This window comes from Cuculus canorus, chromosome 4 (assembly GCF_017976375.1).
Source record: "Cuculus canorus isolate bCucCan1 chromosome 4, bCucCan1.pri, whole genome shotgun sequence".
Taxonomy (NCBI): Eukaryota; Metazoa; Chordata; class Aves; order Cuculiformes; family Cuculidae; genus Cuculus; species Cuculus canorus.
The window spans coordinates 46944643-47007794 of NC_071404.1; the positions used below are offsets into that span (position 1 = coordinate 46944643).

General features: G+C 38.7%; 2 protein-coding genes across 6 annotated transcripts; one reads left to right on the forward strand and one right to left on the reverse strand.

Moving 5' to 3' along the window:
- Positions 1-2287: 2287 nt before the first annotated feature.
- On the reverse strand, positions 2288-43296 carry ARFIP1 (ADP ribosylation factor interacting protein 1). 5 transcript variants are annotated; one of them, XM_054064967.1, is made up of 10 exons: positions 43060-43294; positions 39141-39220; positions 34388-34489; positions 25722-25830; positions 22378-22473; positions 20836-20945; positions 16704-16925; positions 13121-13278; positions 10183-10357; positions 2288-2456 (listed from the first exon to the last, which is right to left on the reverse strand). In XM_054064967.1, exons 2-10 carry the CDS (start codon positions 39216-39218, stop codon positions 2301-2303), a joined length of 1206 nt encoding a protein of 401 aa, XP_053920942.1. In that variant the 5' UTR covers positions 39219-39220; positions 43060-43294; the 3' UTR covers positions 2288-2300. The 5 variants fall into 5 exon arrangements, with proteins under 5 accessions (XP_053920942.1, XP_053920941.1, XP_053920946.1 ...); XM_054064966.1 differs by having other exon boundaries at positions 25716-25830; positions 43060-43292; XM_054064971.1 differs by lacking the exon at positions 22378-22473 and having other exon boundaries at positions 43060-43296.
- Positions 43297-44056: 760 nt separating this feature from the next.
- On the forward strand, positions 44057-51733 carry TIGD4 (tigger transposable element derived 4). The gene has a single exon (XM_054066374.1). It carries the CDS (start codon positions 44100-44102, stop codon positions 45633-45635), a length of 1536 nt encoding a protein of 511 aa, XP_053922349.1. The 5' UTR covers positions 44057-44099; the 3' UTR covers positions 45636-51733.
- The last annotated feature ends 11419 nt before the right edge of the window (positions 51734-63152 follow it).

Below are 63152 nucleotides of genomic sequence, written 5' to 3' on the forward strand. Positions count from 1 at the left end.
AGCAGACATCTGTCAAGTTGAAGTCTCCCACAAGAATAAGGGCTAGTGACTGTGAGACTTCTCCCAGTTGCTTTGTAGAATTTCTCATCAGCTTCTTCCTCCTGGCTGGGCGGTCTATAGTAGACTCCCACCACGGTATCTTCCTTATTGGGCATTCCACTGACTTTTATCCATAGACACTCAACCCTATCATCACTACCATTAAACTCAAGGTTATCAAAACACTCTCCAACATAGAGGGTTACCCCATTACCTCTCTTTGTTTTCCTATCCCACCTGAGGAGCTTATAGCCAACCACGGCAGAGCTCCAGTTACGCACCCACCAGATGGCTGAGATAGCAGTTAGATCATAGCTTTCCCACCGTACAATGACTTCAAGTTCCTCCTGTTTGTTGCCCACGCTGCATGCATTGGTGCAGATGCACTTCAGTGGGGCAGTTGATCCCACCACACTCCTCAGGGGAATAGTCTTGATTCCAAAGTGACTGCTTGCTGTAGTTTTCTAACCCATCAATAACCTCTGCATCTTCGCTGCCGCTTGGGGTGCTGTCCTCCACCTCCTCTGAGGTGGCAGACCAATGGCCTCACCAATACACCATCCCTCAGACACTGGAGTGCCATTCCCAGACTTTTTTCTATGAAGCCGGGGTTTGTCCATCCCCCCCTTCATGTCTAGCTTAAAGCTCTATTGATGAGCCCTGCTTAACTTCTTGGTAAGCATCCTTTCACCCCTTGGGGACAGGAGTACCCCATCTTTTTGTCAGCAACCCTGGTGGTGTGTAGGCAAACCTGTGGTCAGAAAACCCCAAAGTTTTGCTGGGTTCTGCTCTAAAACACCACAAGTGAAGGAAGTTTGACTGCAAACATCTTTAATATGAATACAAAATTCACATAGGATATACATTCTGGGGAACATAAATGAACTATTACAAGAGATCCTGACAGAACAAAACCATAAAGAAGGCTCTGTCAGGCTAAGAATTTAATGAGGAATGATTAAAAAGTTTGATTTACAGTTACATTACAGTTGTGTTAAGCACTGAAAACTTTTAAGAATGTCAGCTGAAAGGCATTTGAACATACAGTACATAAATCATACAATCCACACAGTTGTAAATAACGTATCTGAAGCATTTCATTTTACTTAATAGAACACAAAGCAACATAACATGTGCAAATGAGGACTCCAATATATTGAATTTAAAATATCTATGATAAAATTGACACAGAAGTTTACATTTAAGGACTACCCGACTGACTGAGAAATTAAAAAAGTAACCTCCATGTTACTCCCATTACCAAAGTATGCTTTTCAATTAAATAGAAAAACCATACTGTCCCAATTTCCTCTCTCAACATCATACCATGAAGGTTAACTAAAGCTTTAACTTGCTCTAAGTGTAGAAAGAAACATTTACACAGTTTCCTTTCCCTTGTTGGGAACTGACAAACTGTTACGTAAAAGGATTCTTGGATTATGTACAATGGTGGAAAATATCTTATAAAAAGGCACATACTTGTGATTTAAGGCTAGTACGGTATTTGTTTCATAAAGTAAAATTTTAAATGAAATTAGTACATTGCATGGTTGGAAACCACTTGGTGCAAAGCAAAAAACACGTGCTTAGAAGCCTCAGTCTGACAGCAATTCTTGCTTTAGTGTTTTTCTTTTTTTTTTTTTTGAACTTGTGATGGACAGGTACATCTTTTAGAAAGGCATTTGCTGCAATTCCACAAGTCAATGAGCCATCTCCTACTGTTGCCTTATATGCAGATATCACACGTAGGCCTTATATAATTAATCTGCAAAATATTCTTTTAACTTCTCCTTTTAAAAAAGTCATACGAAAATTACTGAAGATGTTTGCTATATTAATCTATAAAATACCAGAAGTTGGTACAAATCACGTAAACCTCCATTTGGAAATATTTTGACTAGCCACCAAAATGACCAGAAACCACAAACATCTTTTGTCAGTGCAAATGTATAACAGTTTTCTTTTCTTTCCCTTCCCTCCCGCCCGCCCTCTCTTCCTCCCCCATCCCAGTTACAGAAATAACCACCAACCTTCACTTACAAAAGGAGTGCTCTATATTTGAAGTGACAGAAATGATGTTTGGTTATCCCAAAGTCACCCACTTTCCCACCAAATTCAGTTTTACAGTATTATAAAAGGGGGGAAAAAAAAATTAAAGCTGTCGGTGCAAGAATCACTACAACTGTCCTTCAACCCCAACCCTTAATAATGAACAGATTTAAAGATTTTAGGTTAAAATTGGGTCCTCTTCTCTGATGTGATTACTGTTCTTCAAGCCAGGATGGGGCATCTGCTCCAGGATTTTTCAATTTGATGTGGAACTGTTTAAGTGTCTGTTCAAGCTGCTTCTGATTCCCAGCAAAATATGCTGCAATAGCATTGTGGAACAGAACGAGCTGATTGTGCAATACCTTGACCTGCAGGCAACGACAGAGATAGGGTAAGAGGAGGAGGCAGGCGTTAACAACATCACAGGGCAGTTATTAAAAAAATGGAGATGCTCAGAGTTCATACAGGCTTGTTTAATAAAGGCTTAAAAATACAAACAGAAGATGCAAATACAAAATTCTTTAACATTTAGAGTTTTCAAAAAATATGCTTAACAGTCAATACCAACTCATGGACCAAAAGCAATTCACTAAACAGCATAATGTTATCAAATATTAAACACTTGTTGCAAGTACTTAATTCATTTAAATTAGATGTCAAACCTCCACTTAAGATGCCTACCTGCAGGCAAAACTGAGTTCTCTGAGACAATACATGACAAACCTAACTATACAGTTAATTTATTTGCCCTCCTCGCAGAGAGTTTCTGTTTTCCAGCTCACATATACCCAAGTGAAATGAAACTGATGTTCTTTTCCCGTCAATATTTCTCACCCATCCCCTGTAACACAGGATCATTTACAGCTCTCGGACAATATCTTGACTGCAACATTCGTGCAAAGTAGTCATGAAACACACAGGTCATAGCTGTAATCAAAACTTGGGGAGAACAGCACAAGAGCAGCTGAAGGGCATCACTGCTTCTCTTCCGGTCTGATCTATAGTGACAAGCTATAGCACTGATGAAGCCAAATTTAAAGAAATGTTACATTTTCATCCTGGCACACCAATAAATCTGAAATTGCGAATGATTAACAGTAGTAGGCTGGAAAGGGCATCGCCCACTTTCTCCTGCAGCCAAAATCTGTCTCTTTTGAGTATACTCTTAGCCCAGCACATAACCATACTCTGTGCCAGGGCATGTCCCTAAGGTAGTGGCCCTGTACCTGTTTTCAGCCGACAAGACTTCAATCCAATATTTAGCCAACACAGAGGAGAATGGAGGAACAGGAAGGCTGATAGAGCACAAGGGGAGCTTCTAGCCCAAGTTCATCAATTTGAGACAAAATTTGGTATTTTATTAGGGTAGTGTTGTCTTTTAAAGCAGAATCAGTTTTCTACCTTCAGCTCAGTCTCATCTAAATAACGCCATTTTCTAAAAGTTAACTGCATGTTTTTCAGACAGTCTTTCTCTCTAAAAGTGATAACATGGGGCCTTGGTATGCGGAAAGGCCAATGCTTATACCTATTCTTATAGTAACCGAGGCCACGCTTGAGCTAATGGAGTGCCACAAGTCAAAGACGAAGAAGGGTCACACCTGCAGGGAGATGCAGACAGGACAGGTAACCAAACTGACCAGAATATTCCATGCCATACACATCATGCTTCGCATAAATTCGAGAGATCGAGGGTCCTGCTCTCTTCCTCAACGGGCATCCAGTGAGGACCTTGCCTGTCCTTTTTCCCCTGATCCCAGATCTGCGTTTTCCTGAATCCATTTCCTGTGGCCAGCCCCCCTCCTGCCACACACGCGCCCTATGTCTGCTGTACAGCATTTGTGGTGACATATAGTCATGAAGAGGAAGAGTGCAATTTCATATATTTGTGTGCATTTTATTTATTATTAGTAGTACTACTATTGCTATTTAATCAAAGCTGTAGTTTTAGTTTCCAACCCGCAAGTCTTTTCTTCTCATTTCCCTTTCCCTTGGAGTGTGAGGGGAAAGGGAACTGGGAGTCCAACTACTCAGTTTTAGCTGCTGAAATTGGCTGGGCGAGGGCTAAACCATGACAGGCAGCTTTTAACACAAAGGTTTTGTGAACTGCCATGAAGTCCTCTGATAACTTTATAAATTCAGTCAGGCCTAGGCTCACGTATGTATGTATGCAGACATACACAGAGGCAAGAATTAACAATGTAGAGGCAGATGATTGACTTTTTTTTTTTTTTACAGTTGGACTCAATCTCTAAGTTCTTTTGCAACCAAATGATTCTATGATTCTGTGACTGAAAAGATGTTTTGTTTTGGTGGGGTTTTTTGATCTACTAGAGATACCTCATTGTATGAAGTTCTCTCTCCAAGCCAGAGCTACCTCACTGTGGTGTAAATTTCATGATCCTTATCAAACTGGCTGCAGAAGTTCAAGATGTTATAACTTCTGCAGCCGATTGCTACGTGAATCCAAAAGTAAAAGTGGGATCTTCCTACCCATAGTTTCATTCATGTAACGTCAAAATTAAGTTTCTAGAAAAAGACCACTTGAACTGTCTGACACTGAACAAAGAAGACCTAAGCAGCAGCCAGCTAAGAGAAATGAGAGAAAGTTGTATAATCTCAAATCACCTGATGTCCACTGCAAACACCTGCAAACACAGCTAAGAACTGGACAACAAGTATTCACTTAGAACCTAACCAGTTATCCCACAAAAGAATTTCAGCCTTGCCAACTGTCCAGCCATCGATTCCTACTTCCATTCTGTTTCACCTTAGCTCTCTGTTGGCAAAATATTCATGCAGTTATGTTGTTGTCTGGGTAGTTTTAATCTAGATCTGTTCCCTGATCCAACTAACTACATACTTGCATTGGCCTAGATGAGTTCCCCAATCTGATTTTGTAAACACAACAGAACATGATATGGGGGATGGGGATCGAGGATGAAGGGACCATTCTTTTTCCAGCAAAGCCTTGAAGTGATTGTCAGACTACAGCCCTAACGGCCAACTCTTCAGCACTGAGGCCGTAGCACCTGTTTCCACTGAAAGAGCATTTGAAGATTTGCCTTTTAATAAAAGAATGTTACTGGTATGCTGCTAAAATACAGGTTCCAGTGTATGACTAGCATGCCTGTCAAAAAGCCATCATGTTTTACAGTTGAGTATCAATTAAAATCATTGTACATTGTTAATTAACTACAGACACCTGTTTGTTTCCAATTATGAGCAGAGTAAGCACTCCCTAATAAGACTTGGCAAACTTGAGTCTCAAAGCAAAACTGAACTTTGTGGATAAGCATAAAAAAATGGACATGGCCTAAATGGAAGGCTTAAGCTTCACATACAGACGATACTAGGTTGGATTTGAATTTTAACATTTTGTCTGGATGCTCTTAGCATTTCAATTCTTTTTAAATATTGTCCTATTTCCCACTACCTCCAAACACCAATTTTTCCATGACACAGTACATACAGATGTCTTTGCATCCTCCTCAGACTGTTTCAATCATCTCAACGATCAAAAAGACTACCCCCATTCTAATCTTTCTGTTAGCTCGTACTTCCTCACAACTATCATAATTCTTTCCCCTAGCTAATTTTATTTGAAGTTATTTGGTCTAAACAGTTACTTTGTCTGGCTTTCCATTAGACTGCATATTGCTTTCATTTGTAGAAGCAAGCGTCTAAACTCATGAAGTACAACTCTCCAACACATGTAATTCTTTCTTGACACTACAAGATTTGACATTTCTCAAGCGCACACATGAATAACAATTCATCCTTTCTCAAAAAGGCAATGCCTCTTAAAAATTTTTTCAGCAGCAGAAATCTTTAAACTAAGAACAGGCCACCATTCTTATTAAAAAAAAAAAAAAAAGGGATTTTGATGGCAGCTATTCTTATACTCATTACCCAACACCACAAACTTCTCAGAATTCTGCCAGCTGGGAATGGCACCAATCTAACTTTGCAGCAACTCATTAAACAACAAAAAGCCCAAAATAGTTTTCACTTCAAGATGAAATGCTACAACAGAACTGAATAAAAATCTGGTATATCTTGATTTTACAGACAGAAACTTACAATTCCAGCTTTACTACAATTCAATTTTCTGAACCTTTTGGGGCTTCTAACTGAAGTTTTAACATGAACCCAGAGGAAAAAGCACAAAGAGACTGCAACCACAACATAATGCCAGCGAGATTATGGCTGTTCAGTGGCATTTGCAGCAATGCAGACCAGGCGGAGCCCACCAGCCAGTTAAACTGGCTTGATAGTTCCTTTACAGTGGCAGATTGAATCACCTTCCAGTTTTCCCTACTTTCCTCGTATGTCCTGCGTAACCAAACATGGGACAACACTTTTGAGTAGGAACATAGCTGAGTGCATCTAGTGAAGATGCATTTACAAAAGAATATCTAGGATTTCGTGTTGACATTCATCAGGCAAAAAAATAGGCAATTTATTTTCTTAAAATGTTTAATATCAGCTAGACTGTAAAAACATTTACTGGGACATAATAATGAACCGATTTATCTGATCTAAAATTAAACCCTATGTTGCTTAATTGCTTTGCTACAGCAAGGTTTTATTACACAATTCTGTTTTCAACACAGAAGCAATAATAACCACTAAGCTTGAGACTACATTGTACTATATCCTGTATCAATACATACAAGACTTGAGACCCAAAGGTTTACAGCCTGCAATAGAAATATTATATGGCTACCATACTATTTTCTTACCTGAAAAGGCTTCTCTAATTAGACTCAGAACAAATATTAATTCACACCTGGATGCAGCACCATGACAATACATATTAATAATTTTGATGATTAGAGATTTGCATGTTCTAGTACATTAAACATGAGCGTGGTAAGGCCATGCCTTGCCATTGCTGTTCGGATAGTAAATCCCATTTGCCTTGTATGCAACAAGCCTGCAACAAAGGCTTTCTAAAACAGGCTACAAAAAGGTCCTTTGTGAGAGACTGAGTAAAACCAGTATTTTGTCCATCTGATCTTCTTTTATTTTGACCTCCCATTCTATTACAGGGGCACCTATGCGGTCCTAGGGACACACACTAAATGACAAGTTCCTGATACTAAGGATATACTGTAAGTATAACCAGTATAATTTCCCCCTTGGGACTACTGTAACAGCTTAACAGTATAAAAAAATCACCCTTCCACTTGAAAATTTAACATCATATACTTTAGGCCATCTCTTAAACACTGTGCTACTCCCACAGCTGAAGCAGCTGTATTACAGACACGCTCATACAGCTGTACCCGTTGTGCTCTTCCTTCCTTTCTTCTCCTTCACATTACGCACACGCTGTATTTATAGATGTTTAAATGATGATGGATCATAGTGATTGGTATCATGTACCTTGGGAAAAAGTAGACCAGAGGTTTATTAAATCTAACTGAAATTCAAGTTTAGTTCCTACACTTACTGATCTTGTATTTATTTATACTTTAAGGATTACTAACTCAAAAGTAATTTACTTAAGAGTAGGTACATGCACTTTCTAAGTGGCTAAAAATTATAAGTAATGTTTATAATGGTTACATAATTGTCTGGTGTCTTGTGCGTTCCGATTTCTAAATACTAGCTGCAAGACAAGTATGAACTCTTACAGGAGCTCCCTCCATTTACATTAATTAAAAAAAATAAAAAATTGGCTGACATCTGAAAAAGGAATAAAGATGTCAGATTAGTAAGAACATATCTCAAATAACTGCTACCTCCCACTACACCCTATGAAACATTCTGGGCAACAGAAGAACAAACATTCTGGGCAACTATCAGAAACAGATCCAAACTGAAAAAAAAAAAAAAAAAAAAAAAAAAAAGGTGCTCCTGAAGTAAAAACTTAAGATAGGAATTAAAATTACATATTGTTTACTATGGAGAATCCTACACAATAAATACAAAACACCAAAGTAAAGCTTACGAGAGTAAAACTCCCAGTAGATAATTATATTTAAGTCAATATTTGACTGTAAAGGATGTCCTTTCTGTGGCATATTTGGGAACAAAATTACACATGCCCTTTAGTGAATATTTTGACATCTCTAGTGTCAAAACTGAGACATGTCAACCACCGACAAAAAAGCTTAATCATGTGAAAGTCCTCTCTGTATTAGTCTAAAAGAAAAGGAAGGAAAAAACAATCCCTTTCAGAAACAAAATGTACAGGCTGTGGCTGCTAACAGGATGCTTGATCTAATTCGAGGCTGCCACTAGGAAGACAACTCCATTAGTGTTCCCTAAATTATCTAATCTAATATCTTAAGAACTATGGAAACCTTTTTTATACAAGTTGGAAATAAAATGCTTCCATTCTGAAGCTTTCCTCTCTGTACAAACATGAATTGGCCAGTCTACAGTATAATTAATGCAAACCAAGAGGAAGCAGGGTAAGTGCTACTTTCAATTAATTTGAATTTCAGCATCACAACTGCTTTACAGATATGAGCTAAAAGAATCATACAACTTCAGCAGAAGTACATTATATTAGTAGCAAGCAACTTAATAGAAGACGAAAAGAAAGGGGGAACAAGACGACACCTTCAGTATAACCGTTTTCAACTTAGCATAGTTTTAAAACTCAGTTCTTATGAGCATTTTCCAATTTAAGCACAAGTATCTGCATTTAGATTAGATTTCAGTTTATTCAAGAAAATTAATTCCAATACGGATTTTTTCCATTTTAAAGTTAATGGGTTACGAGTTCAGCAAGAACAACAAATGAAAGTCAGGGCAATACTGGTTTTTAATCATTTGATGATCTGGTTCATCAACTCCTAATGATTATGTGATACCAGACCCTTGGTTGTAAGGAAAATGCCTGTATGAAGTAACAGGGCTTTGAGGCCGCATTTTTAGCATATATTGTTTTGAAAATCACAATGTTTGTTCATTTTCTCCACTTTCTTTTTTCTTCTTCTCATCTGTTGACAGTTCATGTTTCTTCCCTGTCTTCCATCTTCATCGTAAGTAGCTGATGCAACCGCATATGTGATAATATATTCAAGAATTCAGAATAATAAGTTTAAATTGGTTTTGCATGTCCCCATGATTTTCCCTAAAGTCTCCTCCTCGCATGCAAGGTGCATGGTTTGCTACATTTGGGATCACTCCTGTATTCTCTGACAGGCAGCTGCTACCTACATTCAGATCTTGCAAATACATGAATTAACCCATAATGAATATGTTAATCCACTGCTAAACAGGGATAGACTCACAAACTATTAACTTTTACGTAGGTTTTGATTGTATTTTTCTCCCTCTGAAGACACAGGAAATATCATCATAGATTATTATAACCATTTCATTTATTATGGGTATGAAAACAAAATCAGGTCTTGAAAGACTACAATTTTTACATCTAATTAGAAACAATTCATAAGGACTTGTTTATCAAAGAAAACACCATTTAAAAGTATGTTCTGCATGGTAATTCTATTTTTGCCTGGTAGACAGAATAAGAGGGCCAAGAATTCCATCACTAATAGGGAATAGATGAAATGGAATGGTTGGAATAAACATATAGGGGGGAAAAAGCCTTCAAACCAACAGCCCAAGAGCTCTGTTTAGAATTAAGAAACTATAAGGGCATTAATTACAGAAAGTTTCATTTCTCAGTGCAAGCTATTAGTTTAAAAGAAGCTTAATTTCGAAGAAGCCTCTTCACAGTTCTCTCTTTTCCTTTGTGCATAAGCTCTATGACAGCGTTGTTAAATTTAAGTATTTCTTCAAATCTTAAATCAGTATTTATATGACTCATTTAACCATTAAATAAGATGAACTGGTAAAGTTAGGTTTTTGAAACTTGAAACCTTCCATATCAACAAAAAACTTACTACCATAGCATTTGCCACTTGGAGATGGAGCAGTTTGATTAAACTTATAAGGCTGCCTGCTCTAAAAAGGCTGTCATCCAGTGATACAGCAAGAATTCAGAACACTCATCTTACTTTTTTTGCTCACTCTACTTCTAAGTTAAGATGTATTTTAAGATCTAACAACTGAAGTACTTCTAGAAATGCAGAAACTTACAGGACAAAACTCCCAAGCATAATATCTTACCTTGTTTTCTTCCAAAAATTTCAATTTGATAGATACATCATTACGCATTTTGTCGTATTTCTCTTTATGCACTTGAAACAGTTGTTGTGATTGCTCAATCTTTGGCAGAGTGTTTGCATCACGAGGGCCAAGATTCAGCTCTTCTAGGTCTGTTCTATAGGCATCATATTCAATCCTGAGAAGAAAGAGGAGGAGGAAAGAAATATCTAAAGGTAAAAATGTCTTAAAATAGACCTGGCACACAGGGCCAAGTACAATAGAAGATGAACAAACCAGTCAAGTATGGAACAAATAAAACTGGGCAAATTCTTTCCCCACCTTCTATTTATTTATGAAGTAAACCTACCCTTAAGTACACTATATACAGCTGCCTCAAAAGTACCCTCTCTCTTCTGTTTCCATCTCAGTGACATGCTCCCAATGCTCTGTTTTGTGCTGGCTTCAGTGGTCAGAGCCTTCCTTGGGACATCTTGGCTTATTAACCCAGACAAAGCTGTTAATTTTTTTTAGGTTACTCTCTGTTGAATCAGTTCAGTGAAGAGTTAGTGCTGAGAGCAAGAGAAGCACCAAGAGCAGGACATCTTCTTTAAGCAGATATTTGAGCAATGGCTCACTTAGACTAAACTCTGTCCCAAGGCTTTTTCCACCATGCTCTAGGCTTCTCTGTATGCATTAACTGGAACTGTTTTACAGTTCTTCCACAAATAGTTTTGCAAGAACTTGTCTGTCCTATGAATAAACAGGCTGCAAAATGCAAAAAAGATGATGCATTATTTATAATCTAGTAAGGACTTATGTTTCCTAGGGAAGTCAGACTCTAGATCAATACCACCACTGAAGGAGACATGGGAAAAAGAAAGACAGATGGTTAAGATTTGTAGCCAGGTAAGTATTTAAGCTAACTCTGCAAACATATATATCCCACTTCTAGATAAGACAGATGAAAAGTATTTTCCCATTTATTCTTGTTTTCTCCAAATTATCTATCCTGGATACCGCTAGCAAAACAGATTTGATGTTATAAGATAGGCTCCTGCCTGCAGATATCTGACAAGGTTTTAATTGAACTAGCTGGTCTTCATATTAAATAAGTTATAAACCTTGATATCCTTCCATATTAGACTGCACCATTTTATTATATGAATAGAGATGAACCAGTCATGCCTTCTTTCTCATTTTACTGGAAAAAAACAAAGCTTTTTTTGGTTTTTTTTTACTCCAGAAGGAAGCTTGAATATTCAGTTTTCTCTTAAAAAAAATGTTGTGTTCCCCCCCCGCAAGAAAGTTCATTCAAGAGAAAGCTTAAATTAAATAAAGTATAGCATTTATAAGTGGGGAAAAGTACCTATGGAATGCTTGTAGTTTAAAGATTGTATCACTAAATTAATCTTATGCTTTCCAGCATTACAGACAAATCTGTTGAAAGCAGGATCTTTGCCAGATAAACTATTCTTATATTGTAAAATACTGTTGCAGGTGGATGAAACAAACGTAATAACAATCTCTGACTTGTCATTTTTTTCTTCCACCTCCTATGCAACTTGAGCTCCTTCGTTCACAGCCATCTCCACTTCATCATACAATATCCAGAAATAACTCCAGAATCATGGGCAGCCCTGCCCAAAGCCTCACTCTTCCTTCCATACTTCTTTGTAGCTTTCAAATACTAACAAACTAACCTGCTTCTGGCTTTCCAAATATGCTTTCGCACAAAAAGGCACTTCTAAAACTAGACACCAGTCAGGATTAAAAATTGGTAATAAACTACAACTTTTTAGTTGGTACAACTGCTCCAAAAGAAATTTCCAAAGGTGAAAGGAGTGATAATATTCACAGGGCTTTCTGATTCTCATTGTCACTATGATTCTGGCTTAAAGAGCTTATGACTTAATTAGAAAAAGGAAAGAGACTAATAAAAGAGTTGATAGAAGAGGGGGACAGATGAATGCTGAAGTGCAACTTGGCACAGAGAAGAAGAGGCACAGAAATAAATGTGACGTATTTTAATGCCGCAAAATTATAGACTGGCTATGTAAGCAAAGAAACTTTGTAATTTATTTGCCTCATTGAAATGGCAAAATACTCCATGTCTTTAATGAACAGAAAAGGAAAGTAATGAATCTTTCAGGAGGGAAGTGCAATATATTGAAACTGACTGGCAAGAACAACCTTAGATGCATTTTGTGTAAGTTTTCAAAAGGATACCTGGAAAATGTGTAAAACTATTTTTCTAAAAACTTTATTGTAAAAAATAAAGCTATAATTTACATTCAGATTAATTCTGCCTTTCATGCCTTTTGAAAGTTTACCTAAATATCACAACGATAATGTACTATTTTGTTTATAAATAAAGTCAGTGAGGACCAGAGATCCAGACCCTGGCAGGAGAAGGGAACTTGGCTTTAGAGTGCCCTGCCGTATCTGAAAGTAACCTTCTCCAGGGCATGAAACCCATTATCATGGCTACATATTACTCATTCAATAAGAAATTTCTTTTTTTTTATTTTCCCCTTTCCAATCAAGCCTACAAATTGCGCATGAAAGTTAAAGTATGAATTGCACATATTGTGGATCAACAGAAGCACACATGATTTTCAGGCAAAGAAATTGTTTCACCTATTACAATGCATTATAGCAAAATAAGAGGGTTAATCTTGCACTGTTATGCTGCTTCGAAAGCCACCTTAATCTAGCAGGGAAGAAAAAAAGAGCTATAATTACTCTTAGATACAGAGCTAACAAGTGAAACAGAACATTTACAAAACATTTGAAGATACAGGCAATAAAGCAACTAATTGTAAATCCTAATTATATGAGAGTTGCATTATAAGGTTTCTATCTGACAAGTTAGTCACTCAAATAAAAGGACTAAACTGATATAAAGTCTGTTTCCTGAAGAAATTAGTTTGTAATGAATTTAACTAGACAGAATAGCTACCTGGCACTTTCATACTGTTTCACAGTCAATAATGTATCCTCAATTGTTTTATTCACCAATGTATTCACACTGGCAATAAAAAAGTTAATTGCCCCGAGAAGAGTTTCTCCATTTCTAGCAAGAAATTTCTGTGTATCTGCATTGTAGCCAAACTCCTCCTACAAACAAAAAGCAGAGAAAACAAAACTGTAGATCATTTAAAAATCATAACATTCATCAGCAAGCACATTAAAAGAATACAAACATGTAGACATGGAAGTTCTATCACTTCTGTTTGGGTATGGTTTTGATTAAACAGATATGATTTCAATACAATATCCAGTTCACAGTTTTTATGAAATCTCTCTAACATCAGTAAAACAGTTTACAATTTTGTTACCATGCATGATGTTAAATCCTATTTTATAAAGTGATCTTTCTGCACTCTGAAGTCCCGAATGTTGCTCAGAAGTAGGTGCTAATGTAATCTTTACATTGTCGTTCAGCAGGATTTAAATCCAGCATCTCATGTGGTTGTCTAAGTAATGCTTTAATACCAACAGAGACACAACCACATTAAGTACAGTAATATAACTAAATTCACAAGGGCACACAGCATTAATTAGCTATTAAGTTTTACTCTTACATTCTGGAAAACAGCACTGCAAAAATCCCCAATATCTATCACAGTTTAACAAGCTGTAAATAATTGAAGAGCAGAACATTCTAAGGGATAGCAAATAAAAATTATCATGTAGCTCAGCCATAAATTTTAAAGTGACGGGGGTGAAAGTTCCCAATGCATTTCAGTCACATTTGGACATATGTTCGTTCATGTCTTTAAGCGTACTGTAAGCCCTGACCAAGGCTGCAAAGATTTTCCTAATGCATGGATGACGAAAAAGTCCAATTATTCTATTTATGTCATCCATATGGCATCTTCATATTCTGCAGATGGGAGTTCTCACAAAAAAATACAATCTGTAGTTGTAATGGCTGTAAACCACACTAAGTTCATATTTGGAACTTGGTTTTTTAGACTTGCACACTGCCAACAACTGACTCAGAGCTGCATTATCCCAGCTTCCTTTCATCTGTCTTGAACACAAACACCAAAGCCAAATGATATTTCATGCTAACGTTAATGACTTCATGAAGCTGGGGTAATGAGCAATGGTAAGGGAAGAAGCCTCTAGAAAAGGAGGTGCAGTGAAGTGCGCAATTTAAGGGAGAAGAAAAAAAAGGACGAGGGCTTAGGGCAAATTTTCATGAGCTAAGCCCTCTAAACACCACTAAAGATCTGTCACCTTTGCTTTGCACAGCTGCTTGCATGGTGAAAGCAGCAAGCTGAATGACGACAGATCTTGCTGAAATAAAAAAAATTAAGTCTCTTTCAGCTGGTTTTGCTCTAACATTGTCAGCTACAGAGCAACACAAGCACTAGCACAGGGAAGAAGCAGGAGCACACAGGCAGAGACAGCAGCACTGCCCCTTCCAGCAGTGTCTAATCCCATCTCTTCCCTCCTGCAGGCAAGATTGCAATTAGTTTCCCAGCTGGTCCTCTGACCCAGATCATCACAGACCCAAATAAGCAACACCTACAGTTCAAAGGAGGGGGCTAAGAAAAACGAGACTGCAGTGGCCCGCAGTACTAAAATATGCCAGCCACCAAAACTGCCCTCTTCCTGTTTCGTATGGTTTCATATAAAAACTTTTGGGTTTTGCCCATAACCTCTTCAGATACCTCTTATGAAACAGACAGGAAATCCTTTCTGTATCAAGGGTTTACACTTGGTTCTTACTCTGTGCACTGGTCAATTAAAATTGGAATTCATCTGTCTATATAATTAGAGGCACATGAGCCTGGAACCAGGAGTTATCTTTGTATCCCAAAGAGAAAGAGCAAAACATTCATATTAAGTAACACCTCTGCAGATACCACATTAAGATCTGATTTTGTCAATGCATATAAAATAAGAAATACTCCCTTAAGAAGTAGTGTTGGTTTTCATTTTTTCCCCCAATTTATATACTGTTATTATGTTAAAGATTAAAACCTAACTGTTCAAAAATTTTACTTTTAGCCTTGCACAAGTTCTAGAGGCAACAATGCTATCAGAGAAGAATAAGTCAGGCTACAGATGGTAATACAGTACAGAGTAAACAAAAGGGAAACACAAAGAGGAAAGAGACAAACATCAGGCAAGTCTCCAAGAGGCAAAGGTTAGATAACTTTTATTACAGCAGTAGAAACCTTTATTTGATTTGCATCAACAGCCCCATTCAATAATCCACACAAGAGATGAATGACTGAAACAAATTCCAAGACCAGTACAAGATGCTGAAAGAACCTGGAAGAACAGTATTCCCATTCGAAGTTACAAGCTATTCATGGAAAAAACCCACATTCATTAAAAAAAAAAGAGTATAAGGCCAGTTTTAATCCAAGTTCTAGAAGAAACATCCAGCTTCAGCACATACTTCATAGCAATCACTAAATTGACACAAACCATGTGCCCATATTTATGTCAAGAGTAAACCAATTATCAAAAACTTCTTTTAGCAGATTAAATAATTTCTTTGCTGCTAGAAGTGCTCAACTTGCACAGATTTTCATCTGTCATCCCGTAATACTAAAAATTCCTGTACTCCAGCGAGTACAACAAGCTGTCGGTTAAGGTTCCTCTGTGCAAGCATGAAATCCACCTCCACCCTTAAAACTCTATAGGAATAGACAATAATGAAAAGGGAAAAATAAACAGAGGTTTTCAGTTTAATAACCACAAGAGTATTTGGGCTGCTTCAGCAGCTATGTTTCAGGTAATCATTAAGCCCCTTAATACTGGTTTTGAAAGGATCAGTAGCAAAGGATCAAATTGCTTTAATTTTGGAAGTACAGAACAATTAATGTAGAAGCAAGCCAGCCACTATGTTTTGTATGCAACATCCACCTTCTCTCTCTTTACAGTAGACAGTTCCATTGTCCACAACAAAAAGTGCAAGTGTTACATAAACTTCTAAACCAAAGAGCCACAACAACCCAAATGCAGGCATCTAAAGATTGTCTGTCTTGCTCAGGAACTCCACACAACATACGGACACAGATTAATCCTAGTAGTAACAAAATTCTGATTAAAAAAGGACTTTGAGATGAAATTTCATTGCTTGAATATGCTACAGAAAAACAATTTACTCACATTCAATGTGCATACGTGAAGCAACGCGCCCTACTCTACTTACTCCCAGGCATATTCCCAAAAGACATCCTGTAACTGAAATGACGTAACGCTGGAACACTTTGACATTTCATTAAAAGTAAAAATAAATAGTAAAACACGTTTTCTATACATAGGAAAGCAGTCAATTCTTGAATGCAACCGTTCACTAAACACAAACATTTAAGAAATGATAAAGAACTACAGTAATTTAAATAATTTCCTATATTTTTAAGTGAATTACACAAGCTTTTAACATGGAGCATGTAATATATTGTGACTACAATGTTTAGAAAAATAGCTGCTAACTACTATATACACTCTGCATGAGTCAATTAGGCTTATCTTCATCTTTGCCATTTTATTTTTTAACACTATAAAAGTCTTACATGAAGTTCCAATGATTTCAAACTCAGGTCAGCAAATGCATCTCCCAGCTGCCTTTGGGTATGTACCATTTGGAAGAGCTGCGTGGACAGCGTCTGTGCCAGTTTCAAGATATTTTCATATTTTTTTTTGTTATCTCTCAATATATCTATCTGAGCTTCTAGTTCCAGATCTACTGTTCTTGAGCCACGACCCAATTTTTCAGAGATGATCTGACGTGTACACTGGGGAAAAAAAATTAAAATTATAAAGAATCAAGTACATCCAAGACAACACAGCATACACCCATTTTCAGCTTCAAGGGACATATAATTACACACAATTCTTTCACAATCACCCCTCCCAATATAAGTTTGCACAACAAACTGAAAAAACAACACACTTTAGAAGTTTATCAGGACTCGTCAAGAACAGTTGGACAAGTCTCGACTCCTACTAAGATGAATATTCAAGTTAGCAAATCAAGAGCATAACTAATTGTTTCTCAAGTAAAAGAATTCTTATCTTTTTTTTAAGGTTTGGTGGATATCATTAAGTTAAAAGAAGGAATTTACTCCACTTCATTAAAGTCATTTAATGAGAGTATTACTAGTTCTGCATAAAAATATCTAGTTAGTGATCTTTCAGGCTTTGTCTGTCAACCATCCAATTCCAAGCCATCCACATTATGTTCCCCCAAAATGTTATTTTTGACATTTACTTGGGGTGGTTTTCAGCATTTTTTTAAAGCTAACTGGGAAACCAGAAACTTGTACTGAGAGATATGTAAAACTATTAGAGTGTGTTTCTCATTACTTATACATAAATAAAATGAACTGATCACATCAGAAAAGCTATTTCTTTTCTGTCGCAAGTCAACAGGCTTGCAGTTCATTAACTCAGTGAGCAGAAAACGTGCTCTTACAAGACTGCAGACACCTTCACCCAGCCAATGGCTGTGACAGCTGAGGCTGCTACCACATTCCACTTATCTGTGACATCTCTGCCAGAGATTCGAGCCCAACTTGGCAGCGAGCCTCTCAAGATGCATATTTGAGTTTCCCTTGACTGAGACATAGGAGAAGCCATTTGACAAGCAGATGTCTAGCAAAGTCATACAATTTCTCTACAGAAAGCAGGAATTATTTACTGTTATAGTAAATTTAGTTGAAGTTAATCTGTGGTCCCAAGAGGTGAAGGGATAACCAAGTTACGTGTGAAGAAGAACTACTGCTAGAAACAGAACTGTAAGGAAACAAAGTTAGCAGTCAAAGCCACAGCTACTCTGAAGGGACTTAAACCTATTTTGTTAGGTAAAATAATGCTCAAGCCTATCTTATATCACATTCTCCAAATACATTACAGCACAGTCTCCCAGGGTTTCCAAATTCAAGGACTTTAGTTTAATCCAGTCTTTACTTAAGTCTAAAGGAAATACACACATTTAAACTGCTAGAACTTACGCCCTCTCTAAATTTAATAGGAAAAAAAACCCCAACCATCTCAAAGTAAAAAAATCCACCAAAATACATTTAAGAAAAACACATTTTAAACTGTATATGTTAAAAGATGAACAGAGACATTACTGGAAATGTCTCAAATAAATATCTCAAAGTTTAAGAAGCTGAATGAAAACCAAAAAGACAAGCTTTTTATAATTGCTGAAAGTCGAGAGTCACAACGTTCTTACGCCTGTGTCTTTTTGCTAAACTGCAACCACCTTTCTCATCGAAAGGGGGAGGCAGGGGAGGAGAAAGAACTGAAAAAGCACTTGCCACTAGATTTCAGAAAGGACAGTTTCTTTTGGTGCTAACTCATAATTACTAGGGAGCACAGGTTTGGAGAGAGTGAAGAGGGACGATAGCTGCAAAGGCAACAGAATAATCTTACCAAGTTATAAATTAGAGGAAAAAGTTAAATACTAAGTCTAAGAAAACTCATGGGTAGGCTAGACAGAGCAGCTTTAACTTGTGATTTTTCAATTGGGAACAGTTTCTTAACACAGAAATAAAAGTGGGAGATGAGAAAAGCAATTGTCCCTTATTCACAGCAGTGCATACATGACAAAAACTAAGGTACTCAAAATACATGAAGGCATACTTAATCACCCGTTCACAGATGAGTATGACCTGAATGTATCGAATAATTGAGATTTCACAACTCCTGATATAGGCACTGTGACAGAGGAATAACTCATACCAGATTCCTAAAGAACCTCCTAGCAGTGCATTTCACCACTAACTAGACATGCAGATTAATGTCTGGTATATTGAATAGCATGACTTTCAGCTTAGAGGGGTTCTCCTACTGACTTCCCTCCACTAACCATTTACTCCAGCCCTTTATTTCTTCTAACCTATAATCAGTCAGCTATTATGAGACAAGGAGAAGCCATCTTCCCACAACCCTCCTAATGGGAGACAAAGCAAGCCAGTATGTCCACAAACTGAAATACTGTCCTTAATCAAATTAAACTTTTCTTTTTAATGTAGTCTACGAATAGTGTTTCCAAGTGTATGGCATATCCAGGGACATTTGTATAGTGCTCCCTCAACTACAAATGAATTCATGAATTCATAAGCACTCTCTGAACAATCCTATTCCTCAAAAAAAGCTGTACAAGGAATCAGTATGGGACTGTAGATCATAACTGACTTAACTCCTTAGGCATATTTGAGAAACAACTTCAAGCTTACAGATCAAGAAAGCAGATCAGTTTCCTGAAAGTGCTAGTCTTTGTTTGCTATTCCGTAACTGGTGGGATTCTGGATTTCAGGGAAGGGGACGCTCAAACCAGTAACGGAATCTAGAAAACACAGACTCTGCAAAGACTACTGCCAAAGAAATAACGTTCTAAACAAGGATTTGAGACCATTTTAACAAGTCCTCTGGCTACCGCCTCACATAAGTGGGTTTGCAATCTTTCTGCAATTGAGACGCAGAAATTGTTTTGGTTTTGTTGTCTAAATGAAGGCACCAAAAAGAGAAAATAAGGTCAAGTTCTCTCCTATTTAGTTATGGTATAGCAGATTCAATCTCAAGAGGTAATGTTTCTTAAACAGGCAGAGTATTAAAGAATGGCTTAGGCACATATCTGATTGGACCACAGCACAGTCCAGGAGCAGCGAACAGACATCCGCAGTTGCTACAAAATTTAGATTACAAGAGAATTAGAATTCCTAAAAGCCACTTAATTAGACAGAACAAAGATGCAAACTTCTGATTCTAACACAAAGAGCAGCATAAGCACTTACTAGCGAGTAGAATGCCTCCACCCCTGCTTCCCATCTTCCCTGAAGAGGAAGTCCTTATCTAGACTTATGAACACCGGAGGAATTCAGATCTTCGCTTTACAAGGGAAGTTTTTTCCACAGATTCTTCATTTCTTCATGGTTTGAGGTAGATCCCACTGATGTACAACCTACCTGTTCACACCCCTGTCATAAGTCGCAAGCATAATAAAGAGCTATTTTTCAAAACTGGTCTTTGTTTAAAATGCCTGACAGTAATGTATTCCCTGACAATTTTTCCTTACCTTATGGCTTTTCAATGGGAGTCACTTCAGGCAAACTGGTGTGCTTTAAGTACCCTTTCTTTATTGTTTAGTTATTATTTTAATTTCATCAAACTCCAATTGATCACAAAGAAGCACCGTACAAGAGTAAAACACACATGAATCAAAGCAAAAATTCCAACACTAAGAAAAAACAACCAGCCAAGAACAGAGCAAAACCATCAAAACAGTGATTAAGTGACAAGTATGAAACTTGTAGAATGAGCTGACTTGGTCCCCATCATCTATCATTTATTGTATCAGCAACCAAGGATAGCAAAAAGATTTAATTACAAGCATTAGTGCTGAAATCTGTATATTCTGTATGTTGAAGGGGATACTAGAAACAGAACATTCTTTACCTTGTTAAATCAATAGTAACTATGAAGGATTTTCCACTTAAAACCAGGCATTTAAAAAGGCTTACAAAGAATGCTACACTCTGAAAAGCACTAAGCTTTCCCTATGCATTCTTGCTTATGCTCACTGCTACAGCACTACTTTAATAGAGCAGTACAATACTTGAAAAGTTTTAGTCCCATCTAGTAGCAAACTCACTCCTAGAATGCATAACATAGAAACACACAAACACGTCTGCATACCTTGTAAGTGTTTAAGCTCCACTTTCTCACCAATTCCAATTTCTCCATTGCTGGATTCTTTACTTCCTCTGCTAACACAACAGGTCCACTCTTCTGCTGAGCTTTGCCCCCTATGTCAGACAAAGTAAATCTTCAAGGCCTTTGGTTTTTTAGGTTTAAGAGATTAACAGCAGGTACAGAAAATTTGTGCAACTGCGCGCGCAAAAGCAGAGAGACAGTAAGAGCTTAAGATGAATATGCAGATTTTCAATTCCAGAAAGAAAGATTTGTTTTAAAACCAATATAAAGTGTGTATCTATCTCAGTATTTCATGTAGTAATAGATTGAATAAAGCTTACCTGAATGCATAGAGTTTTAATAACCAAACTTAAAACTGCTTTTAAGACATGCTTATTACTTAATCTACATTTTAAAATTCCAGAAGTTGCACACCTTCTTGGATTTAGCCAACCTACAAATCTGTTTAGAATCTGCAAACTATTAAATGAAAGTTATCGGCATATAAAAACTGTGGTCACAGAGTACAGCTAATAAATTTCAAAACAGATTTTTCTTCTTTTCCAGCAAACATCATCCTTCCCAGAAGATGCATTCCACCAATACTTGCTTATTTTATGTTTATTACCTCATTCTATTTGGAATGACTAATTCTATAACCCACCAGTATAAAAGCAGCAAGAAAGAAAAGACTTAAAGCAACACATTAAAATACCTAGGGCCAATCAGCACACATTAATTGCCAACACTTAGCATTTTCATGCTAGTATGGAATATCATGTGGATTCTAAGTTTTAATTTTGCAAAAATATTTCCTACTGTCCTAAACAGTAAGGACTGCTAAGCACTACTATTTCTACATTTTTATTTATTCACACAAAATTTTGACAACTCCTGCCTAAATCCCTACTGCTACTTACAGTCACCTTAGCCTTGCCAGGTTATTTATTTAAGCAGGAGTTTGGAAGACGTCTACATAGATGCCTCAAGATACCCCTTCAGCATCAAGCTCTACTATGTTCTTGACGTCTTCAAAATGCTGCGCAAACATTAAGTAATTAATCCTCTCAGCATCCTTATGAGGCAACTGAATAGGTTTTCTCCTTTTATATAGGAGGAAACAGACAAAGACGTTAAGTAATTTGCCCATAGGCACAAAATGAGTCAAGTGGCAAAGCCTAGTTTGGGCGTTGTGAATTCCAAATGGCCACCTCACACACTATTCTACTGGAATACGTGATCATTTTGGCAAAAAAAGGTAAAAGTTTCAGCTTTAACCTAAATAAAAGACTTTGGTTACTCCCATTTTAGCTAATGTTTGTTATTAATATTTGGTAATTATTTGTAACATTTTATAGAACAAAAAGCAGCACGCAGAAAGGAAAGCAGAGATTAACTTTGTGAACTGTTACAAGCCAGAAATGAGAGCCACCAAAAAAATCCATGAGTTATATTTCCAAGTAACAGTAAATCAAATTAGAGACACGGAAGAGTTAGTACAGCATCAGCAGACACAAGGGCGTTATCCATTCAGTGCTATGATACCTGCGGGAATAATTAAATCGCAACCTTGTCCAGCCAGTCTGCTAGCTGCTGCACTGCTAGGAGATATAACAGATGATTTGGGTGATGCTGAGGAACCTGAAAAGTGGACACATTTACCCATGAAAATCCATCATCTTCCCTTAGAAGGCAATGCGCACTTTTACACAGATAAAGGGTGTTTTTCAAAACAAAGAAACATTTGCTTCGTCAACAAACTAAATGGAAACATTCACAGAAAAGTTGCTGTAATTAAGGATGGAAATGCTTTAAGTGGTGCAGCTGCTCATGTGAACCACTCCAAGTTTTCATGATTTAATCTTACTTGCTACGTCATGGTGCCAAACTTTTTTTTTTTTTTTAAGAGTAATCAAAATAAAACCAACAACTTCATCAGTAAAGTATATACTATCAACAGAAAATTCCACGAAAGATTGTTAAATACAGCTTCTACACCTGAAATCTTCTTTTTCAGGTCTAAGTAGATTTTACTCTGCATTGTCACTGAATAGTACTGACAGCATTAAGGGGTGAAGCAAGCTCTGGAATCTGTGCCAATTTCAGATATACTTGATTAACATCTGCTCCTAAGTCTGTGTAAACACATAGCAATAAACTACCCCAAAGATCATACAAGCCATTATCTGCTAAGGTGTGTTATCTCCCTCCCAAAGGAAAGATTTTACAGCACTTGCCTGTTCTGTTTAAAAAAAAAAAAAAGAAAACCAACTTTAAATGACCTGCACCATGCACGTTGTCTAAGCTGTTTTAGGATTATGCTTTTCGGAGCTTTACAACTCTTTCATTTCACATAAAAGTGAAGCGGCATTCTTATGAAATCTTCAGGATTCAAAAACCAAACAAGCAAATCCCCTTTTTTTCCACCACAGGAATGACTAATTATCATATCAAGGGGGGAGCTTTTATTGCTTTTGCTGAGAAATTCTGAGATGCCTCAGTGCTGGCGGCAAAGAAAATCAAACCTCAACTTCAGCAGGTTCAACAAAAGTTCTAGTCAGTAACACCAAAAACATCACTCAAAGTAACTTAATCAACAATCAGTTTTGTCTTTTAAACATACTTAGGGCATTACTAACATATGGTACTATTAATCCAATGATTTGAATCCAATTACACATAAAAGACAAGATTGAAAGACAATGCACTTGCTGTGTCTTTCTGTAGCGATACATTGCATAAGAGCTGCAACTGGATTCATGCAGGCATAAAAGTTTGACTGCAAGAAACTGCTAAAGGCCTAAAGACTGAATCACTTCAACAAGCGAGCTAAGACAAGCAGTTTTAAAAATCCTTATCATCTGACCAAGCACTAATGCAGCCTTAAGGATGCTTCATCATTCAACATCCCCCAAATCCTAAAAGCCCTTTCCTTTTAGTATTGTCTACTTTGAGTGTCCTTCCTTATTTGGGCTTCATTTTTTAATGCAAACAGAAAATAGAGTTTTTAGAAATAGGGCAATTTGTCCATTGTTTCATAAGAAGCCTTAGTTTCTATCACTTCTCTCTCTCCTCCGCCATGATCTGGTTGCAGCATTTGGAAAAATCTGAAGAAAATCCTTGGAAGAACACTGTGATATCTAAGTGTTAAAAAACACGAGTCCAAAGCTTATCATTTGCATATGTACTTACTTCAGACCATTTAGATTCAAAACATATTAGCATAGCTTGAATTACGTTAGACACTTTTCCCCCCTTACAGGCTAATGCGCTTAACTGCAACGGTTATGCTGCTAATATAGGATATTGCAAGAAGCAGTTAATAGAGCAATATTCTGGTTTCACCTATAGTAGAATCATTTTCTGACTTCAGCAAAGTCTCATTTAAGTAACTATTTTTCAGACGCCTCTCAGACAACTTGTTTTCAAACTGTGTTTTTTCAGACACTGTTCTCTTGAGAAACAGTAACTCCGTGTGTTAAATATACTATATTTAACTAAATATGCTAACAGATGCATCATCTGTAATCATTTCCCCTTGTTTATAGTCTATGTAAAGAATGTAAAGTTAGAGAGGTAACTGGTACTGCACCAATTAGTAGAGATTTGGCTGTTGTAAAGGTTATAATAACATTAAAATGAGTCCTTTGAAAGTAATAAAACATGCATGAGATTTCTGGGAAATGTTATACATACACATGTAGATGGGAAATATGTTCTGTAACCAGCTCTTGTCTCGTTACGCATGATTGGTGGAATCATGAATCATCCCCCCATGTGTCTGGCACTGTAATAAAGGATGCTTGCTTTCTAAAACTCCAAAATGAGTATTATAGAGTTTACTTGCCCGTATTTTTGGTATCAGTACAAAAAGGAATGGTGAGTAGTTTGCCATCTGCCCAGGTTTTTAGCTGGATACTTTGCTAATTTCAAGGACTTAAAGAAACCACAGCATTCACTTTGCAATATATGTAAAGTACAGCATGTAAATAACTGTTTTCATAAGCACAACATTTTACCAAACAGGAAATGAAACAAAACGTAAAGTAAATGTCTGACTACAAAGAGAATTATATTCACAGCTGCTAGTTTGAGATAATCTCAAGACTTTCAAATTCAGAAACTGTTGAAGCTACATAGTTCATTAAAATACCACTTTCACACACTGTGTTGCGGCACTATTGTTTTTAGCCAGATAAGAAACACTTACATTACTGGCTTGTTTATCACTTTATATTTGTCATTGTTTAATGCTAGCTTAGATTCTGTAAAGCATAAATATGCAATAATACTTGCATAATTAACTAAATATTAACTAAAATCCTTCCGCTATAAACAACTGCAACTCTGCACTGAGAAAATATGAAACCAGATGCTTTTCATTAGGTACTACACAGAAAGAGAGACCCAAAGCCTTATGACACCTAGTAACAATAGATAAAAGGAGTATATGCACTATGACAAAAAAAGGGAGATTTAAAGAGGAATTTTACTCATTGATCTACTCCAGGTAAGCTGTGTATAAAGAAATAAATGACTCTTCAGTTTTGTTTCCAATCAGAACAATACACACAACTTTTAAAGAAACTAATTCTACAGTCTGACACCACCTCAATGTGCTCAAGGACTTCCCTTCCTGTAATCATGGTCCAATTTAACACTAAGTAGCTTCCACTAGAGCCTTCACAGATACTGCAAGCGTAGCATTGTCTATTTTAACAACCTAACTACCAGAGAAGATAAACTGGTTGTCACTAATGCACTTCTCTGTGTGTACATTTACACCAAAATTCTGAAAGCAGCTACAGAACACTGTATTCCTGACCATATGAAAACATGCCTAAAGATTTAAATTGAGAAATCAAGACAAAAAAAGAATTTACCTTTACCTGGAAATGGTCCTGCCTCAACAACTCCTTCTTTGGTGCTGTCAAAGTCATGAGAAGTTATTTTGGTTTCAGAAAGTCCAAGTCCAACTGGTAATGAACGTTTCAAGTCCTTGGAAATATTTGAATAAAAATGAAAAGTTAGTGTTTTTAAAAAAAGAAAAGTGGTTTAAAACTATTATTTATTTTAGTAGTATTAATTTCAGCAGCCCTCAGGCAGGCAATTCTGCCTTTCATTTGGAATGTCTTCACTGGTGTTGCAGCTTTCTACCATGATGCACAAGAAAAAAATTAATAAGAAATACTAAGCACAGCCTATGTATTTATTCTAGACTTTATTTGACATGGAACAAACATTCACAAAGGCATCACTACAACAGCTTCCTTCTGAGCACCTACTCCACATCACAAGTGCTCACAGCACAAAGTTGCCATTTACTTCTGTTTGCTTTTAAAATCTGTTAATTTAAAAGTGCCTGAGATGACCTTGTTTAAGTTTCAAGAGCTAGATTAACTACTACAATCAACTTTCAAGCAACTGAAGTCTTCACAGAAACCTAGTGCAAGCCCGTTACTGAACTGCAAATTCATACACGACAATTCACATATCACCCTACTATCCACTTTCGCTCTCTCACCTACCTCTACAAACAGGTCCCAAAGGTTTCCTAGACTATTTTTCCAGGACACTTAACTGAAGTTTAAGCTTCTGGTGTTACAGAACATACACAGTGCTTTAAAAGACATTCTGGTATTCAAAGCAAATTAGAACCACTAATTTGTAGAAGCAAAGAGTGAGTGAAAAGCTAATCTGGAAAGGAAAGCAGAAAGGTAAAATTCACTTACAAAAAAATTAAGCATTAAGAAATTGGAAAACTGGTAGTTTCTGAAGTCAGGTACTTATTTGCAACCTCTCTGCTTCCATACAGAGGCAAAAAAGATGAAAAAGTATAGAGGAGCAATAGTGAATTTGCCGAAAAAAACTACACTTAACTTCAAGATGTCAGTGCCTGGACATGTGCAGTAACTATTTATGATACATGCAAAGCTTATAACTACATAGAAAACACAACCTTTAAAATCCAATCCATGTTGGACCTGTTACTGTAGTTGCTTGATCCAGAAACCAGAAGCAAGCTAGTGCATAAGAATGCTACTGCCTAGAGGCCCAGACTGTTAGGAAGTGGCTTTGGATCATGTCCCCATAGATTGCGTTAGTTGTCTTTAGTTTAAGACAAATTCCTGGAAGGATGGAAAAAAACACAATAGCTACAAACAGCTGGAATTGCAGCAGAGTAGAAATCTTGTCATTGAAAACCCCGGTCATGACTGCAGTCAGAGTAACCAATTCCTGTAGCCATACTCTCACTCATGTGAACTGGCTATTTGACTGTGCTACATTTGTGTATCTGAAGCACAATACCAAAAAAAAAAATCCAACAAACAAAAACCACCAAACCCACCAACTAAAAGACCCCAAAGCCAGCACGAACAACAAAAAACCCAGCAGTCACATGGAGAACCTGATTTCATAAATTAAGCATATCATAGAATCAGAATAGTTTGGGTTGGAAGGGACCTTAAAGATCATCCAGTTCCAACCCCGCTGCCATGGGCAGGGACACCTCCCACTAGACCAGGCTGCCCAAGGCCCCATCGAACCGAGCCTTGAACACCTCCAGAGATGGGGCAGCCACAGCTTCCCTGGGCAACCTGTGCCAGTGCCTCACCACCCTGGTACTGAAGAAATTCTTGTATCACAAGATTGGATACATACTGTTTCAGCCTTGACAAATGACTTAACCACTGGCAGTCCGTAGTATTCTGGACAGCCTTTGCTTCAACTGAGGCTAATAGACAGAGTACATTTAATTCAAACCGTAGCAATTCACTAGGCTCTGAAAAAGCAGAGACTTGAAACAGGATAACCAGAGTGCAGAGAAGATACACTGATTTAACAAAAAGGACATGGCATCAATTTTTATTCCTGAAGGCACCTTGGCACGTTTTATAGTTTCCTGAAATATCTAAATCTGTAGCCAAAGATATGTAGACAGCTAACCTGCTTAAGCATGTCTGCAATAGGAATCTAAGCAATCATCGGTATTTAAGGATAAATTGCAGAATCCTCTGCTTTATAAAGACAGAAGTTTATATCTAAGCAATCATAATACTTCTGTACATTCAACTTCATTCCAGTTTGAAGCTAAATATAGGCTGAACAAACTACAGAGTTAAATAAATCAGCATATGACAACACATCCATCTCTTTACTAAAAAACTGATAATTGGATCATGAAAATTATTAAGATCTGCAATTACGTATATAGTGTTTTTCCAATAAGCATATATACATATGTATGTATACGTACTAACTCTTATTTGTTCAAAGAGAGCTACACTTTCACTGGCAAAAAGGCAAAGTTCAGTGTAAAGAATTGCATTCAAGCCTGTTTTTAAAGAACAACATTAACCAGCTGAAATATACCCTGCTGAAGATATCTTTGGATACGAATCTAAAAAAAAAGATTTACAATTTGTTGAGCTATACTGACTAGAATTGTCATTAGAAAGCCAGTGATCAATACACCTTGTTTACAGATATGCAAGTTACTGTTCAGTTAAGACACTTCTGCGCATAAGTTTTAGCATGTCATTCTTGCAAGTGATTGTGCTTGCTTCCCCCCGCCCCCCAAGTATAGAAAACTAAAAAAAGCTACCAATAATCTGTAATCACTCTGGCAAAGCAATTTATCCCTTCAATAATTTACAATTAAGGATAATGTAGACACAGCTTCAGAGTAATAAAAGATGTGCACAAAACTTCACATTTAAGAGAAGGTATGACATGACTTAAGGAGATGTTAGAGTAGCAAAAAGGGAATAAAAATAGCTTTCTTTTTTATTCCTACCAAATGCAGATTTGCTGTTACAATATGGGGAGTGAAGACAGCTTCCCCTACTACAACAAAGTGATCATGTTTTAATTATGTATTGCTCTTCTACCCAAGAGGGTGATTTTGATGATCCAAAGATCGGCTTTCAAACTCACAAGAGATTTGCCCCGATCTTTGTAAAAGGGAAAGTCTTTAAATCTGTCAAAATTTGTTGATACATTTCCATCTGCTAAAGGATTCCTACCACAAAAAAAGATTCTTCATAATTTTCAATTGTAGGAGACTGAAAACCATTGCATACTCACCCAATTACCTAAGCAGAAGTACTTTAACATTGTAACTTCACTGAGACACAGGGTCAGAGATACAAAAGCCCTACAACTCCAGAGATTCCCAAGAAGTCTAAAGGCTGGGTTGCCTATCCCACTCTCAGCCATTTAGCACGGTAAAGGCTCAAAGAAGCAAATTTTATCAAATATAAGTAAACATAACAGCTGCACTAGCTTAATTTGGTCTAGTAAAGACAGTGCAAACTTATATTGTTTATAACATTTAAAACACCTTAACTCTTTGTTAAAATCCCATTTTAACTAGTTCAAACCACCATATTAAACAAAATGTGTTTTAGCAGGGTTAGCCTTGTTTATGTGACTAACATGGATATTCATCAGTTTATTATAGAGATCATCTAGAAAAACCAGTATGAGTTTCTGACATATCAATCCTGTTGAGACAGCAGACACTGTAAAGACGTTGCTCAAAATGCATGCTGGCTGAATTTAAACACTATTTCCAGAAAGATATTTCCCATCCATTCTCTCTATAATAATCTAAAATGAAGAGGAGAATAATATCAGAAGTGTGCTGTTTACCAGCAGAAGCGTGCCTAGTGGAAACTTGCTTAGGAGAAGCATAGCAAAAGCCTAGCTGAAGCGGGCTTAGTACAATTTCATTAAGAAGAAACCAGCTGAGGAGAAAATTCAAAGTCTGCTTGGGCCAAGCCCAGTCAAAACTTAATTGCCTAGTCAAAACTTAGAAGATACTAAGAAGCAAGTAAGCAAACAACACTGTATTAATTTCTTAGTCTACTATTAATGCATGATGAAGCATAATCTTCTGCTTACTACCAACATTAAGTTTAAAAAATACAGTTTCACTTGCCTTTTACTACCTCAAATAAAGGTATTATAAAACCCCTACATCACTAGCTAGTTCAAGGAGTCCGTTAAAAGTGGAGCAACTAAACTGGGAACAATCATATACATTTTTAATGACGGATATTTTAAATAAAACTACTCAAGTTACCTTCAGGAAAAAATTGCAACACATCTTACTGTAAAGCTCACAGTTTAAAGTTTTAAAGATCCCACAAAATAACCTATTTCACAAGTCCCATGAAACAGAGCATTATGTAGATGGACACAACATCTCTCCGGTAAGATAATTGGCTCTGAGCTTTTAACTTCTTACCCTAATTCATGTGCAAGTGGAGCTCCTTAGCTGTTTGGCATTTTCTTCTTCTCTTTGCCCTATTATGTCACTCAGCTCCTATTGTCTGTCAATTAAGCCACTAGATCCTCACATCAATATAAACTCAAGCGTAAAATAAATGGGAGGAGAGATGAAGGCTTTAACCTATGCTGAAGTGGCAAACAACATGGACTGACAACATTTATTCTATCATCCAATACATCACCCTTCACTGAGAAGACCCTTTCTTCCACTACATCTCTTCTAACTTATTACCTAATGTCATACCATGATCCTGTTTTAAGTTAGCTTCCCTTCTGCTCATATTTTTGCTTTTTAAGACTCCACAAAGCAGACTGCTTGGCTACAAAAATAAAAAGACTGGTGGTCATGGTTTCATTGCCTAAAACCAGTTTTCTAGAACTGACATGCAAAAATGTATTATAAATCGGCTGACGCTAATGAAAATATAATTGTCCAAAATAAAATCTAAGCTGTGCCAGTCAATATATCAAAACCTAAGCGATTAACTCAGATGTTTCAGGTAGAACATGAGTGACAAGGCTGGCTTTTTTTCCAGAATGCAAAAGACAAAAAGAACTGACCTTATTTATCTGTACAGTCTGGTAATAGAATTAGAGAACAAGATACTGAACCCATGCACTCGGATTCATCACATCTGAGAGCTTATTTCATATTTCTAGTAAGATAAATTGAAGACTCACAAAGTTAATTTATCTTTTGCCACCCAAAGTTTATTACTGGTAACATCTTCAGTCACAGTTTTGTCCCCATAAAAGCACAAAAAGAGCCAGGAGAAGAGAGTCGATACTAAAAATGAAAGGAAACAACTGGTACAACAATTTCAGAGACTCAGACCCATAAAAACTTCACATAGATTTTGTACAGTAGTTTAAGCATAACAAACAGCCTACAGCTGCCTAAATACCTTCACAGGTAGACCAAACAGTTTTGTGATTTCACACTCCATGTCATTATTAAATTAGGAATAATATACTTCCTCACTCTGTCCCACAGTCCTTGACTCCCAATACCTTCAGTAACATTAAAACACCACTACTCAAGTCACATAATTATAATAGCATTGGAAGAAAACTGTTCTAGAAGTCAGCGAAAAGTGAAATAAACCAGTGAAGAACAGAAACCAGCAAGACATTTTTTGGTTGAGTTTTCTTGCACAAAGCAGTAAGGAAAAAACATTTGAGTATGAAATGCTCAAATTCACTGTTATTAAGATAAACTAACAAACACCCTAACATTGCAAACAGTTCAATATACCATGGCTTTAAAGCTTAAGTGAGTTCCAACAGCTGAAAAGCACTGGGTAAAGCCTATTCATAATTAAAGACATTAGACATTTCATTCAATTGATACAAGAATATTACAGCATCTAGCCCTGTAAAAAAGGATGCTTGCTTTCTAAAACTCCAAAACCAGTATTAGAGTTTATTTGCCAGCATTTTGGTATCATAATGACAACAGAAGCTACAGGCTTTTTTAGTTAAAAAGAGTTTCCATCTATCATACAGGCAAGACAAATCTTGTCAGAATTCCACAGGCATTTCTTATTCTTACAAACAAGAGAATTAGAATGCAGCAGCACATTTCTGAACGAGACTTCACAGTTAGGCAAACATTCACAAACGCTCACTGAAGTTACCTTATAAATATGCTTTTGATTCTTTTTCTTAAACATAAGGCACTGAGAAGATGCATTAAGTATCTATCACATTCCCACAAGACTGGAACAAGTATGCTTCCTTCTGAAACGACATTATGGTAATCTATGCTGTCTGATGTTCTGCTCAACTAATGGCACTTTTCTTCAAAGAAGGAGGAACCTGACCTGCCATTCCCAGCCAAATACATTTGCACTGCATTGCCTTGCAAAATTAAATACTTCTCGTGCTTGAATACATACAAATACTGCACTTGGTGGAAAATAAATGTGTATTTTCATGCCTGAGCAACTTATGGATGAGGTTTAATCGAAGTGCTAAATAGAACATGAGTCTAGAGGAAAGTTTGGTTTTGTACTTGAAGAACCCTGAAGAAAAGGTAATACAACTACTCTCTTTATTCGGTCTATCAAAAACATACAATCAATGCCACTCAAGTGTTTGTCACAAAATAGCTGCAGAAAACCAAATAAAATACAAGATAAAGGATGTTTTACTGTTTACATCTGAACTGTACAACATCTAGACGAATGGCTCCCTAGTGACAACAATAAGAAAACAAGAAACTAAAATAACCCTGTTTCCCAGCTTCCCAAGAAGGTGTAACTGAAACCAGTACAGTTGGGTTTTAGTGCTCTGAACTCTATGGTGGTCACATACTGAGCACTGGGGTAACAGCACAACTTAAAGTGGTAATGGTTTCTTGCCCCTTTCTTAAAGCAATCTTATATAGATCAGTACTTCGTTTGCCATTTCCATAAAGCAATAGGAAAAAATAGCCCTGAAAACCTGACAGAAATTTTGTGGTGCAGTGCATATTGCTTTAGGTTAAAATAAAAAATTACCTGGCAAGGAAAAAAAGAGAAAGCATAGCATTAAGCATTAGAAATAACAACAACAAAACAGACAGCAAGATGAATAGAAGCTAAATATTAGAATTTGAGACTAACAGAGTAGTAAACAAACCTAGATGTTAATTCCAAGAAGTTTGTTTTCCTTGTTTTGCTTAAGAAGCCCTGATTATCACATATTGTGAGTTTAGGTCACACATGCAGGTGTTAACTTGTACAAGACAGTTCAAAAAAGTATTTGAATCGCACTTCATCTTTATTGATCTCAGAATTGCATTGTGAAAGTAATTACAGCGGCGAATGCAACTATGCTTGCATAGTATAAGTTTTCTGCAAGTCAACCAAATCTATGACCCATTTTTGTGGTAGTTTCAAAATACAGTTAACTCCAAGGCAGCAAAGTAAGTAATATGCCAACCAAAACCTACTTCAACTTCTAGGTGGCCAAAGACAAAATCTACCTTAAAGTTTCAACTTCCCATAGAAATCATGATTATATTTTGACTGAATGAGGGCTCTGACCCACTAAACAAGACTGCAAGTTCCATTTACTGTAACTAATGAATATGAGTAATGGATGCACTACACTGAAGAAGTAATTAAAACACAAGGAAAAGGTAACTACAACAGCTGTCAAGTCACAGCAGCATCAAGGTTATCAGGCTTAAAAATAGTAAATCTGTTTCTCTACTTCCAGGTGAGTCCAAATTCATGACCACTTCAAGGTGTCTTTTTGTTTCTCTCCCTAAATACAGGTACAGCTTTATCAAAATTGTTCATTAAACATCACCCTCATTTCTACATTCATTATGTTACTGGTAGATTTTGTTTGAATGACAAATCTTAAGAAACATAAGCCTTCCCTCACTGCAGTGCTATTCATAAAAAAAAAAAAAAAAATCACAGCCCATTCAACAAAAGGAAAAAAAAAGCCCAGTAATAAGTGCAGTATTTTTTAATAAGAGCTCTAACTTCTATCACCTCAACCCCAATTTCCATAAACTATACCATGGCACCCTCTGCTGGACAGCCAAACAAGAACTGAGTGTAAAATGCATCAAGGTTGAGAGGAAGAACTCAGACTTGCATACAGATTGGTTATGGAAGTACAACATTTTTTTTCCAGTGTAGAACAAATGAGGTGGATTCTGATACATCTCATCCATAAAGCACACAGCAATGCAGTAGTAATTTTGCAATTTCAACACAAGAAAAGTTACTTCTCCCCTCCTTACAACTTCAAATAAGAATGTGACTATCTTTATTTTTAGGCATGTTGCCTCCAAACTTAATATCCCTTAGAAGTTTGTCTCAAACAATTTTATACTCCTACACAAAAAAAATAGTATTTAGTAGCCTGAATACACAGGACTTGCCAAGTCTCATATTTTAAAAGTATTTGTTGTCCCATTTTATAGATAAAATCGTTGGATTAAAAATCAGTATCCTTAAGGATCAGAGACACAAATGTAGAAGCATATAAACTTGACTGCATTACAGCACCGAATTAATTACACTATTTCGTGTTTAGAAATAGTTTCCATCACTACCATGCCTTTTATACAAAAAAGGTTATTGAAATGTGCAATCAAATTATGTTATGTCAACTTCGACAATAATTTATGAGCTTCAAAAAGAGTTTTTCCATTAAAGCTCTACAAAACTATGCCAAATAAGTCCGCTGTGCATTGTACTGTAACTTTAGCATTTCTGATAATGGTACCTTGTTAGATAGCAAAGAAAATTCTTACCCTGTTAAAGCTGTGCTCATGAGAATCTTCCAGCTGTCCATTGCTAGTCACAGGAATTTCTGCTGCTGAATTTTTGGGTGACTCTTGAGCCATTGCACCTCCCTATAGTATAAGAAGAAGCAGGTTAGCATTTGTCTTAAACTTCCAATGAGTAATCTACATGAAAATGTTTGATTTCATAACGGTTGGTTTTATTCCGAACTCCTACTGGTGATATTCTAGGTTTGTATAAATCCATTTAATCACACACACAAATCCACATGCTAGCACAGCTCAGACAGAATGATTTAAAATTTCAAGATCTAAGAGAAAACAAAACACTGAAATTTAACCCATTGATATGAGGGGTTGGCAGATGTCAGACAAAAATGAGACATGGGGCCAGTTAAATATTTTCTACTACACTTGACCCTTAGAGTAGTTTATCTATGTTAACCCATAAAAAGTGAGCTTGACTAGAGAAAAAAACTGTACTAGCCAATAAGCAAGAAATTATAGAAGTGCAGCGAGTTTAATTATGTGTTACAAAAAGAAAAGTAATTATTCCGAACTCTCAATAGTTTAACTTCCTTCTTATTTTATCATATTACTGCCACCTTCTGACTAAACTGTTGGTATACAATTCTCATTCAGCCAACAGCAGTAAATCTAAAGTGAAATGCAGAAACAATATCTTAAAAGCACCAACACAATTCAAGGATCAAAGTTAGTTCAAAAATGCAGCTGCATCATGAACAGTAGCAGAAGCTGTAAAACTACTGCTTTCAAGAATGACCAATGGTATGACCTAGAAGGGGCACTTCCAGAAGAAATGCACACTGTCTACAAGCACCCGAGGAGTGAACGGCACTTTTTTAACACTCTTCAAAAATACAAGAAACTGAAAATCTTGGCCCTCTCAAAAAGCTACCCCTAACTTTGCAAGACAGCTTCATTAGGCAACTAAAGCGTTAACAGTAGCAAGATCAACACACAACTGAAGCAGTGTTTGTTCAACTACTTCCATAAAACTTATCTGAAGTCTTCAAATCAGCCATTGCACCTGTGCAAGATTGGCAAGACATGGTGCACCTTTAACAAGTACTTGAGAATAGGTGCGTTCTTCCCGTAAATCTAAATCAAACCAAACCAGCTCTTTTCAGTCAATGGGTCAGGAAGAGGCCCAGTCTGATATCAGGCTTAAGTACCAGCAGCTTCTCCACATGATGATTTTACAGGACATCCATATAACACAAAGATTTTACTGGTACTTACTCAGGATCACCTACACCATTTTTAACTGGCAATACCTTCTGTCATACCCCATTGCTAATACTTAGTCCACTTTCACCTATAATCACTTCTTTTACATTAGTAAGCTTGATTTCCTCAGTAAGCTTTGAGACCTCAAACCTTTTATCTCGAGAGAGCTCCAACAAACATGGTCCTCTAACTCCAGATCACTTGCAAAGCTATGTTACCATAACTTATTCCAAAGACTGTAAATTAAAAGACCAACAGAGGTGAAGTCTCAGTGAAGCGGAGCTCGCTACTCAAATTTTACTTGGTATCTACAAAATCTGATTTATGTTTCTGAAAGCACAATAAGCTTCTTCAATCAGTAGCCTAAAACATTGCCATCACACACGTACAAAAAAAGCAACGAAACAGAAGTCCATCCAGTTCTTAGTAAAGGTTGCCTTTTAGCCATAAGTAAAAGAGAAATGAAAAGGCTAAGGTCAACCTACCCTAAGAATCATACACATGAACTACAGCCCATGGATACACACTCAAAATACCATCCAAGGAAATATATTTGACTCTTTTAAGGATCAAGACTTTCTCTACAACTAACTTAGTTAAACTGAATCGAAAGCCACTCTTCCAAAAAAAAAAACAAACAGTGCTTTATGGAACACTTCCCCAAAACCAGAAGCTAAACATTTAGGTACAGCTTTGGAAAAAATTCTAAATACACAGAAAACGTATTTCAGATCATGTAAGAAAAAAAATCAGTGTGGTACAAATTCAAGAAAAAGTGACTTTATAACATACTAACTTACTCCATCGGTCCTTCTCATTTAGGATCCACTGCATGATTTCTTTCAGCACTGGGAAGGAATAGCTTGCATGTTATATACTCACATTGGCCTAGCAAACCAGATTCCCCACGTAGTCCAGCCTTCACCCACAACTCAAACACAGAACAGGCTTTTTGGGTCATTCTTCATACCACAGACCAAACTCAAAACTCAGCCTTTAAGTAAAAGAAAATACTGAGGCACACCAACAGGTCTACGTGAGTACTTTTAAAACACTTCATAAGATATAGAATAGCTTAAGTTGGAAGGGACTCATAAGGATCATCAAGCCTGACTCCCCGTTTCTTGCAGGGAGTTGCCATACAACATCATTAGATCAAATGTTCCAGTTACCTGCTGTACTAGATTTTAATTTACGAAATCTGTCCAATAGCTCGAGCTTCTATAGCCTGCTCTAGATGTCACATCTGCTTGAACTCCAAGACTGCTCAGAGCTTTACTTCTACTAGACACATTAAATTCAGGTAACTTTCAAAACACTTAGCCTGTCATTTACCTGCACAATAGTGAAATGTTAGCATAGGCTAACAGATATTTTTGTTCTTCTTTTCTGCAAACCATCAGAGAACACAGTGTCAAGGGGAAGTCCTGTACCATCAGGGGACACAATTCATTTGGCAGGGATCACAAACAATACTCCAAGTTTAATTAAATGCAAACCAAATACTTGGCTTGTGTGCTTGTCATTAGGAGTCTCAAATAATTTTGCTAACACTGCACATTGATACATGTTTATACATTTATTCAGAGATATACGCCCTCATGCACAGATGTCTCTAGTAAATACATGTACTAGAAAACAAAAATTCAACAGCCTCACTGGAGAACTTCTGAAATCTAGGATGGCCTAAAAGGAATTAATGTATTCTTTATGCATTTCTACTTGAGATTAACCTATGTATGAAGTTCACAAAACACAAAAAATTACTTACTAACTTCAGTTTCATGTCATGTCTGACCTAAACCACCATTTTCCACTGCTGAAAGGAAAAGGTTTCACCACTCTGCTTTCTCAGTCCCTACTGTGAGCCACACAGTGTCCCATCTCCCAGCCACTCACTGGACTGCACAGTAAACCGACTCAACTCACTAGCCTGGCAAGACCTTTTCACCAGGTTAATTCTCCAGAGCTTCAGTGAGTTGAATCAGTTTGCAATGAGGTCAGACAAGCAAACACACGAAACTAGAGCCGAAAAAGGGAAGTGGGATAAATTGCTAATCTGACTCAGCCATAGCAAAAAAAAGAAATATCACCACCTGCATTTTAGTCTACAGTCTAAGCTAGCACTGTTACAAAAAACAAGTGCTCGCTCATCTTCCTGCCCTTCACCCCTAACTCTTCCCCCCTATCATCTTTCCCCACTTCCCCAGCCTCTTCCCTCGGGCAGAACAATGTATTCATACAGCAAACAACACTGTGGAAACACTACAGGTTAAAAGAAGGCAACCTATGCCCAAAAAGGGGCTGGATGATTTTTCCACTGAAATGGGTTCTCTAAAACAGTTCCTCACACTGGGCCAACAGTTGAACCTATGAAACAGAGGGCGTAACGATGCAGGAAGAAACTACCGAGAATGAAGGACTGCTCTCAGCCACAGTGAGGCTGCTGCCAAAAGCAGCAGTAATTTCTCTTTACCTATAACTGCATGATCCTGCAGCCTCACAATCTTGGTGAGCTTACTGATCTGAAAGAAAACCGACCATCAAATCACAACAGTACTTCTCTTAAAAGAGTGAGTACGTTTGCTGAATGAAACATCCCTTTGACATTGCAGCCCACAGCCGATTTAAACTAGGTATATAAAGAAACTGCATCCTCAGAAGAAAATTTAGACTCTTCCTATGATACAATAAAGTAAACGTGAAGATGTCCCAAAATTTGCATTGATGTGTTAGGCATGAATGAAATAAGAACTATGGAAAATCATGACACTTGAGCTGGGTATTCTATTTAGAGAAATATATAAAACTTCTAGTAACTTTTTTTCCTAATGCATCTCTGTTTGCAAGTATTGGGTTTGGAGATATACTAAATATCTAAGGAATCACTATTAAGTTTTTATAAAACGTTTAAAACAACTCACTGGAACTGAAACTCTAATGCTGATAAGGTCAGCATCATCTTTTTTGTTCTCACTCTAGAGCAGCCAGGGAAACGCTTATTCTTCGCTTTTCTTACACAGCCTCCCAAGCCATCTGACTGGCTAAGTATTATTGAGAACCTTGGGAATTCGTTCATTATTTTTAGAAGTCACACAATTCTCCATAACGAAGGTGCAAGCTGTATTTGCTCCCAAGAAAAAATATTTACCACTGCAGCAGCAGTTAAAAAGCCTCATTACAGTGAGGTTACACAAATATTGCTGCCTTTTAAGTACCAATCCTTTCTTCCTGCAGCACTAACACATTTCAGGTTCCGCCCCGCCTAAATTTATTCCACTTACAAAACAAATACTGCACACAGCAAAAGACTACTGGTTGAAGTAATCCTTTGTTATGAATTAATTGGAATGTTCTCATTAGTTGCTCAAAATTTAACCCACCCATTCAAGGTAATATGCATGAACTCCCATACTAACTTCACTGTGCTATGTGTATCAGAATTTTTGGCACTTTGAAACTGTTGCTGGGATTGGTTGATTTTACACTAATATAACTATCACCCAGTCACCTCAGAGTCAGACTGGACCTCTTCTGCAGCTGGATGAGACTCATCAAGTGTTGTGGATTCACTGCTGTGTTCTGACATACCTGAAAATAAAATAGTTTGGCATGCATTAATTGATGTGAAAGGGGCTGGATGTTGCACCTTACAGAAACGGAAGTAGGCGTTCAGAAAACATTTGTTTTACAAGTTCAGCTAAAGCAAAAGGAAACCTTCCTCTTTTGATGATGACCAGGACTTTAGCCCTCCAAAATCTAACTGAACTAGAAATATAGTCTGTCCTAAGCTCCCACTGCCAAAGCAAGCTTGCCTGCACAGATGGCTAAGCTTGCAACATACAATCCAGGAAGTCTAACAATGTTTTTCAGCTGATATTTACTGTCACCTAGAGTAATAAATAAACTGACAATATCTTACCACTGCAAAGATCACTGTTTTGTAAAAACATGAGAATTATCCAAATGTTGCAAGTTTGTATTGATGCTAAACCATTGGAACCAGCTGTTCAGTTTGCTATGCCTAACTAGAAACAGAATCACTTGCATGTTATTCCCAAAAAAATCTCGCCTACAGAGGCAAAGAAAATTGGTACCACTGAGCACAGGCACATGAAATCAACTCCACAAGCGGAGAGATCATGAAAGAAAAGTCACATATCTAATACAGCTTAAATAGGAAAACTATGTAAAACTGATTTCAAACAGCTGGTAACTACTGGTGACACTGCAATTCACTCAGCTGTTTGAGAGGAAGAGACAACCAATCATTAAAAATTAAACAAAGTCTGACAGTATTGAGTATAATCACATATGACTTTGGTTCATTAAGACTTGCACCATTTTATACATGTTCAACCACATACCAGATTAAGCAAAATTATAAAGAGATCACTATTTATATCGTATTGCAGTTTCCCAAGCTATGTAAGATATTTCAATTAAAGCAAATAATTAATAAGGTATGCAGCTCGCTTGACAAGGGAAATAAAATAAAGACACAAAGGCTAAGAAACCAAACCATCTAGATCACGTTACACCGTGTAACCTACTACGTTACTTTGGAAAACGCAACACGTAAAATAAGAGATTTTCTCCAGAAAAACAATTCATTCAGAGTTATCACTGAATGAAGCTGGATTTTTCTCTGAACAATACAAAATTCCTTTCCAAGTAATGAAGTAATTAAGTATAACTCCTTCATGTATCGTCCTCAACGTTCTACAATTCTTTTGAATATGAAAGACTGTGCAGCAGAGGTGCTGCTTTCCCACATAGTCCTGCCCAAATTCTGCTTCTGGCTGAAAACAACCTCCATGATTAACAGCTTATTTCCAAGTGGATAAAAATTTTCCCTGATGGACCAGAAGAGTACAAGTGATTTCTTTGCTCTGCTGGTTAAACAAGAAGCTAACTTCACCTTGTAGTGCGGTCTTGGTTAAGACAATCTGTACCTCAGTTTTGCCACATTAGTGATCCTGGAGTTAGGTTTATACCTCACATAACTTACACACCATGGTAGTGCTGTGTAAAATCACTGAATGCTATAAGTAGAAAAAAAAATATTTTCTTCATACACTTAGAAACTCTTAAGCTATCTAGAGGCACAAGCCATCTCACAGACCCATGTAGAGGATACTGCATGAAGATAAACAATTTTTTTTTTAAATCCAAATTAATTTACTGTTTCTGATAAAACCTTCACACACATCTTTTTCTATAGTATTCTTTTCCTGTAAGCAGTAGGAACATTTTCAACAGCTCTACAGGATCACACTGACCAACTTTAAAACATGAGAAGAGGAAAACTGTAGGGTAAAGGTATCTTTTATAAGACATATAACTGAACAACAAATCAGAGATGTTCCACTTGGAAAAAGCATGCCTGATCCATATGCTGACCTAAATGAAAGCCCAAAACCCCAACCTCATCATGCATGCTCTTTTGCATTTTCTTTTTTCCCCCTCCCTCTTAGAGCAATACTGCAAATCCGCACGAATACCATACCAGAGAAGAACAAAGGAGACAGAATATACCTGAGAATCTTTCCACCATGTCAAAGTCACTTTAAATACCCATCAGGTTACAAACTCAGTCATTTTAAGTTCTGCTCACCATAAATAAAACCGCGTGATTTTTAAGCTCTAGCAATTCATATATCATTTCAACAACTACCAAAGTAAAAAACAAAGTAAAGCAAAAACTTATGATCAGTACGCTAAGCTCCCTCTAGAATAAAGACTTCTGGGACATTTAACCATTTAAAATTAGGTATTACATGCCTTTTCACAGAAAGGGCAAATTCATATTTACTCATTCATGCAAATATGAATCAAACGTCATCAACAATGAATTAATTTTGAATAAGGGGTTTATTCTTAACGTAGTTATATTACTTAAATAAATGATACAGTCTCAAAAATGAGAACCATGGGATTCTCAACAATTATCTCCACTTCTTTTAAAAGTATGCACTAGCTTCTTCACTTTGGTTTTTCACTTAAAGTGCCAGTAAGGTAAAACCAAGATATCTTCTATCCAAATAAAGTTTATTACACTGTTTTATTGTTGTCTTATTACTCTACCATATTGATAAGCAATAAAAGTTTTTGTAACTGCAGAAAAAGCAACTGCTGGTGGAAAATAATGATTTAAAGCATATTTTCTTAATTTCAATTTTTAACTAAGAACACTATCGCTAATTTCTGTCAAGATCAAGACCAAATGCTTTTAAAAAATAATTTAAAGAACTGTATTAAACATTTCAGCTACAATCACATCAGTTTCCTCATTATGCTCTTGAATTCCCTGGCCGCTCCACCTGCAATATATAAAGTATGCTTGAAAGATACAAGACACAATGAAGATAAGGACTCGAGAACAGGGCTGCCACTAACTTCCACACTCCCTGCTCTAGGTCAACCTGCCCTTAAGCGCATTAACGCTCTGCTTGTCTCCAGATTAGCTAAGGCATGGGCTCCCATTATGGTTTCAACTTCTATCAAAACAGAAAGAAACACCTAATCAAGATATTGATTCCAATTTCTCCAATCTAACGTTCAACTGTATTACATTTTCCTTACATTTTAACTGTGTGCATGCATACATAAACATATGGTTCAGACAGCCATTTGGTTTTGATCAAATTACATCCTTCTCCAGCCCTAAAAAAAGAGAACCCTTCTGTTATCTTTTCTGGGGAATCAACACTTAGATAACAAAGTCACTGAGTGCAAGTCTTAATTTCTTGTTACCGGTTCCACAAAGTATAAAATGCACACATTAAGACACTGAAACTACATCCCGTTCAGATGACACAAGGTGAAAGGCTGTTAAGAGAGATCAATTAAGAGTGCCAGACCAGTGCAGTAAGCAACGTTAGAAGAATTGCTTATGATTTGTAAGCTGTGACTGCCCCATCCCTGGAGATGTTCAGGGCCAGGTTGGATGAGGCCTTGGGCAGCCTGGTCTGGTGGGAAGTGTCCCTGCGCATGGCAGGGGGTTGGAACTGGATGATCTTTGGAGTCCCTTCCAACCCAACCTATTCTATGATTCTAAACAACACCAGATGCAACACCTGCTTGTCACACAGCAGCACAGCGTTTCCGTGTTTGAAGATTAGCAAGCCAGCTGCAAAAGACAAATTGGAACACTTAAACCAGTAATTGTCAGGGCACGGAGCAAGCCCCGGGGGCACCAAATCTACGCAGCAGGCACTCGTCTTCCTCCACCGACAACCGGGTTCCCGTTCTCCCTCTTGAACCCCACCTTCGACCCTCTCCAAGCCCCCCGGGCGCCCCGCACACCGGCGAAGAGGCAGGCAGAGCTCAGCGCCCGGGGTCCGCGCCTCCCTTCAGCCCCGCGAAGGACAGGACGGAGCCGGGAAGCGCCGCCATCACTTCCCACTCTCCGCTGGGCCCAGCCTCACCTGCGGCGGCGACGCTGCAGCCTCGGGGCGGCAGGCGCAGGAGGAGGAGGGGAGAACGGGCCGGAGCGGCAGCGCCGCTGCCCCCTCTCCAGCTTTATTTTTCCTTCCTTCTCAGGTGCCAGCGCGAGGCGGAAGCGCCGCGCCGGAAAGGCCTCGCCGGGGGAGGAGGGGGAAGGGCGGGGCGGCGCCTCTCTAGGCTGTGGCGCGAGACTCTGTGGTCGCCGAGCCGCAACCATGGCAACCGGGGCCGCCTGGGGACACCCTCTCCCGATCCATCCTCTCAGCCTTCCCCCGCCCCTTTCTGCACAGCCCCTTCATCTTAGCCCCGCCCCCTCCGCTTCGCCCCGCCCATCCATCTAAACCCCCCCGCCCCTCTCGTCTTAGCCCGCCCCCCCTTAGCCCCGGCCCTCTCATCTTAACCTGCCCCCTCTGCGCCATTTTAGCCCCGCCCCCGACCTTAGCCCCGCCCCACAAGCTCCCCCACCTCCGCCCCTCCTATCTCCGCTCGCCCCTTCCCTCTCAGCCCCGCCCCGCTCTGCTCCTCTCGCCCCACCACGCCCCGCCCCTCCACGCTTCGACCCTCTCGGTTTCGCTGCCCACAAGCTCCGCCAGGGCCCTCTCGCCCTGCCCCCTTAGGGCCGCTCCGCCACTTTCTGCCACGCCCCTTCAGACACATCCCTCTCAACCCTGAGAACTTAGCCCCGCCCCCTCTATTTGCCCCGCCCCTCGCGCCTCGCCCCACCCCCTCATCCTCGCCTCTTGGTGCCACACCCCCTCGCACCACCCCCTCACTCTTTGCCCCGCCCCTCACCCCGCTCCTCTCTCTGCTTCTTTCTCCCCCGCCCCTCTAGCCACACCCGCCCCTCTCGCCCCGTCCCCTCGCCCCGCCCCTCTCGCTCCTCGCCCCGCCCCCTCGCAATTCGCCACGCCCCTCACCACGCCCCGCGGTGCCCCGACTGCCCCCCCCCCCCCCCCCCCCCCCCCCCGCATCCCCGACGGAAGGCGCAGCGGCCGCGTCCCAGATCGCGGCTCCGAGCGAGATGTCGGAGGGTGCGGGGAGCGCTCCGCCGCAGCCCGCGGCGAGGAGGAAAAAAAGCATCTCCATCGAGGACAAAATCGACATCATCAGCGCCGTGGAGGGCGGCGAGAGGAAGGCAGACGTCGCGGCTAAGTACGGCATAAAGAAGAACTCCTTGTCCTCCATCCTGAAGAACAAAGACAAACTGCTGGAAGCCTTTGAGTCGCTGCGGTTTGATCCCAAGAGGAAGAGGCTGAGGACCGCGTCGCACAGCGACCTGGAGGAGGCGCTGGTGAGGTGGTACCGGGTGGCGCAGCGCCTGGCGGTGCCGGTGAGCGGCGCCATGCTGCGCCTCAAGGCCAATGACTTCGCCCAGAAGCTCGGGCACAGCGAGTTCAGGTGCAGCAATGGGTGGTTGGACCGCTTCAAGTCGAGGAACGGGCTGGTGTTCAGAGCCCAGCCCGCAGAAACAGCCGCCGCCGCGCTGGGAGCACCCGCGCTTTGCTACCGCGACGTTCTTCCTCACTGTTTGAATGATTATCAGCCCAAAAATGTGTTTTATCTACAGGAGACGGGCTTGTTGTATCAGATGTTACCGCGAAACACGTTTGCGTTCAAAGGGGAAACTTGTTCTGTAGGTCAGCTAAGCACAGAGAGGATAACAGTGGTGCTGGGCGCCAACGTGGATGGCTCCGAGAAGCTTCCTTTGCTCGTTATAGGGAAAAACAAAAGTCCACGTGCTTTCGAAGCTATGAAGTTGCTACCCGTGGATTACGAAGCAAATGATATGGCATGGATGACTTTGGAAGTGTTTGAACACTGGCTGCGTAAACTCGATGACAGATTCCAAGCGCAGCATCGACGCGTAGTTATCCTTGTTGATTCTCTCCCAGCTCACGCAGAAGTGGAGAACCTAAAGTCTGTCAAATTGGTGTTCTCTCCTTCAGACTCTTCTTCATGTGCAGCTACGAAACGAGGGGCTATCAGAAGTCTAAAGGTTAGATACAGGTGCTGTCTTATCAAGAGATTTATTGACTGTGTGCAAGGTAATAAAGAGTTTATGCTGACTCTCCTTGATGCAGTTGAGATGTTGCACCTCTGCTGGAAGAAAGTAACACCAGAGGCTGTTGTAAAAAGCTATGATGAGACAGGATTTGAATTAGAAACTAAGGCAAATGGTAATGATGCACAGGTTGAAAATGAATTTGATTGGATTGCACATGCGCAGGCAGCTGGAGTGGAGTTTCCAGAAGGTTTATCTTTGGAGGAATATGCAACTCTAGATGATGACTTGGTAACATGTGAAATGACCGTAAATAGTGAAAGGATGTGTGCTGAAGAAAGCACATCAGATGAAGCTGGAATGTTTGTTAGTGATGAAGATGAGGATAAAGGTGATCGATTTCAGGGAGCTGAACAGCCTTTGCCATCCAAAAATGAGGCCTTGCATGCTTTAGACACCCTTCGGAAGTTTCTCAGAAGTCAGGACACGAATGATTCTCTTCATGACTCCCTCACAGACCTGGAGAATTTTATTCAACGTGTAGCATCTAAATAAATATTTTAGCTAAGTGTGAAAGCATGTAATTGAAATAAAAGGAATTCTGTAAGGGAAAAAAACCCACCAGGCAGTTTAATAGCAAGTGTTGCTGCAATGTTCCCTAGTGTGCCTAAATGTGCTCTAGTGTGCCTAAATGTACATAACAAAAGAAATTTGAAATTATGAAATAGGGCTGTGAAGTGATGTCTTCCAAAAAATCAAGAGGAAAGAATACAAAATTTGGAGTGGGGAGAGGAAATAAGTTGAACATTCAAAGTCATGACTGTAGTAAGCACAGTGAAGGCAAAAGCCATTATTTGAGCAGGTTCCATGCATTCAGGATGAATTGGTGCCCACTTGGCATTATTTCTTCAGGAAGCGTTTAGTATTTCACATCCATAACTTCACCGATGTCTTTAATATTGTTGACAGTGGAACAGTAAATATTTATCAGCTTGGTGATTTTGATACTTAAAAGAAAAATAATAACACAGAAAACACATGCATGAGTTCTGAGAACTAAGGAGGGGTTTAAAATATTTCTTTTCTTTTGTCTGTCTTCAAGAATTCTGGCCACAGTTTACTCTTATAGCAGATGATGAACAGCAGAAGGTTAGCAGCTTTGGGTGTGTTTTGTTTTCTTCAAGGTGCTTGTGTGTGGACTCACATGAATAGCATAATCATTTATCCAAGACTAAAAAGACAAACCTTTACTTCATCTTTGAAGAGGACAAAAAGGAAGATTGCTCACTTCCTTTAAGCTTCTTTGCTATTTGGATTTGATGTAGTCCTTCTATGCAACTCCATGTATTTCTACAGTAAATACAGATCCAACATCATCATGTGCAATATCAGTATTCAAAACCTTACTGAACTCAGGATTTATTTACTATACTTGAAGGCTTTGCTGTAGGAGTCAATGTAACAATGCAGTTCACTGTTATAGGTACCATTACCCATGGTGCTCTTTGCATGAAATGCAGTGTGAACTGAGGAAATCACTGTACGCTTAACGCAACATCAAGTACAGGCTTCAAGCAATGTAATCACACTGGAGCCAAAAATCTCAGTTTGTTTGAGACACACGGTTTGTAGCTTTTTTTCAAAACCTGTTTTAAAAATTTTCCGTATCTACTGATGTTAAATTTTTTCAAAAGTTAGAGATTTCTCTTTTAGAGGAAGAATAAAATATTTATGAAACCTGTGTAATGAAGAATCTATCATGGCATCTACAAGTCAACCATGAGAAACAATCTCTTGCTTACTTGAATCTTCAGTTTTCAATAAGAAATTTAGCCAAAGCGTTGTTCTTTCAGGAGGCAGATAGTTTATTAATTTCTAAAATAATTTCAAAAACTGTATCAAATTGTTGGAAAAGAGTGAAAATATGGGGGGAGGGGGAAGAGGGGTAAGGAAGTGCCTATGGCTAAAACATACAAATGTTTTACTAGAACCCCTACAAAAATAAACCCCACAAACCTCTAGTTTCTTATTATGCAGTATCTGATGTGAATTCCAACTAAAGGATATTTCGATGAAATAAGAAATATCTGTTGAAATTCCAATAAAGTCCCACAGAGAGATTTATAGATTCTGTGAAAGGGGTACACCTCTGTATTATTTCTATTAACTATTTTGTTAAAATACAGATGCAAAGTCTTTTAAATTCTGAAGCTGTGTCAAATAAATCAATGCATTTTACTTGCTTAAATACTTTAGAACAAGCTTGTGAAAAGTACTTTTTTTTTTTTTTGGCTAAGCTTGTTTGCAATTCAGAAAAGCAGCCCTGCAGAGAGGGACCTATGTGTCCTGGTGGGTGAGAAACTGGATGTGAGACAGAAATGTGTGCTTGCAGCCCAGAAGGCAAATCATATCCTGCACTACATCAAAAGAAGCATGTCCAGCCGGTCGAGGGAGGGGATTCTGCCCCTCTGCTGTGGTGAGACCCCATCTGGAATATTGCATCCAGCTCTGCAGCCCTCAGCACAGGACAGACATGGACCTGCTGGAGCGGGTCCAGAGGAGGACCAGAAAAATGACCAGAGGGATGGAACACCTCTCCTATGAAGAAAGGCTGAGAGACTTGAGATTGTTCAGCTTGGAGAAAAAAGACTCCAAGGAGACCTTATTGCAGCCTTTTAGTACTTAAAGGGGGCTTATAAGAAAGATGGCGGAAAATGTTTGAGCAGGGCCTGTGGCAATAGGACAAGGGGTAATGATTCTAAACTAAAAAAGAAGTTTAGAGTAGATTAGGAAAATTTTTTCCACTAGTTGCCCAGTGAGGTGGTAGATGCCTCATCCAAAGTGGGGACACCTAGTGGAAGGTGTTCATGCCCATGGCAGGGAAGTTGAATCTAGATGATCTTTAAGATCCCTTCCAACCCAAACCATTCTATGATTCTATGGTCCTATGATTCTGTTCTATGAAACATTCAAGGTCAGGGTGGATGGGGCTTTGTGCAACCCGATGGAGTTGAAAATGCCCCTGTTCACTGCATGGGGGTTGAACTGGATGACCTTCACGGTCTCTTCCAACCCCAAACCATTCTATGATTTTACAGAAATTTCACAGGGATGGATAATTTTCTTATAGCAATCTTTAAAAACTAATTTTTGTTTTTTTCTTTATAACAGCTCGTCCTACTAAAAGCAAGTTTAGGAAAAATTTTATAATATCCATATAGTAAATCTGTGTGCTCTTTAAGATGCAGCTCCATGTGGACCTTGTTAGCCTGGGAGCCAGTAAGGAAACTCCGTTTCCTTCAAAGAGAATTCTCAATGTGAAGTGTTGGATCTGAGTGAGAAAGAGTTGCATAAGTAATCAGCATATCTTGGTTAAACCAGGGCTCCATCTACAAATGTAGTGTTTGCAAGATGAGGCTTAGAAAATCAAGTGATAGGAAATATCATCATTAACTCATAGCAAAGGAACTAAATTACTGAGTGCTGTACTCCCTCATGAAAACAACAGGATGAATTTACTTCTTTGGCCTGGACTTTGAAGGTGGAACTTGCTTTGAAAAACATACAACCCATTGAAATCCTGTATCTTTAGAGAATATGTGAATTATTCCTAGCCTCCTAGTCCATTCTGAGAAACCGAGCTAAAATGCACTCACTGAACTGGTTTTTTTTTTTTAGGTCAGATGCTTCGTATTCTAATGCTATAGCTTTCAAAATTATTTAGGAGCCCAAATATTTCTTTTCACTTGGATTTTGGTCATATTTATTGTCAAACAGAGGACATAAAATCCATTATAACTCTTGTTGCTATTTCAGATGTTTTTTCATAGGGAAATGCAGACTCCTTGGATCTGAAATGGTAGCGGTGTTTTGGCATGAAGTAAGTGAGGTCACTTTCAGTTACCCAAAGTGATTTGATACTGTGAACTGAAAATATAAAGTTTAAGAAATATAATCAACATGTGACATTTTGATAGCTAAGTAATCGAGGGAGTAAGTTGACCATTTCTCATTATTTAGAATCATAGAATTGGTTGGGTTGGAAGGGACCTTAAAGATCATCTAGGTCCAACCCCCTTGCGACGGGCAGGGACACCTCCCACCAGACCAGGCTGCCCAAGGCCCCATCCAACCTGGCCTTGAACACCTCCAGGGATGGGGCAGCTTCCCTGGGAAACCTGTGCCAGTGCCTCTCTACCCTTATAGTGAAGAAATTCTTCCTTATGTGTGGTCTAGTCTTCCTTATGTCTAGTCTAAAGTGCAGATCTTGAGAATGATAGTCTCAAACACGCAGAACTTTTAGTGGCTTTAAATTGTAACTGCAATATTTTCTTAAATTTAAATTAAATAATAACATGAAAATACTAGTAAAACAACTTCAAGATTTTTTTTGGTGGTTGCATTCATTGAAATGGTAGACTGAATATTGGCCTGCTCAACAGTTAGCTAAAAGATGTGGTGGCTGGGCAACCATGGCATGCAATGATAGGGTTTCACAGTATTTTCTCCCTTTAACATAAATAGAAGCTGGTGGTTCTTATTTTGGGAAAGCAGTTGTTAAAGGAAGGCTTTGCAAAGTTCTTTTTGGGAACTGAATGGTGCTAGCACCAGAGAAAAGTTTTTGTATTTAAGCAAGGAAGTCAGGATTTTTATCTAGATGTTTTAATATGCCTCTTTTGAGAGTTTCTTCCTTGAAAACCCAGTCAGTCCATCAGCAAACAAATCTACTTGACATTTTTGCATTGTGATAAGTGGCACTTCTATCAATACATTCATTAACAACAGAAAAATATTTGCATCAGATGAAAAGATAACAATTTTATGTCTGACAGCCTGTTTTTACACATAGCTTTTGTATTGGTAAAGCAGCGTTGTATAGACATGTGATTCCCTTTTACTGATGTAGCTGCACTGTGGTATAACCACTCCATTGTTTTACAGGATTAGTAATTCAAGTGTAGCTCATTGCCCTTCTTGCTAGTATAGTTACTCCATTTGAGATGTATTTTCTCTCTTACAACTGTAGCTGTTTAACTGCATTGATCTCATTAAAACCATACAGCTTCTGAGTTAAGGCAGAGTGGAAGAACCAGTAACGTCTTGCTAACTTTTCCATAGCTTTGTCACCTCAGCTGTTTGAGTAGAATGCGAAAGTGTAAATTATACATTACTATGATCGGTAAAGTGAATGAATACCACAGTGAATTACCAGATCTGCTGAATGAGAAGATGTCACATTTACAGTTGTTTTTAAAATGCCTTATTGTACTTTCAATATTTGAGCTGAACACCCTTTTCTTCCTAGGCTTTCATGCTACCCTACCTCTGGCACACCTTCCCAGCCTTGTGTGTGAATGGGAACAAGTGGAACAGGTCAATCCCTCCCCTGCACACGTAGCTACAATCCGTGCAAATTGTCATCCAATACACCGGTTGTCAGCCACATCATCGGGAAGTTGATCTCCAGATCTGGTTTTCACCCTCCACTTATGCTTCATGTTGCTTTGTGTGCCTGTGTGAGCGCTTGGTTGTAATCACCAGGGTTGTGACTCATCTGTCTAAGAAGTTTATGGTTCAATAGGGTGGTGCAACCTCACCCCAAATGCTAAATGCAACACCATTCATAGTATATTGAAAGGCTACTTAAAAACTGTGCAGGACCCAGGATTGCCAATAAAGACATCCCTGGAGGGTGGTAAGAGGCTTCATCTCTCCTGGCCCCGACTCAGCAGCAAAGCTGAAGACCTCTGCCTTCTGGAGAAGTCTTTGCCAAACTCTCACTATTCAAGAAGGATAACTAGTTGCTGGATTTCTCATCTGGAGTCATCCACTTCTCTTGAGAGATGTGCTGTAGGACTGCCGCCATATCACGCGTACAAGGAAACAATTTACTGCTTTTCTTTTAGCAGTGTTGGTGCCTCATACTTCTAAGCTGTATAAATAATGAAATATGTTATTTTACTATTCAAATTTTTATTTCTTTCCTCTTCCTTCTTTTTTTTTCATCCATTGCCTTCTATCACTTTGTATTTATTGTTATGCTGTTAATTCTAGTGTTAACATTAGGATCGTTGGCACAACCTTCTGGCAAGCTATTTTCCACCTTACTCTCCCTATTTCTAATATTATCTTTTACAGGTGGTATTTTTTTAATCATGTCACATATCAGCTGGTATCACCCTCTTGGAATATGTGCTCGTGATCTCAAGCCCTAATTTCTCCATTGCTTTATTTAGTGGCTTCCCAAATTCTTGCTTCATTTAGCCAAGAACATTTAGTACATCAATACTTGTTTTTGTCTTTTCTTTTTTGTAGAGGAGGGTGAGCAGTGTTTCCTCTATTAGTCACCCGGGATGTCTGAGAGAACTGGTAATAAAACAGGTATTCTTTCTCTCCTTTCAGGTGTCTTCATTTCTTCCTTCTGTCAGTGGTCCCTTCTGATCTGTACTTTTGAGATTCTCAGTTTGACATTTAGTATCTTCATCTAAACCATTCTCTTTTCTCTTTCATCTCTCACCCTTATCTGCCTGTATAGCATCCTTGCCACAGTTCCGTTTTACATTTCCAGTTCTAAATGTCATACCCCTAACCTCAGCTCTTTGGATCTCTTTTTACTGGCCCCATTTAATCTTCAAACTACATTTCAAACTCACTTTTCCTCCTTACCATTTATCAATGTCTATATCTCTTCGCCAAAACCAAATTTTTAACTCTTTCTGGAGTCAACAAATTTTATAGTATCTCTTTTACTTAGTGTGTCTTCCTGATTCCTTTAGAACAAAGATTATGCTTTGAACAAGTGTATATTGTTTTCCCTAAGTTTACCTTTTTGCATTTTGTTTTCACCCATTTGTTTTTTCATTTCTAGCACTTTCAAGTCTTTCCTTTGCTTAAATCTTTCTTTTGCACTCCTGATCACCAGCATGATTTCGATTTATTTTTTTAAGCTTGTAAAAAAAACCAAAAAAAACCCCAAACAAAACCTGCACCAAAAAAGAGTTTGGGCCTATTTTTTTACATATCTAATCTTGTTACAATATTGGATAAAATTAATCAGACAGAAAGCTGGCTTTAGACATTAACTAGTTTCTGTCAAGGTTTTTTATTTGAATTTACAGTTTTTGTTGTTTATTTTAGCTCTGATTTTCTTGTTTCAATAGTTTGTGAGTTTTCAGATATTTCTGTGCTATTTGGCTTTGTAGCCAGACTACGTAGCCTGAAATCATGGAAAAAAGCAGATAGATCATAAAAAAAGAGTGTTTAAAAGGTGAGGTTTGGGTCCATTGAGATTCCCCTACAGGAACTTGGGGAGAACTTGTAATGTAGGTTAAGCAGAACTTTTTATTCAAAATCAATAGTCAGAGTCCTCTGGAAGTCCACTTCCATATGCAAATTAGCCAGAAAAAAACAGTACAAGAGAGAACACCACAGGTTGTTTGAATTTAGGATGACAAGAAATGGCCCCTCGTAATTTAGCTCCACTTTGAAATCAGTTGATACAAGGGTTGTTCCCCAGAGCTAAGGAGGCATTGTCTATGTAAACTACATGTCATGACGCTGCCTAGGGTTTGTCTATGTTCAATAAGCAAATAGAAGTTTGCTTAGAGACAAAGCAAGACTGAATCAGGATTTCTGTGTAAAAGCTGTATTTCTGTATAATCTAGAAGTTCCTGGAAGAGTCAGATGAGCATGAAAATTGGCATTGCATTTCACAAGTTACTGAGAGACGTCTTGTAGTACAGACTTGGGATCTATGAGTTAAAGAGGTATTTATTACATGCAGTTCCCAACAACGACTGAACTGTTTTTGAAAAACTGGCTTGATGGATATCAGTTCTACAGCTCTAAGAAAATATGGCAAAGAGGGTTACGTGTACATTCAACACATGGCACAGACGAACATTACAATTCAAACTCCAGCAGAGACATATCCTCAATTCTCTATGGAAGCTGAGGGTGACCAGACGCAGTGCATATATGGTGAGTGCCTGCAGAGATGCAGACGTGGCATATGCTGTAGACATGCAATAGCAAGACAGAAAAGACAAGTACAGGCAGACAGAGCTACAGGCTCTCAGCTTCGCTTGATGAATGACTATGAAGGACTGTCCTATGCCCCGTCAGAGGTGCTTTCCCTACATGACGCATTACCAACCCATTTTTTCGAAAGAGCAAAGGAAATCATATAATAGTTTGGGTTGGAAGGGACCTTAAAGATCATCTAGTTCCAACCCCCCTGCCATGGGCAGGGACACTTCCCATTAGATCAGGCTTCCCCATCCTCTTATGAACTTAAAAAGATTCAAGATTTATTAATATCTTGCCAACCTGGCAATGTCGTGCTTCTTACCCTTGTAGCACATAGAAGCTGGCAGCAGAAACCAGAACTACAAAAGGTAAATCTTAAATAATGAAGCTTGCAGGTTTTTCTGCCACATTTTTTCCTGGCCTTGACCCAGACCATGTGGAGTTAACAGCATTGATATAAGGGAGACCTATGCAGTCCCCCGAATCACACAGCACCTTCAAAGATTTATTAAAATCTAATTTAGTGCCAGCAGCTTGCCCACTACTACTAAGAGGAGAGCGTTTGGCAAACTTACTCCTTGAATGGTTAGAAACCAGCTTGCGATTGCATCTTAAATACTCATGGTTAAATAGCAACTGAGCTCTTTAGGAAAATAATAGAACTTGATCCTTCCCTAACAATACCAACAGCCTTAAAGAACTTGTGCAACGGCAAACCTGTATTCCTATTTAAATGCCTGCATTCACTGTGCTGATCTGTTGAGGAGTAACACTGGGATGGCAGATATCATCCTGGACAATGAGATTATATGAAATTTACATTAATGTAAGCTTCCTAAGGGATTATTTAGAATGAGGATTAGGGAGCTTTATGAATTTAAAACTTCCTTCAGATTTCTTCATCCTCCCACCTCATCTCACAGAGGGGAGAACCCAGTGATCATTTCGAACGACCTTCTTTGTGAGAAGTTCTACTAGCGTTTGCCAGCTCATTAGTCTGCAAGAATTATGAGGAAATGCTGCAACGTATGGAAAACAGCCCTTACCCTTCAGCCAGTGGGAGGTGTAAATGCTGTTCTGCCCCGTAAGTGGATTGAGCCAGCCTCTTACTATGATGCTGACTCCTCAGGCAAGAAACGTATTTGTGAGATTACATCTTCAGAAAGCAGAAATGCAGGTACTGGTTTGCTTTTCATCATTTATCCTGCATTCTCTTTTGTGTTTGCCATTCCAGTTCCTGGGAGATTAAAAATTCCCTGTCAGCTGCCTGCCTGATTGGATAAGTCCCCCAGTTCAGAAACCTGAAATAGTTCTGTGCCATCCACTTGCCTGATTTACAGGCTTTAAATATAGTTCCTATATTTGGCAGGCGCCTTTTGCTTTTTGGGGGTTTTTTTTGAGTACCTGATATTTGCATGCCAGCTCTAATGGCAAAAGAATGAGTTGTGGACCTCAAATGAACTACCTGTTCCTCTCTCCATGTGGAGATACAACTATAAGAATTTATACCAGGCAGAGATCTGCTCTTACTGACTTTCAAGAGAGTTGTAGACTCAGACTATGTGTGGGTTGACCTTTGCAAACATGGTAGGAGATGTGAAATTTCCCAATTAGGTTATCAAAATGAAAATGGATTAACAGAGGAATTATACATTTGCTTCTAGGAAGACTGTTGCCTATAGAATCATATCCATGATTCTTTCCATCATGAGTTTCATTACGAGCCACTAGAATTGACCTCTTTTACTCTTGATGCAGACACCTAGAATTGTATGAATGCAAATTCTGGCAGAATTTTAATACTGCTTACCTCATATACAAGGTACACAAGTATAAAAATGGTACTTTCTGACTGTAGATCAGTCTTCAGAGAGAAGCATATGGGCAGTGTAGCAGCCTGTCAGACCCAGGAACTTCTCACTTCGCACCACACTTGTTGCATCTACACTTTGACGCAGACTATGGCATGGACAGGTACATAGAAAAGGAGCCATAGGAGTCAACGGGTATTGGTTTGTATAGTATATGTAATTGGGCCGCTAGCCCAATAGAACTCTCTACAGCAACGAAAAAATCCCTAGCGAAGGTATGCCTGCTCGCACCACTGTCACAGATACAGGTCAACATATGGATCTGCCTGAGAATGAGCTACAGCATATCTGACCCAGCTGTTTGGAAGGGATTTCTCTGCATACCAGACTCAAACAGGAGAAAGGCGACATAGGCATCTGCTTGTATTTTGGCAAACTTAATGTTTCTACAATTTGTACAAATTTATGAGGTTTCACTAAGTGACTGCTACATTGCAATTTAAATATTGAGCCATTGTGTATATTCAGACAAAATAAAGTGAACAAACACATAAACTTAATTTAACTGTGTAATAAACCAGCACGGTTTCTAATGAAGAATGAAGAAAGGCGTATCTCAGAGAGAAAGAAACAAAGCTAAGGTTGCAGAAAAGACACAAAGCAAAATCTCTGATTTTTTTTTTTTCAGGTTGTCTTGCAGCACTGTAGTCCTCTGTACTGAACTGAAAGTTAGATTTAAAGACAGGGTACTGAGAAGTGGTGTTCTCCGCCCTGACTCCATTGAACATATCCCTCCCTGGGTTGTGACTGATGGCATTTTGGATGAGTAAAATATCACAACCCACTCCCACCTCCATCCCCCCGCCATTATCACCTGCATGAAGAGCTGGTCAGTGATTAAATACACCACATGTTGGGACAGGGCACTGTTTCCAGAGAAATAAGAATTGTAGAGAGACACTACTCACATTCCCTACAGAAAATGAGGGCGCAGTGAGTATGTGACTTTCCAGTTTTCAGCATGGTGACTGAATGATTTCAGACACCATGCAGAAGTTTACAAATTCCTGAAATTGCATCCCTAACATTGCAAAGACTGTAGAAAAATTGTAGAATTAGCAATCTGTATCCTTAATAGGATCACAGTTACAAAGGAACATATATATTAGCATCTGTGATGGTCAAAATAGCATTAACAATGTCATGCCATAGAAAATACTTTAATTGCATATTATTTTTAAACTAGTTTATCAAAAATATACTTAGGTCTGCTTTAAAATAACTGCAAACACCCTGGTTTCCACTGGCATAGAAGAGCAGGCAAAATACCTTCAGAAGCATTGACACTTTTCTGTACTGGGGCCTGAAGTTGGAAAGGCACGTGCTCGAAAAGCAGGCTGAAAGCTGTCCAAGCAGCCTTAATTTGGCCTCTTGCTTGTATATGCATTATAAATAAAATCTCTCTATGGACTAACACACTTTTTTTCCTTTAATATCTGTTTGTTTTTCAGCCGGACGCCACCTCCTTGATTCCACTGGGACTATTTGCGTTCTTAAATACTTGCACAGCTTCTGCAGAGCTGGACTAAGGCAGGACTGGAGGCTGCCTGCTTGATTTTAGAGTGGCTCCTAACACTAGACTAGAACTGTGCATTTGGGTTAGATTCTTTAAAGACATTTAAATGACCAACTAGGAAAATACACTTTTTCAAATTATCTAGGAAACAAACTTGCCCCAGATTAGCTATCCGTACCCCTGGAAGTGGTTAGTGTTTATTTGCATCTATAGGTATCTAAGTAGCTTTAAAAAAGCTTGTCTTTCATGTTTTGTTTTAGTCTGGACTCTATATTAGCTATTTGTGAAATAAAGTTCAGTAATTACAGTGAAAATATGCCAAGGAAAAAAGCAGAGAACATTTTAATGCAAGAATAGAGAAAGGGACTTAAATGGGAGGATCAAATGAGAGTTGCCACAGCCTAAAAAAGTATCAAGCAACATTTAAGCAGCATTATTTTTGGACATCAAAGTTTATCTTCAGATACTTAAGGTGTGGCTGGAAAAATCTTAGTACTCACATTACAGTTTGGATGTGCTGGTGTGTTTTTTATGGTAGAGTATTACTGCATGAATGTGCTTTTCAGATTTATTATCTTCTTATGTATCATTCACAGCTAAGAAAATAACTTTCAATCAGTCAGTTGAAGCACCCTAGAAATAAAAATTGCAAGGATTTAAGAAAATAGTTTACTTTCTCTCAAGTACCTTGTTTCTCTACTCTTTATTTTACTAAATTCAGCAACGAATACACTTAAGGCAGATTTGTGGGGGTTTTTTTCAATCTTTTACTTTGTCAACCTCATATTTTATTATCTCTTTAGGAAAAATATCTCATTTTCTATAGAGCACTGAGGTTTTTATCGCAGACAAATCTTAAGCTAACACTGACTTGAAAGTGACGGCTAATGAGTAGGCACCTCTGCGTGAGACACGCGGTACTGATGATTCATATAACGATAATTCACTGGCCAACAGCTTTTTCCCCTTTTTGGGTACTGACTACGCATCTATTAACAGAGCGAGCACATGAAAGCCTGTGACCAGACAAGGCTCTGATGCTTGCAGCAGACACCCAGGCAGTGTTTCTTCTTTTTCTTCTGAAAGCAGTCATACAGAATTTCCATTCTCTGATGTGTTTTTCCAAATTGCACAGATACTCTTTTTAGTATTACAATTGTATTGTCTGTTCTGTATCTGTCTTTACTGCGTCCTTTATCTGTCTGTACTGCAAGGTCCGCACCCCTCCTGCACTTATACAGTCATTTCCATACAAGAAGGCTTTATTCCTGATATTGGAGACTGCAGTCAGCTCCTGTTCTGGCCAAGCAATTGAGCTCACTCGCATCCCACTCTGAAGCATCTGGAGCAACTTGTTCCTCCTACCCTATTACACACGTGTCCATAAACATGCAACTCTGCTTTTGGCATCCGATTCTGCTCAGCTATCTTCCAAACCTCTGTGTGGGGAGGACTGGAAGGGGACTGTCTCCTGCCAACAGAATTGCAGTGCTCCAGTAAACCACTTGGACTGTTTATACCAAATGTGCACTTACCATGCCAGTCTGGAATATATTGCAACCCTGCAGAAAATTTGTATTTAAATCATTCAGTCTCTAATTCCACCCTAGACCCTAGGCACTGTAATGCATTACTTACATAATTGTTTTCAAAGAATGAGACAAACCTTTAATAATTTCCTGTGCTGCTATGCAAAGAAATTAAACTCTAATTTATTCATATATGAAAGATCAAGAAACTGGCCTGAGTCCTTTTAAAAACTGATGCATTTTATTTCAGTTTCATTCTGTCATTGGCCTTGAAGGATCCAAATAGAAGAGAATAATAAATTGTAGATTTCTGTCACAATAGTGGTATTGTCAGAATTAATAAAAGTGCCTGAAAAATCGATTCCCAGAATTGCATTGCGCGGACCTTTGTTGCTTGTCTGAGATGTTCATGGCTTCATGTCTAACAAGGGTGCTTTGCATAGTTTCAAAATAAAGTAGGGCACAGCCTCCTGGCTCAACTGCCCACATTTTCCACATTAAAACATAGTTTTGGATGCAGGAGAGGGCAGTGGGGGAGATGCATAACTACTGTGGGACACTCGGCCCTTGCAAAGTTGGGACAAATTCCTTACTTTTTAGCTGCTGGAGGGAACATGAAGCTGGTCGTGCTGAGATAAGCACAGCTTTACGCCAAAACCAAACCCTGAAGCTGTACTTTAGGGGTATTTACCTTTATCCAGCCTGCATTGAGACAAAGACACATCTCATGGAGTCTCACCTAGATTCCAGTAGTCTTGGAAGATTGTGTGTGAAGAGTTTCATGATCAAATCCTGACACTAGACTAGATAGAGACACTGCCTGGGACTACCTGTATCACAGAATGATGCTATGTTTCACTAGTGATCCCAAACAGGATGACTTTGCTGACCAGACACAGTCTTTTCAGGAGGGCAGTCTTCAGCTGTGGATTTTGCCCACGGTAAAGCTAAGCCTCCAAGAGGAAGCATATTTCAAAACACAGTCAGTACGACAAAATAATACAGGCATCATCTATTTTAGGATTTTATGCAAATTACAATTACTTAGGAAGTGTTTGGCATGTGCAAAATTTAAAATCCATGTACCATGTTCCAGAAAAGACTAGAAATGAAGTGTCTAGCTACACTTTGACCTAAGTCTGCCAGCACTCTAGCTGCACCCTCTGGTCTTTTTCATTTCAGAGGAGGTTTGCCATGTTAGAAGTCTCTCTCTCAATCCAGTTTTCATTTTGTTAAAGGAAACTTCTGTACGAAGATCTAGATATTTTCAAGAACAGTTTTGTGTTTTCTTTCTATTCTCTATTGAAGTCTCCAAAACATTATAGCTACAATTTAATGGCTTGTGTTAGTGTAAGAGAGAAAATAAGGAAAGAGACAATAAAAGAAACCAGAAACTTAGAAACCCAGTTAAGCAGGGAGATACTTAAAACTGGCAGGTACTTGTTTTTATGCCTCTATCATTACTCTAATTTTAGTTATTTTACTTTGTAATGCCCAGTTGTGGCCGATAGCCTAATTTATACTGGTGGCATTGGTTTCAGAAAGGTATTTTTTTTTTTCTTGAGCACCTCTGCAACTGAAATAAAATATAACTTGCCTTTTCATGTCATCTCAAACTGAGAGAGTTTACTGGATAGAGAGCTTTATTTACTGCTATTCACCCAGGCAAAGCTTGCTCTGAAACAAATGCAACCATGCATTCCAGATCCGTGTGAGGTTTCTACAGAAGGGTGCTGTGGATTTTAGCCTTGATTCTGCAACTCCTACCTGTCTCTGCAGCCCACAGAAGCACCATTGTAGCTGGCATGAGGAGACTCCTGGGGGCATTGCAAAACCTCCTATGATTTGGGGATTTATTATTTTATTTTATTTTATTTTATTTTATTTTATTTTATTTTATTTTATGCTGCAGTGAGTTGCAATACAGTATAATTTCCCATTCTTTCATGGTGACTTGTGGGAAAAACGTATCTGTCTTTTCCCAATATATGTCAGAGGCAGCACTTAGTCATTAAGGGACCAGAAGAACTCAACTGGCACTAGCCCTTGCCTGCACTTCAGAGCAGGCAGATTAGCTGCTGGCATCAGTGGCAAAGAAGCTGCTCCAGCAGGAGTTCATAACATAAGCTCTATAACTAACCAACAGCTTGCTCCATCACTCTCCAAAGTTTAGTTGTTGTTGTTGTTGTGCAGGAGTTTTCACAGGAAAAAGGAACAAGAAGAGCATGAGTCAACTGCCTGCAGTGTTACAAAACATTTCTGTTTTTCTGAAAACGTCCCACTGATGGCATCTTGTAGTCTCAGTGGTGCAAACTTTTCTCTTATCAGGGAAGAATATTAGCAAACAGCATATGTAGGGGGTCAGAAATGCTCTTTATAACATAAGATTTGATGAAACAGTACCAAAAGCATGCACAAATATTTACAGCTGGGTAACGTAGACTGAAAACACCCAGAAAACTCAGTTGCTGCATCTGTTAAAAGACATTTCTTTTTGCTATGGTGTGTCATGAACCATAGTGAATACACCAAAGCCTATGAAATTATCAGATGCTATCTACTCCTCTTACAAAAATCCTCTGTGACTGAAGGCACCTGGGTTTCCAAATACACAAGTTTTAGTTTTTCAGCAAGGTTGTCACTGTAGCTTTTTGTTTCTGCATTTCTACCGTGAAGAGAGAAGCGCGCAGCTGGAGGTGATATCTGAGGCAAAGGTACGAACCTGGCTGCCCTCACAGCCAAAAGGGGGCCCGCTGGGAGTGCTTCAGGGGGAGCACGATCACGGTGCTCGTGGCGATGGACTGAGATAACTGCCCTTCCGTGACTGTCCGATACATCAGTGTCCAAAATATCTAATTCCTCATTCTCTAAGTTGTTTTTTTTTTAATTTAAATAATCAAATGTGTGCCAAGCTGCCTTTTTATCACTCTGAAGTCTTAATTAAAATGTAATGTGGCACGAAGTTTACTGAACTTCAATTTGCCTTGGAAATCATTCGTTGGGTAAACAAGTGGGTAGCTATCTTGGTGTCAAGGGGCAGCAATAAGTTGTTAGCCGAACGTGTGTCAAAAGTAGCTGATGGGAATCCAAGTGAGAAATGCAACAACCCATGTAGAAAGACTGAAGGGAAAAGAGGAAAGGACAGTCTTGTGTATTAGAGATAGGGGATAAAATGCCACAAAGATACAAAGCAAAAATAACAAGTCCTTTCCTTTTTTCCTTTCCAGTCTTTCTATCTATGCTTATATTTCAGTAAGGGATGAGTGAGCTGGTCTAAGTGTACAGAATGGGGCAAAACAGCCAAATATGCAGAGCAGGATAAACTGAGAAAAAATGTTTGTAGCCCATGTGGTATTGGAAAGACTGAGAGTGGAAAATGGGGAAAAATGGAAAGGAGAATTATGCATTAAATCAATGACAGATAAAAATACTCTTAAAAAGCATGACTTTGCCTACTATTGACTAAAGCTAAGATAAGCTGAGGCTGGACGGTAGTAATAGCCTTAGGGACTGAGTTTATGGTCATCAAATGCAGACAGTCCTTGCCTGTGCTGCTTTTATGGCCAGTTACCAGTTTTTCCTATCACTGGACTAGACAAAGCCACAGCACCTCTGAGCACATAGGAAATGCCCAGGTAGCCTCAATTTCTGCACTTCTAGAATTGAAAGTATCTATATTAATTAGACACTGCTACTAATACTTGAAACTTCTGCAATTCTTTAACAGGAAAATCTTAAAAGCAATCACAAATCCCACCTCTAACACTTCTGTCTGGTAAGGAGGATCATGTACGGCCATGACATCATATTAAAGAATATCTCCCACAAATATTTAATTACTCAGTCAGTGTTTTCATAACTCTGATATCCCCTTTATCTTCCTTTAGCTGCAATGTTCTAATTTTGCTTTGCTATTTTTCCCCACTGTTTTATGAAGTGCATAACAATACATTGCCAATAAAAAGCAATCAGTTGGGATTTTTAGTTAACTAAATCATTCAACTCTTTTAAATATATTAACAAACTGGTCATTAAATGAATCACTGACGTATTTCTCAGTTACTCAAGATAAGAAACTATAACTGATGACCTACAAAAGCATCAGTGTGTTAAGAGAAATTATTAGTTGCAGAAGCACGGCAACAATTGATCACTTCAGCAGCTTCCACCAATCTGAACAGAAAGATTCATCATTGCCGACTTCAACTAATTCACCAGAAATCACATTTTGACACAGACTAATGTCTAGGTGAAATACTGCTAAGCTGCTATGCTGGCAACATACGTCTCTTCTTCCTTAGTTTATTACTGGCAAATGTTATGCAAGTATTGAAAATGTCTCAAACCTGGGATGCTCCAGAGTAGAATCTGGGATGCATGCTCTCTTGGACTCAGAGGAATAAATTTCAGACCTAGTATTTATTTTTACAGTGGAATAACCCAAACTTATGGTCCAGTCACAGACATTCCTCCATCTCCCCCCTACCCCCACCGGCCTCTCAGGAAAAGATTTACATCCAGGTCCAAATTCTGAGCCCTGGCTAGTCCCACCCCATATAGCAAGAAGTCTGAAAACATTGGATTTAATGTTGAGGTCCTCTGTTGCTCTTATCCAGGGACACACTATGCGTGGGAGCCCGCATGTGTTTCTGAGTGATCAGGTGGTGGTGGGGTGGTAGGCACAGAGGACGGGGCGGTGGCAGGGAGCACAAACATGACCTGAGGTCTGCACACCCAACCAGAGAGCAGTGATGGGTAGCAAAAATCAGGATGAGGGAGGAAGAGAGGCAGGAGGTACTTGCCCCTTCACCACCTTCATCAACCATAGCACCACAAACCCCTACATCAGGCATTGTATCCTGGTGGGGCTCGAAACCTTCTGAACACTGTCATCTACATTGTCACACTGGCATTGGAGTGCTTTCCAGGTAAGCCGCCTGCTCCTAACAAAAAATGATGTGGTTTTCTGCTTTTTCTTCTTCCCCGGCTCAAACCAACCCGAAGTACTCAGTTACCGGCTGCCGAGTGAACCAGCCAGTTTTCCCATTTGCGGAGGCAGCCCTGCCTGGAGCCTGCCTTTTGGGATCATAAAGGCATTCGATGTCCCACGATGTGCTGGAGGGAGAAT

Excerpts from the sequence above, each read along its gene's own strand:
- ARFIP1 (XM_054064966.1), bottom strand. The coding sequence starts at position 39,218 with ATGTCAGAACACAGCAGTGAATCCACAACACTTGATGAGTCTCATCCA. Across the intron at positions 13,279-16,703 it reads TGAAATCATTGGAACTTCAT|GAGGAGTTTGGCTACAATGC; the intron begins GTAAGACTTTTA and ends TTTTGTTTGTAG. Across the intron at positions 10,358-13,120 it reads AAACAGTATGAAAGTGCCAG|GATTGAATATGATGCCTATA; the intron begins GTAGCTATTCTG and ends CTTTCTTCTCAG.
- TIGD4 (XM_054066374.1), top strand. The coding sequence starts at position 44,100 with ATGTCGGAGGGTGCGGGGAGCGCTCCGCCGCAGCCCGCGGCGAGGAGG.